Genomic DNA, 71,735 nt, shown 5'->3' on the forward strand with positions numbered 1-71,735 from the left:
CTTTTTCACAAATTGAGCATTTCTCCTCTCTCATTATTTTCCTTCTAACCAGGGCTTGGTTCACAACAATACTACCATGACAATACCGCCATATAAAATGTTTTACTTTTAAAGGAACTTTAATGGCCCAAGTTTTTTTCTACAACAAACTTGACACTGGAGAAGAGGAAATTTCTTCATGAATATTGGAATTCTTACTTACAGTTAGGTGAAAAGCATACTTAACAAAAAAAATTCCTTTTGGGTCAGGGGTCCAGATGAGTTTATCACCACCACCAACTCTTGGCAGCTGATGTAGTTAGTTGTGGCTTGGTCAAAAAGGCTTTCTAGTTTGGTAATATTGTAGCAATTTAGTAGAGGGTCAATCAAGTCACTGGTTCTTGGGCCCATTGGCTTAAAATAAGACAATCCTCGAACCCAGGGGTCTGTCTAAATTTTCTCCATTTTCCACACTCCAACAAGCCCATTCCTTTAGAATATCCCTACCTACTAGCAAACTTTTAAAACCCCATGAACTATTTGGGTTCCTTTTAAGCTCCTGAAGTTTCCCTTCCTCAAATACGTTCGTTGTAGGACTTAAGTCGACATGTAATCTTTATTTGTGCAGAACCATTTTTGTCAGTAAAGCTAGGTTAAAAGTTTGAGTATCTATAAAGCCCAACCTACCTTTGGATTTTATTTTGCATATACTGGACCACCTGATCTAGTTGACCTTCCTTCGTTTTTCTTTTTTTTCTATTCTTCCCACAAGAATTTTCTCTGCGAACCTGTTAGTTGCTTAAAGATACCTAATGCACAAGAGGAAAATGGGGTTATGGTTACGACACTTTTGCTATGGTCAGAAAAACCGTAGCTAAAACATGGGATATAGCCACGAATAATTCGATGTCCATGATAAAAAGTTGAGCTTTAGTTATGGACAATTTGTCCGTTGTTAGAAGTTATTCTGTCCATGGCTAAAAGATATTTATAGCCACGATTATAAGTTATTGATGATGTGCAATCCGACCACTCCTAGCTGGAAGTGACTGGGTTCCTATCTGGCGACGGGCGAGAGATACTTGCATGAAGCGAGATGAAGGAACCCGGGGTTGCTCACCCGACGGGAACACCCCGATGCTTAAGTTAGTACTCGGTAGCGATCTGGGAGAGAATGAGAATGAGTTTTCAAGAAGATGAAAGAGCTAGAGAGTGGTGAATATGTGATACCTTGGCCCCTGGGGGTTGAAGTCTTTATATACTGGCATCCTGACAGATTTGGTGGGATTGATCCCGAATCTCTGCCGCAACGATCTGTTGTCTGGTAAAGTTTTGGAGTGACTCGTTGTTATTGTCAGGACTGGGGAGCAGGTGGGCTAATGCGACCGTTGTAGGGTACGGTCCCGCCAAGCAGGAGACAACCTCTGGGGTTGGCAGGCACGATGCCGCCAGGGGAGAGACAATGAGTGCAGTCCTCAGATTTGGTAGATGCTACGCCGCCAGGCAAGGGACGTGGGTGCAGCTTTCAGGGTTGATAGGTATGGTTGTCAGATAGGAAGCTTCTTGCAGGACTCAGGGCTACTTGATAACGAACCTTGTAGCGAGCTACTTGTGTCGAGCTGCTAGTGGCATGCGGAGGTGATTCTGCCCGAGGTGAGTCGTCTTCGAGGTGACTCAATTGCTTGGGTCTAGACTGTCATGAACTTGGTTGTTTTAGTCTGCGAACTGGGATGGACTCAACTCGAAGTACCTTCAGATCGGGACATTATTGTACCCAAGCTCATTCTGAGGCGAGCTGATACTTGTTGCGTCGTCATCTACGTCGAGTCATGTCCACGTATCGATCTGCTCTTGTCGAGTTGTTATTGATGTCGAGTCACATACACGTGTCACCTGTTTATGAGGTCGGGCCAAATCACCCTTCATCACTTGCCCCCCACTCCCCGAGCTAGGGATCTGGACCTGGTGCGGGGAGTTCATGATATGACAAGTGAATTTGGCTCGGAGTTCAGGCCGCCCATCAGATCGCGTGTGGCTTACGTTCAGACGTCACACGAACTATAAGTCTCGTGGACGCCAAAAGATGCGCTAAACTGTCTTCGGTCTCGAGGGTCGTGCAACCGATTTTTTTGTGAGCCGTCGGATTGCTTTGATCTGGACTGTTGCTTCTTTAGTACAGTGGCTATAAATAGGGGGTCCTGAGACTCATTTTTCACATAAAAAAGCTCTTGCCTTTGACTTGAGGTCGCACTATAGCTTCGTTTGCTCGGGTGTTCCAATTCGCGTCTCTTCTCTAGTCCGGTCGTCTTTCTTTGGTGAGTTTCTTTGCTTTCCTTCAATTCAGTTTGGTTATGTCTTCTAGTTTTGATAGCCTTTTAGATGAGGCCGGGGTGGGTACCTCGGCCCAGGTCAGTAGCCGAGACGAGGCTACTTCGGGCTCAGGGGTAGCCCATGGTCTTCCCGAGGGGCATCCTCCCCCGGAGGCTCGAGAGGCCTTTGGCAACTTGGCATCCGCTTCTCCTCGAGGTCGGGAGCCAGACAATTTTGGTCCTTCTTCAATGACCCCAGTCTGGCTTCGAGCTTTGGTACTTCGGTACAACCTCCCGAGGGAGCTTTTCTATAGTCTCCCCAGGGGCAATTTTCCTTGGGAGCACGATCACAACGAGATCGTGATTTTTTAGGAGCAGCTCATGGCTGGCCTTCGTCTTCCCTTGCACCCGATGATCGTAGAGGTCCTGAAACACTTTGGCGTTACCTTAGATCAATTACACCCGAACTCTGTCCGCAACGTAGTAGGAACTATTTCACTTTTCCATGAGTATTGCCTCCCTCTCACCCTTGAAATCTTCTTTTTGATTTTGTCTATAAAAAATGCTTCCCGCGGTGCCCTCGCGCACAGGCGGTCATACTATCTGTCCCCCCGCCCGGGCTACAAGCTTCTTCACAAGCTGCCCAATAAGATCCCGGCCTGGAAACGGGACTACCCCGTGGTCCGTAACCCTGGGGGTGGCCTTTTCCAACTCACTAGAGGGCTGCCATTCGGGATTTTGGTGTTATGCTAGACCTGAAGACGAGGGAGGTGCTTCAGTCCTGCGCAGAGCTCAGCCTTATCTGCGCGGACTACCTCGCCGAAGATAAGCTCGTGCAGGTCGGTTTGATTCCTGGTAAGTTACTTTGGGTTTTTTCTTACTTTTTTTTGAGGTTTTGATAGCTCGTGCTAACTTTTCTTTTGCCCGCTTGCAACTACGATGCCAGAGGTTGATGCGCGAAGCCTCTTAATGAGTTCCCGGAAGGGGAAGAAGAGAGCGGCGAAGAGGCCGCATTTGGACGAAGCTTCGACGTCCGGGGCGTCTGAAGCCTAGGTCGTGGAGCCAGTCCCTACCAAACTCCCCTCGGAGGAGGCCCAACCTACGGAGCCCGAGGTGGAGATGATAGAGGATGGTGATGAGGAGGCTCGTCATGAATCTGAGGATGCCCCCACTCCAGAGCTTGCTCCTACTGCGGGAGAGGAGAGTATCACGAACCATGTGCTCGCAGTGTGAAAGAGCCGGGACGCGATCTTTCCGAATGAGGTCGTGCGGTGGTCAGAGATACTTCCGAGGCGGCTTTTTGGGCTAGCCGCTACTCACTGCAAGGTGGTAAGCATTATGCCTTTGGTCTCATTTTTTTTTACCTCAATTCTCTTTTGACAGGTGAACTCCGCCCTTCATGCATTGGCGTGTCAGTCTGGACTCACTCGAAGTAGGCTCAGGATGTTCGTGTAGAGACGCGGAAGCTCCATCACGAGCTGAACTTGGGCCGAGGTGAAGTGCATCGGGCGAAAAAGGGGAGTGAGAGCCAGAGGTTTGCTGATCCAGGACCAAGAGGGGCGAATCTCTTTGCTAACCGAAGAGAACGCCAGGCTTAGAGAGTAGATTTCTGCCATGACCGCAAGAGGAGGAGCTGTTCGCGAAGATGGCCGAGGAGAGGGCACAACTCCAACAGAAGATTCAGAGCCTCAAAGCCATGATCCAGGAGCGAGCTCGGGACTTTGACATCGCTGTTGAGGAGGCTCGTTCAGAGGATAGGGCCAAGGCTGAAGATTGCTTCAAGGAGTCTTCGGAGTTCCGCGATCTCCGGGTTGAGTATGACACAAGTTTTTACCGCTCCGGGTTCAAGCTCTGCAGACACCTGGTTCAGCAGAAGTTTCCTGACCTCGATCTCGAAGCTATCACGATGAAGGGTCTGGCTCCAGAGGCAGCGGATGCGGCGGACGAGGAGCTCGACTCATTGGAAGAGGAGAGTGACGATGAGGTGTAAGTGGTGGACCCCTTCGTGTGATGGCTTCCTGTTCTTTTCTTTTTTAGATTGTGAATGTACTTTCCTGGGCTGTTGAGCCCGATTTTCTTGTAAAAAGATCTTGGAAACTTAATGAAATGTTGTTTTTGCCTAGAGTGCTTCTTTTTTTATGTAAGTGACACAAATATAAGTTACCCAAGCTGTCGAGCTACCGAGCCGGCAACAAGTGAGGGTACCCGAAGTAGGGATCGTTGTTCCGGATTGCCCGAGTTACCCTGAATTATCAAGTTACTGAGCTTGGTAATGAGTAAGGGTAACCTTAGCGAAAATTTTCTAAGTTATTTACCTCGAGCTGTTGGCATACGAGCCAGTTCGAGTGTTCGACCCTTGATGGACCTGGACGACGATCATTGCCGAGGTGGTGTAGACATCGTAGGGTTCGTGCCCGAGCTGTCTACACCGATTCGAGGCAATGAGGTCTTATGTGTTGTCGGAGTTTCCGTTAGTTTGGTGTTGTAGCCCATAGGCTCGGGGAGCGACTTGGAGTCCACTCCTAAGCTTTGCCCGTGTCGTAGAGGCGACTGGGGTTTGTACGGTGCTAAGGTCTTTATCAGTTCGTCGCCTTGGCCGTTGGGTTCTGTGAGCGACTCGGAGTCCACTCCTAAGCTTTGCCCATGCCGTAGAGGCAACTGGGACTAAGGTGCCCATGCCGAGGAGGCGACTATGACTTATATCGTGACGAGTTCGTCAATCCTTAGACTCTAGGAGTGAATCGTCAACTCCTAGGCTTTCTAGGAGCAACTCTCAGTCCGCCCCCTTGGTTCAATGGTCACAGGTAGTACTACCTTAGATTGCTGATGTTCCAAGCCCGAGGTACTTGCTTTCCTTTCGACGTTTCGAGCTTGTACATACCTTCCTCGAGCACTCGTTTCACTCGGTAGGGACCTTCCCAGTTTGATCTGAGCTTATCCACGCCGGCTCAAGCACCATTACTTTCCGAAGGACCAGGTTGCCGACATGGAAGTACCACTTTCTGACCCGGTTGTTATAGTACCGAGCTACTTTTTGCTGGTAGGCTGTGGTCTGGATATACACGAGGTCCCATACCTCTTCTATCAGGTCGGGTTGGTGCGGAGCTCGTCATCGTTCGCTTCTCTGTCGTATACTTTCTAGGCGTAATGTAGGTACCTCGATTTCGGTCGGGATTACTGCTTCCGTACCGTAGGTGAGGTTGAAGGGGGTTTCACCTGTGGCGGTCTTGACGGTGGTTCGATAGGCCCATAGTACGCTGGGCAGCTCGTCTACCCATAGTCCTTCGGCTCGGGCTAAGCGGGCTTTCAGTCCGCGGAGTATGACTCTGTTTGTGACTTCCGCTTGCCCGTTTGCTTGAGGGTGTGCTACTGAAGTAAAGTTCTGTTGTATCCCCATCTCGGCGCACCAGTCTTGAAACTTGATATCTTTGAACTTTTGCATTGTTAGAGATAAGTACTTGGGGTAGTCCAAAGCGGCATACTACGTTCTTCGAGAAAAAGTTTTGTACAGTTCGAGTTTTGATTATTGCTTGGGGTTCCGCCCCCACCCATTTTATAAAGTAATCATTGCTACCACTAGGAATTTCCATTGTCCTATCACTGGTGGGAATGGTCCAAGAATGTCAATTCCCCACTCTGCGAAGGGCCATGGGCTGGTGATGTACTTCAGGTCAGTAGTGGGTTGATGATGGATGTTGGCGTTCCTTTGGCATTTATCGCATTTCTTGACGAGCTCGAATGCATCTGCTTTCATTGTAGGCCAGTAGTATCCTTGTCGTAACGCTTTCTTGGCGAGGGCTCTGCCCCCAAGTGTCCGCCGCACAGCCCTTCATGAGTGTCGCAGAGAACGAGCTCGGCCTCTGAGGGACGTAAGTAGCGCAAGTAGGGGAGCGTGTAGGATCTTCGATATTGCCGTCCATCTATCATGACGTACTTGGCTGCCTGCCGCTCCACCCTTCTAGCGGCGTTACGATCTGTAGGGAGGGTCTTTGCCCCCCCCGAGAATGCTAGGCCGAGGAAGGTTCTCTATAAACACGGTCCTCATGGAGTTGCTGCTTGTGCTGGCTACCAGGATAATGCATCGGCCTCAGCGTTCTCAGATCTTGGAATTTGTTTGATGAAATACGATTGGAAGCCACATAGAACTTCCCTGGCCTTGGCTAGATAGGCAGTCATGGTGGGGTTGCGAGCTTCGTAATCGCCAGTTACCTGGTTGACTACAAGCTGTGATTTACTGTAGATGATGAGGTGCTTCGCTTGTACTTCGCTTGCTAGCATGAGCCCAGCCATCAATTCTTTGTATTCCGCCTCGTTGTTGGATGTTGTGAACTCAAACCGGAGTGCGCATTCCAGTTTTGCTCCGCCCGGTCCGTACAGGGTGACTCCGGTCGCGCTTCCTTGTTGGTTCGACGAACAGTCTACGTGAGGGATCCAGGGCTCTTCGTCCCAGGTCGACTTCATTCTGACCGGGACCTGTTCCACTCTGGTTGAGGCTTCCTTCACGTGCTCGATCTCCATCGATTCAGAGGCTATAGTGCTGAAAGTGCATTCCGCTACGAAGTCGGCCAAGGATTGGGCCTTAATTGCTGTTCGGGGCTCGTACCTGACGTCGTACTTGCTGAGTTCTATAGCCCACTTCATCAATCTTCTGGATACCTTAGTCTTGAGCAAGACCTGCCTCAAGGTTTGGTTGGTAAGAACAATGACTTTGTGGGCTTGAAAGTATGGCCAAAGCTTTCGAGTTGTTGTGATTAGCACATACGCCAGCTTCTCGATCTCTGGGTGCCTTGTTTCGGCTCCCTGCAAAACTTTGCTCACGTAGTAGATAGGTATCGAGCTGACCACCTTGTCGCTCGCAGAGAGGTACAGCTTTAAAACATCACTCTCCTCGGGTCTGGTCAAAACCGGGTTGCTGGTCAGGTACTTCTTCAGTTCGTCGAAGGCGAACTGGCATTCTTTGGTCCATTCAAAGTCTTTGCTTTTCTTAATTGCCTTGAAAAACGGTAGGCAACGGTTTGCTGACTTGGACATGAAGCGGTTCACGGTGGCCATTCAACCTCTGGACCTCTTTCAACTTGCGAGGGGGCTTCATGTCCAAGATAGCCTTTATCTTTTCAGGGTTAGCTTCGATGCCATGTCAGCTAACTATGTACCCCAGGAATTTTTCTGAGGTGACTCCTAAGACACATTTGTTCGGATTTAGTTTCATATTATACTTGCGTAGGATTTCGAAAACACACTGCAAGTCACTTATTAAACATTCTGAAAATTGGGTTTTGACGACCATGTCGTCTACATAACATTCAACTTTGTCGCCGATCAACGGCTCAAAAATTCGATTCACAAGTTTTTGGTAGGTTGCCCCAGCTTTTTTCAGCCCAAAGGGCATGACCTTTTAGCAATACTGACCAAGTTCGGTAATGAAAGCCATTTTTTCTTCATCGGCAAGGTCCATCTTGATTTGGTTGTAGCCCGAGTATGCATCCAGGTAACTCAGCAACTCATGCCCTGAGGTCGCGTCCACTAAACGGTCAATCTTGGGGAGCAAAAAATAGTCCTTTGGGCATGCCCGATTCAGGTCGGTATAGTCGACACACAATCGCCATTACCGTTGGCCTTCTTTACTAGAACGGGGTTAGCCACCCAGCTTGGGTAATGGACCACCCTGATGAAGTCGGCTGCAAGAAGTTTCCCGACCTCCTCGTCAACTATCCTCCAGCGTTCTGGGGCAAGGTTGCGTTTCTTTTGTCTAATGGGCCTGACTAGGGGATCGGTGTTTAACTTGTGAGTTATTACTCTTAAGTCTATGTTGGGCATTTCTGTCGTGGACCATGCAAATACGTCTAAATTTTTTAGTAGGACACTTACCAGTTGAGTTCGAAGAGGTTCTCTGACCGCTCCCCCGATCTGGAGTGTCCTGGTCGGATCATCTTCTAAAGTCGGGACGAGAGTCGTTCCCTCGGTCAGTGTAGCTCGCTCTTTAGGATTCTCTACCAGTCGTTCGAGCTCAACGCTTTCCGCTAGCTTGGCCTTCCCTTTGAGGGCCGCGACGTAACACTTCTGGGACTCAAGTTGGTCGCCCCGGGCTACCCCTATCCCGAAGTCCGTGGGGAACTTCATTGTCAGGTAATAGGTTGATACCATTGCATGAAGTGCCTGGGTTATGGGCCATCCTATGATGGCATTGTATGGGTAAGGCATCGCAACTACTAGGAAGGCGTGCTCAAACCTCGCAATGCTGGGCCACGTTCCGATCTCCATAGGCAACAAGATCAGACCGAGGGGCCTTACCTCTTCTTTGCTCTCCCTGAGCTGCAGGATGTCGGCCGAGCTTCCTGAATCCACCAAGACGCACCTGACTTCAAAGTCGTTGATATTCATCCTTATGAGCAGCGCGTCATCGTGGGGATACTGGACCCCTCGCGCATCATCCTCGGTAAATGATATGGGGTCCACGGGCCGTGGATGCTTTGGCAGATTCTGCCCTTAACGCTCTAGTTCGCAGACCAAGGTCTTCTCAACTGCTGAGGTGCAATCCGCAACGATGGATCCTCCAATTATCGTGTTGATCACTCCACGGACTGGCCTTCCTTCGGGCGGTGGTCCCTGCTCATTCTGTCTGTTATTGGAGTTGGGAGTGTCTCTCCTCTGCTCCCCTTGTCGATCTGTCTGACTTTTATTACTCTTTTATACAAAGTTTTTTAAGTATCCGCGATGGATAAGTTCCTCAACCTCGTCGTGGAGGCTTTTTCAATTTTCAGTGCTATAACTGTGATCCTTTTGGAAATGATAATATACATTCTTAGTCTTGGTAGCGGGGTCCCCCTTCATCTGGGGTGGCCACCTTACAAACGGAGCGTCTTTAATCGTCATTAGAATTTCCCTTTGCTTCGCGTTGAGAGGGGTGTAACTTGTCCTTTCAGTTGGAGGAGTTCGGGGGTGCCAACCTGACTTGCCATCTCCCTTGGTTGGGGACTTGCTCTTCTTCCTCTTGCCGCTTCCATGGTGCACCCTGTCATCGTCTCTCCTCCTTTTCTCCGCTAGTGCTCCGGCCTTTTGGTTCATTTCCTCTTCAGTCTCGATGAAGTGGTCGGCGAGCTTGAGGAAAGTAGTGATGTCCTTGGGCTTGTTCACCACTACGTGCCACTTGAACTTTCGATGAGTGACTCCTCTCTTTGTTGCGACAAGTCTCACCGCGGGGTCCAGGTTCGGGATTAAGAGGCAGGTGCCGTTGAAGCGCTTGTTGTAGCTTCGGATGGATTCTCCCTCTTTCTGGACTGTACTAAGAAGGCTTTCTTGCGACCTCAGACACTTCTTGCTAGTAACGAAGTGCGAGGTGAATGCTTGTACGAACTGAACCCAGCTCTGGATTGCTCCGGATGGGAGGTTTTGATTCCACATGCGCACTACTCCTCTGAAGGTTGTAGAGAAGGTGACACACATGCAGGATTCACTGGCTCCAGTGAGGTGCATCTAGGACTGGAAGGATTCCACATGATCGTTTGGGTCAAACGACCCATCGTACTTGTCTAGAGGAGGTACCTTAAAGTCTTTTGGCATGGGAGCTGTCAGGAGATCAGGAGAGAGGGGAGATGACATCGAGAGAAGAGGGGTGGTCTACGCGACTCCCGGGCTTGCTCCCGTCTTACCTTTGGGTTGCTCGGGTTGGCTAGGCTCTGCTAGCTATTCAGGAATTGTCGTGCGGCGTGCCTTGGGACGCTGGCTTCGTTGCCTCTTGGCTAAATCCGTGTTGGTGTTGCTTGCTTCCGTGCTATCAGGCGAGGTCTTGGCCTGGTGAGAATCAGGCTGGTACTGACTTCCGCGAACCAAAAGGTCTCGTTTAGAGCTCGCGACCAAAAGTTCTCGTTTAGAGCTCATGACCAGGACTTCGAATTGGTTGCCCGTTAGTGAGGTTTCTGGTTGCGTGCGCTGGGGTGGACCGGCCTTGGCGGGGCGAGTGTCTTTTGATCCGCCTTGTCGCTGCGAGGCGGTGGGAGCTACTGGCTCTCTCTTGCTACGGGATGAGGCTTAGGTGGTTTCTCCTCTGCGAGGAAGGCGGCTATTTCGGCAGCGGTTGAGCGGCTGCTGGTTCTATGGCGTTATTGGGCACCGCGGCTGGGCTGGCTGTCGGCTTTGCTGCAGCGTTGGGAACTGCTGCTGATAGAAATGACATTGGACTTAATGTTGGTAGTGTTGAAGCTGCTGGACTTGCTGCATCTGGGCCTGAATGGCCCCACACACTGTGCTAGGTCACCCAAGTGGTTTTGCCCCACGGCGGGAGGAACCATGGAGGGTTCAGTAAAGGTGTTGTTGGTGTTCACTGTAGAAGGGAATGGGACGTTCGCCGCTTCGGTGACCTGGGGTAGGTTCAGCGTGGGGACCCCGAAGGTGCTGAGAGGCACAGTAAACTGACCGATACGCACGGTGGGAGCCTGAAGGTGCCCCCGAAAGTGTTCATTTTGTTGTTCTGCCCGACGTTGCTAGAAGACGACATTGATGCTGGTGAAAGTTTGGTAGAGAAGGCTTTTTGAAGCGGTTCCCACAGATGGCGCCAATTGATGATGCACAATCCGACCACTCCTAGCTAGAAGTGACTGGGCTCCTAGCTGGCGACAGGCGAGAGATACCTGCGTGAAGAGAGATGAAGGAACCCGGGTTGCTCACCCGACAGGAACACTTCGATGCTTAAGTTAGTACTCAGTAGTGAGCTGGGAGAGAATGAGAATGAGTTTTCAAGAAGATGAGAAAGCTAGAGAGTGGTGAATATGCGATACCTTGGCCCCTGGGGGGTTGAAGTCTTTATATACTGGCATCCTGACAGATTTGGTGGGATTGATCCCGAATCTCTGCCGCAGCGATCTGTTGTCAAGTAACGTTTCGGAGTGATTGGCTGTTATTGTCAGGACTGGGGAGCAGGTGGGCTAATGCGACCGTTGTTGGGTACGGTCCCGCCAGGCAGGAGACAACCTCCAAGGTTGGCAGGCACGCCACCGCCAGGTGAGAGACAATGAGTGCAGTCCGCAGAGTTGGCAGATGTTGCGCCGCCAGGCAAGGGACGTGGGAGCAATTTTCAGGGTTGACAGGTACGATTGTCAGGTAGGTGTCTACTTGTGTCAAGCTGCTGGTGGCATGCCGAGGTGATTCTACCCGAGGTGAGTCGTCTCTGAGGTGTCTCATTTGCTTGGGTCTAGACTGTCGTGAACTTGGTTGTTTTAGTCCGCGAATTGGGATGGACTCAACCCGAAGTACCTTCAGTTCGGGACATTATTGTACTCAAGCTCATTCTGAGGTGAGCTGATACTTGCTGAGTCATCATCTATGTTGAGTCATGTCCACGTGCCGATCTGCTCATGTCGAGTTGTTATTCATGTCGAGTCATGTACACGTGTTAGCCATTTATGAGGTCGGGCCAAATCACCCTTCATCAGTTATAAAAGCAAAAGTTGAGCTTTAGCTACGGACACTTTGTCTGTGGTTAAAACTTATTATTTTCGTGGCTAAAAAATATTTATAGCCATGGTTATAATGTATCCGTGGTTATAAGTTACAAAAGCAGATGTTGAGCTTTAGCTACGGACATTTTTTCCATGGTTAAAAGTTATTCTGTCCGTGGCTAAAGAGCTATTTAGCACTATAGGCATGGATAATTAAAATTCTGTGGCTATAATTAAGAAGTTAATCATATTTAGCTACAAACATTTTATTCCTAGCTCATAAATAATAATCATATATTTTGTTTGTGGCTAAAAGATATTTATAGCCACGGTTATAATGTATCCGTGGCTATAAGTTACAAAAACAGAAGTTGAACTTTAGCTACGGACAATTTGTCCATGGTTAAAAGTTATTCTGTCCGTGGCTAAAGAGCTATTTATCACTATAGCCACGGATAATTAAAATTCCGTGGCTATAATTTAGAAGTTAATCATATTTAGCTACAAACATTTTATTCCTAGCTCATAAATAATAATCATATAATATTCATTTAAAGTATTTATTATACATTAATTACTTTTTTAAGTAAATTAATAATTAATAATTTATTAGAGTAAATGAATATATTTAATATTTAATAATTAATAATTAAAAATTATTAGCTCATTACTATTGCATAACAATAATAATTAATGATTTCTATTTAATAATAATTAAACAATAAAATAAATTATTAATAATTTCATAAGTACATTAATAAAAAGAAAATAATTTTTAAAATAGAAATACATAAGTATTAGTTATTATTTGATTAATTAAAATTAATCATCAAAAAATAATTTAATTATTTAAGTAAACTATTATTTAATAGAAAATAATAAACTAAATATGAAACCACTAATAGTAAATTAATTAATTACCTAAGAATGAAAATACTATTGACAATTAAACTAAATTATTTAAATTCATAAATAAATTATTAATAAATTAAGTTATACAATATAGATAAATAATTATTAATTATTATTTTATTAATTAATTAATAACTAATAATTTATTAAATAAATTATTTCAACCACTTTACCATTTTTTCCTCAAAGTGTAATTTTTAACTTTTTTTTTTATTTGTGAAGATGAAAAACTAAAATAATATATATGTATGTATATATATACTTCGTATTTCAAAACAACATTATTTATTCTATATATAGTAGAACATATAACACTAACCAATTTTTAGAAAGTTGGACGAGACCCGCTAGTGAGATTATTGTTAAACCATGACCCAACCCTTAATCAATTCAATCATACACCTAACCCTATTTACTCCAAATAAGAAAAAAACCAAAACCATCAACAAACTAGTCTAACCCAAGAACTAATGAATTGGTCTTGGGTAGCTTTTTTGCTACCTATGTGTTTTAAAGTATTGAAGGCACCTTACCCTGCTATTTTTGCTATAAAACAAGGGTAATCATTTTAGCGAGTTGGAAAATTTCGCTCTTGGACCTAGATTTTGTGTTTAAGCCCTGGCTGAGGATCAGGCCCTCATTAGAGCCCCAAAGTGGTCAAGAAATTTTCTCCTTTGTTGAATTTTTTATTTTTTATTCCATGTCATTTTTTTAAAGAACCAATGAGATGCTCTCATTCCTCATAAAAAATTATCTAAAATCTCTCTCGGACCCACTTGTTCCCAACAATCTCATCTCCTAAAATTTATCCTAAACTACCTCGCCCACTTTCTCCTAAATCATCTCCAATTCCTATTTATCTCCTAACTTATCTCTAATTTACCATAGCATTTCTCTCCGAAGTATCTCTAATTCCTATTTATCCTTTTTGCCACTTTTTATCTATATCTATCTAAAGAAAGTCTAAATTATCAAATTTCTCTCTAAATTATCTCTAATGAACTTTAAAATATTTATTAGAAATGCAAAAAATAATATAATAGATTTAATAATATTCATATTATTAATAGTTTTATATTTATACAAAATTCATCACGAAATTATGTACTAACAATATAAATTGTGATTTTCTAGATTATTCAAATTAAATGTTTTTCAAATAATAGAAATTTAACATTAAAAATAAAATATTATTTCAATATTTCAATAACTAAATATCTTAAACAATAAAATACTAAAAATAGCTAAATAATTATATAGAAAAATATTTAATTATTTAAATATTTCAATAAATAAATATCTTAAATTCAAATAATGAGAAATTTTAAATGTTTTATATATTATTTAAATAACAAAATATTTAACATAACTATATTTTAAATAGTTAAAATAATGAAATTATCACTAAAATAAAAAATATTAATATAAAAAATCATAACATAATCTTCAAATTAATAATAATTAATATGTTTATAAAATTAATAATGAAGTTATGTAATAATAGTATAAACTTTAAAATATTTATTAAAAACACAAAAAAAAATTATAATAGATTTAATAATATTCATATTATTAATAGTTTTAAATTTTTACCAAATTCATCACGAAATTATGTATTAACAATATAAATTATGATTTTCTAGACCATTAGATGGCCAGAACCTTCTACCATTCGATGAAGATCCCTAGCCTCTTGAAACAAATTTAGTACATTGTCTTGACCCTCCCTCTTATTATTCCAAGTGTATTTTATGTCATGACTAGTCAATAGCTTGTAACCAATTTTTCTCAATAGGTCTTTGTTCCTTGCTAGCACTGAATTACTAATTTGTTTTCCGCCAATCTTGTCTTCCTTAATAAAATCTTAATTCATATCTTCTATATACACCCAAGGTCTTGAAATTTGATTAGCCAAAGGAGGAGGGATATGTTCCACTGATTCATATCTATTTTCCACCATTCTTTTCTTTTTATTGTCTAACTCACCATAAATGGGAGATATGTTCCATTGAGGCTTTCCCTCTTCTACTTCTACTAAGATGAATCTTGGATTTGCAAATTTGATTTTTAAATTGACCTCCCCATTCCATAACACTATGAGCCCCCCAGCTAATCCTTCTACATCTGTACCCCAACAATCATAGTCTTTGAGCCAATAAAGTTTCCTTTTACAAAAAAGAACTAAATTTTTTGTTCCAAAAGAAATATAATACCTGGCTTTGTTTCAAAACAGACTCTTTTCAAGGCTTGAATTTTTAAGGGAGAGCCTAACCCTTAACAATTCCAACTTAACACTATCATTTCCACTTGGGGAGCTGAGAAAAGGAAGCCACCCACACCATTTCTAGAGAAGACAGATCCACACAACATAACATATTGAGAAGCTTTAAAAACTTCAAGAGCCCTAGGTCCACTCCCCTTTTCCTAAATATAAGAACATCTAATTCTCCCTTCACAGATTTTTCCAACATATTAAATGTTTTGTTTCTCCTTTTATTCCATTTTCTTTTAGTTTTTTTTCCTTTTTAACTCTATCTTTTTTTTTTTTGCAATTTTTGAACTTATTTTTTTTTTGTTCCTCCTTTTTCTTTTTCTTTGTTTCTACCATTTAAATAATTTTGAACACTTTTTTATCTCTCCACATCCTTGTATTTAGACAATTGAAAAAATTACATCTCTTATGCTTAAATAAAAAAGATTCAACAAAAATAAACTTCAAAATATTTTTATATACCTCCATTTGTGCAATTGAACCATTGCCTCTCTTCATGAAGATTCTAATTGTTTGCATATCATTTTTTGCTACACCTCTAGGACTCTCTACGGTCTCTTCCAATATTTGTAGTGAGGTCTCCATGTCATCTTCAGAATAAACTGTATCTTTATCCATTTGCCTCAGATGTCTCCTTGGTGATCTGTTTTCAGCCATCGATTGTGTATCAGGTACAAACTCCTCTTCATTCTCCTATAAAATCCAACTTTCCTTCCATCTCTTTTCCTTCTCCACACTCTCCTCATTTCTTGAGTCCGATTGATACACCTACTTCCTTTCTGTATTTACCCAGATCCGATTCCAAACTGTAATGTTTTTCTCGTATTCCTTTTCACTTGATCACTAGTACATAGATTTTCTTTTCTTTTTTTCTTTTTTTTGTCGGCCTAGTACCTCGATTTTTTGAACTAAGAAGATTTACAAATTCTAAGGGCACTACATGCCCAGTCTCGTCAACAGCTCTACTGATAGCCAACTCACTTCTCTCTACTGGATCCACGATTTTGCCTTGATTCTCACACAATATGATGTTTAAAGTTTGAGTTTGATCCACCTCAACTCCTTAAAACTTCCTTAACCTTCCCTCTTGTCACTAGGTCTAAGATTTTTGCTGATCGACTTTATAGGTGAAAAGACCACCTCGAAGTTCATTTCGAAAGGGAAAACTAGTTGAACCAAACTAGTTAGAGGGTTTGCTTCCTCGGTGAATAGCCTTCGGCGAGCTTGTAGAACCTCATCTCCGATGGGGATCATCTCACTGCTTTTTAACAACCAAGCATCCTGAATGCCTTGTCTGGATGACGATGATGCTTGGTACACTTGGAGAATTGGATTGTTCATCTAATCATTGTCTACCTCTTGAACCCAAGCATCTCTGAAGGTCATCACCATCTCCTCCACATTTAGAAACTTTTGGCTCCCCGAATATGGTCCAACTTGTAGCCATGGACCATAACCTTTTGTATTAGCTCCTATGGCAAATTTTTTATTTTCTAGCATATTAATGACTTGCCCTAGCAGATCTTCACCCCAAAACTGTTCACAATTTTGATGTCGATGGCCAATCCTTCCACATTTCACACAGAAAAGTGGGAAGTCTTTTGTACTGTATTGCATACCTTTTGTCCTGACCATTTGCTGATTTCTGGTGAACAACACATACCAAAGGTTTAAAAATATTAATGAAGACTCTTACCTAAAGAAACAAACCTGCTAGTAGCACATTTCCTGCATCTCCTGGTCGGTACTCCTTAATAGCAATGACCTTTCCAATTTGCTTCCCCAACGGCTTTTATCATGCATTCCATCAGCAGGTCCAAGATTCTAACCTACAACTTCATCTTATTTGTAAACATCTTCTGGAGGTTTAATTCTGGTTCCCACTCTTTTAGCAACATTGGATATTCCCTAATAGGCCAAGGCTCTCTATTGAGAAACATCATCTTACCCTCTAACGACTTAAACCTGAAACAAAGAATACCCCTCTCAGCATTTTCACCTTGTATCCCCTTTCGATCTGCATTAGATTTTTGGCTCTTTCTAAAACCCCTTTTGTATTCATTTTTTTTATCTGGTAGGATTCTTCCAAAGACACTTTCCTTGCATTTTGTTTTTTCCACATCCTCTTCTCTAATCCTTCCTTGTCCCACCCTTCTCCTTCTTTTGGTAAATTGGCATTCTCTTACTCAGAACTTGCTGACGATATGGCTTAAGAGTATGAACGATTTAGGCTAATATCTTCCACTAGAAACTTGATTTTTCTTCTCCGTATAATGCTGCTCCTCATTGAGCACCTCTCGCTCCTTATTGAGAGTTTGTGCGTCAAGCCACCTTATACTTTGGGGTAGTGACAGTTAGCTCACTGAACTTTCATTGGTAACAAAGAGAAGAAAATATCAAAATAAGGAAAATAGACTTGCTAAAGCATGACATTTATTGTTGTATTTTTAGTTTTATTTGCAATTTTTTGTTGTTTTGTATTTTGTTTTTCTTTTTGGCCTTTTCTCGTCTTTTGTTGTATTTCCCGATTTATCTTCAATTTTTATTTTTCATCGTATTATATCAATTTTCTCTCAAATAATATCATAAAATGATATAAGGGTAATTTGGAGTTTTAGAAATGTTAAAACTCACACGTCACTAGGGGTGTTCAGATTCAGATGATAAACCAAAAACTGATCCAAACCAAACCGAATAAGTTACTTCCATTTGGTGAATTCGGACGTCAGTTTGGTTCGATTCTTTTTTTGTTTGTTTTAAAAACTCACTTTTCGGTTTTGGTTCGGTTTGGTTGAGATTTTCAACTAAATCGAACCGAAAACTGAACTAGTGGTTGAATCTAATTAAGTCTATTAAATATATAATATTTTATTTAAAACTTTATACTTATTAATTAATAATTATTATCTTTTCCAATGGCCATTTCACGATTCCCCATTGTGCTTTACAGTTTTGGCCTATTCTAGCTTTTAATTAATAATAGTTAATTAATTGTCTAAATACTCTAATCAACTAACGTATTAAAACTTAGACTAATTATTAATTATTCATTAATTGTTTGTAAAGAATGGGCTTAGACTAATTATTCTCTTAAAAGGGAAAATTCCTAATTAGTACCCTGTACTTTGGGCCTAGTGCCACTTTGGTCCTCGAACTATAAATTGTGACAATTTAGTACTTGAAATTTCAAATTGTGTTAATTCAATACCTACTGTCTGTTAACCAACTGTTAAATGCCTTTGAAAAAGACACAAATGCCCTTTGAGTGTCATCTAATTTTCGTTATCAACCATTCAAACATTGACAAAAAATTAACAGTCCTAAATCCTTGTCTCTTTTATTCAAGAAAGTTGGGGTCCAAAATGCCCACTAAGAAACTAAGACGTGCCCCAAAGGGCATTTGTGTCTTTTCAAATGCCATTTAATGGCTGGTTAACAACTAATTAACGATAGTTACTAAATTGACACATTTTGAAAGTTCAGGTATTGAATTGTTGCATTTTAAAGTTCGGGGATCAAAGTGGCACTAGGTCCAATAAGGAATTTTCCCTTATTAAAACATATACTAAAGTCTAATAATTAATTATTCATTAATTATTAAAACCGAATGAACTGAATTCGGTTTGGATCAGTTCGGATCTAAACTATAATTCGGTTCGATTCAGTTGGAAGAAATGGTCAAAGCAAATAGTCGATTAGGTCATCGATTCTAACCAATTTGGGGTACTTATGTACTGCGGTTCACGTTTGCAAGCATTTATTTAACATATAAAAAAGTAATGATTATCAAATAAAAATATATTTTATGACATTTTTGTACTCTGAAAAAATAGCATTACTTACTTATTTTACTTATTTTTTGAATACAGTTTTGTATTTTTTTAATAATCAATTTTTTAACCAAAATTAAGGCATTACATTTAATAACGGACACTTAGAAACGATTTCAAATAAAAAAGATGAATGCAAAAACGATTTAAAATATAAATCTTGTTTGTATTCATGAACCGAAAAGAGGATAGATATGTATTGTACATATTTGCGTTTGCATTGCAAGCAAACGCAGCCTAACGAAATGCTAAGTGTGGGAGCAAAGTGCTCGAATATAATAGTGAAGGGTGGGTATATGTCAATTTATTAGCTTTGCCTTTTCGTTTAGGGTTTGAATCGTTCGATAAACACAAAGAAGAAAAGGACTGAAATCACACATTTCGCAGGTATTTATTCTGTTGCTGTTGTTATTTTTCTGTTCTTTGGCACAGAAAGGGCACTGTTTTTCTTGAAAACAAGTCTCTCTCTCTCTAAGGTGCTCGTCTAATACTCTCTCTAGCTGCCAATGGCGAAGGCTCTGCCTTAACTTTCTCCCTCCCAGGTGGCCGAGCACAGGGTCTCTGCATAGAGCCACGGCCTTCCTGTTCGCAGTGGTTTTAGGTGTTGCCTATATTGCTGCTGATGGCGAAGACGGCAATAGGGTGCGAGCCGACAGTTGGTTCACTGGCACCGTCGAAGAAAAGAGAGTACAAGGTGACCAATAGAATCCAGGAGGGAAAGCGCCCTCTTTATGCTGTTGCCTTCAATTTCATTGACGCCCGTTACTACAACGTCTTCGCAACTGTCGGCGGTAATCGGGTAAACGTCCTCTCTTTTCTCCATTTCAGCTTTTGAATAAATATTTCATGAAATTTTTAGAGAACGTTTTTCTTTGTGGTTGATAATATTGTTGTGGAAATCTTAAATTATTCTTTGCATTGTGGCTTAGCTGCAGTAATTTTCTGAAATCAAGATTTGAAACTAAAATAGAAGCAAAACTTTGGCGCCAATTTTTGACATTAGATCGATGGAGGGTATCTAAAAGAATATACCTTGGTGTTTCGACAAAATGGAAGGATTCCGGCATGGTTGTTTTTAAAATTTTATTTTGTATTTTAATTTACATTTATAACATTTTCTGCCTAAATGAAATAATGTTCTACTTAATTTACATATATTCTAGTATATTTTTCAATATGAACTAATATATAAATTTTTTCAAATAAATATTTTTCATCATGTAGATTATTTTTTGGAACTAAATGGCTTGTAAGTGAGAGTGGATAAAAAATTGATTGATCTATTTTTTATTGTATTGGTAATTTTTGCTTTATTTATTTTTATTTAAAGAAAATCATAACTATTATTTTTAGTTTCTAACATGGGGGGTTCCACTGCCACATGTCATGCGTTACGTTAAGACACAGAGTAGCATATTGGGATTATAGTATTTTTAATAAGAGAGAATGAAAAACATATTTTTGGGTTAAGGGAGATTTTTGAATTAAGTTGCTTTCTTTTATTCATAACCACCTAAATAATCAAGCTTTCTTGAATTTATGAGAATATTTTTAGCACATTATAATTAATACCTTTTGCAGTTTTTATTTGTTTTCAATTTTGATGGTGTCTAGATGAGGTGTGAGCCTTACCAATTTGAGGCAGTGAGGTGTATGCCTCATCAAACTTAAGGCAGTAGCCTCTTGTCATAGCCACAAGGCGGTTGAGGCAAGGTGGTTTGGCTTTGCCTTGCTTCGCCACCCTTTAAAACAATGCTTCTACCTATGTAAGAAAACTAAAAAGGTGGCACTCTCCAAATCAGCAAAAAGCTGCCTTGATCATTGACCATGTCAAGGTTTCTAAATACTAAAGACATAGTTGAGGTGGTTGGGCATCAATAGCATCATCTGATCCTCAAAGTTTTAATAATTAATTAGTAGAGTTTGTAAGAAAAATAGATAAAGGAATCTAGTAATGTGTACTATTTTTTTTCCTTAATAGAACATGATAATAATTAAAGGCAGTAAAAATTTAGTCACTTAGTTCAGTTAGTGGAACAGTGGTTTTGGTGAGAATTCGGAGAAACTCTATGTGATTGTGCTACAAACTTAGAATTTTAGAATATATATCACAACATATGTCGCTTCAGGAAAAGAAAAAAAAACTCACATGATTTAATCTCAATTTACATTATTAAGTGAAGAAAATAGCAATTATGTATAATCTTTTAGAAAGCATGAACAGTAGCTCCTACAATGTTCACTTGTTTGCTCATTTTCTTAATTTGATATCTAAAAGATTTTAGTTTTCCAGGTGACAGTTTACCAATGTCTTGAAGGAGGTGTCATTGCTGCATTGCAGTCTTATGTTGATGAAGATGTAAGAATTATGGATTTTGTCAAGTCTACAACTATTCTTGTCATCGATTCCAAGACTGGCACTTTTTTGTCATTATTGTATTTTTTTTAAAGAATATTTGGAATTGTAATGTGCTTTATAGTTCAGAAGGATGAGTCATTCTACACCTTGAGTTGGGCATGTAATATTGATGGAACCCCATTCTTAGTTGCTGGTGGAATCAATGGTATAATCCGTGTTATTGATGCTGGCAGTGAAAAGATCTATAAGGTATTCTATATTATATTCTACCTCAGAGGCAATTTTATGGGGCAGACCTACATATTTTTCATTTTCTTTTGATAATCCCAAAAGTTTTCATATAATTACTTTCTTCAAGAAAAATATTTTGTGTTTCATTTGACCTCCACCCTAAAATGTTAGTGTATGTATTTTGCAAAATAATATATGAGACTCTCTCTCTCTCTCTCTCTCCCTCCCTCCCTCCCTCCCTAATGTTGGAATTTTATTTTTTTTCCACTTCTTAGAACATACCCCGACAACATAATAGATCTATTAGCAACTTTATAGGAAATAGAGTTGAAACAGAAATTCTGAAGAGACACTTGTAAACATGCAGAGTTTTGTTGGCCATGGGGACTCTATAAATGAAATCAGGACACAGGCATTAAAGCCCTCACTTGTGGTTTCTGCAAGCAAGGTAAGCAAATACATCCATCTTAACTGTAAGGTTTATGCTTTGTTTACTTATATCTGAATATTTAGTTTGGTATTGATACAGGATGAGTCTGTGAGACTATGGAATGTACATACAGGAATATGCATCTTGATTTTTGCTGGAGCTGGAGGTCATCGCAATGAAGTCTTGAGTGTGGTAAGTGAATAGAATGCACTCATTTTGTTCCTCATTTCCTTTTAGTTTCTTTCATCTACCATGTTCAGATATTTTGCCTATGCTTAGTTGCCAACTATCTGAGGATAAAATTTGGTGTTTTAGGACTTTCATCCTTCAGACATATACCGCATTGCAAGTTGTGGCATGGATAATACTGTTAAGATTTGGTCCATGAAAGGTATGCCAACTTGCTTGTTCTTGTTGCATTTTGGAGGTGATGTTTTTGTGTCAGTGATGGAAAGCTAAGTTTTTCTATGTGGGCCACACAACTTCTCAATCAATAGGCTGCATTATTGAGACCAGTTGTGTCATCATTTTTGTCTAGTGCTTTGGCTTTTTACTTGCATGGTATTTTTTAAGCCATTCAAGTGTGTCTGATGAATGTAGGACTGAGATTATTTATCACATGGTTTTTGGGTTCTCTCATCTGAGAGATGGTCTTCCTGTTTAGTGGTGAAGTAACTATTCCATGTACATGTAATATTATCAAGTAGAAAATCCTTTCTCTTATGTCCATATTCTTACGTCGTGCAGCTTGTTGCAGAGTTTTGGACGTATGTAGAGAAATCTTTTACATGGACTGACCTTCCTTCAAAATTCCCCACAAAATATGTGCAATTCCCTGTGAGTAGTAATGAATTATTGTGTTACATATGAGTTGTGTTGTTCTCACCATAATGGAGGTGTCTCCTATTGTTTCAGGTGTTCATAGCTTCAGTTCATTCCAACTATGTTGACTGTAATAGGTGGCTTGGTGACTTTATCTTATCAAAGGTGATTTCTTGCTTAGTCCATCATCAGCTGTAAACCGGCTTGAAAATTCTGATAATACCAAATCATATTACCTCATCAATTCAGAGCAAGATGTTTCATCTAATTTATTTTGTTTGAAGATACACATACAATGCCCATTATGCAAAATTATTCCTCACATTCTATTGTGGTTAAGCTAACTAGAGCATGTCTTGATCCACAACACACCCAGCTTGTGAATTGGGATTTTGTAACAGTTCCGTCAGCTAAGGCCATGATTTTAAATCTTGCTTGTCATCTTGGAGAAGTTATGTATATTTTGTTTAGCCTCAGTGGATTTTGCCGTACACTGCAGAGTGTTGATAATGAAATTGTGTTGTGGGAGCCAAAAACCAAGGAACAGACACCTGGGGAGGTAAGGATGTCTTAGCTTTCTCTGTTTGCTTTGGAAAGAAAGACTTTTGTAGGTCTGTGATGTACCTCAGTTTACATCAGACATCTATATTGCGACTTGCTTCATATGCTTGTTATGGCTACATAATTGAATGTTAAATGGAGGATCAGACTCATTTGTACTTTTTGTTTGTCTTTTCATAAATTTGGTTATGTTTTCTGTTTATAGGGTGCAATTGACATCCTTCAAAAGTACCCTGTCCCGGAGTGTGATATTTGGTTCATTAAATTCTCCTGTGACTTTCATTATAATGCAGCAGCAATAGGTAAGGCTTAACTGAATGTACAATACCATTTATATTAAACTTAAAATATTGTTTTTATTATTGCTTGGATAAAGCTTTCTTGAGTGAAGGTGAATGCTTATTTTTTAATGAGGTGTGGTTCACAATTCAAAATGTATGTTTGAATCAAAACATCTCTAATAATTCTGATCTTTTCCCTGAATTCCACTTTGGCTAGAATCATGATTGAATCCCTTGGGATCCTACTTATCAATGAACCATATGATGAATCCTACAACTCACGGGATTTTTGGAACTAGAAAATACAGGATGCTGCTTTGTACTCAATTTTCATCATTTGTGTGTATACATATATATTTGCTTCTTTTTTGTTTTTATATTTTAAATAAATATGCCCTTTTGGCATCTAATCACTTCTAATTAGACTCAACTGAAAACCAATTAAGAACTTGATATTTTGGGTGCTTTCATTTCTAAATCCTACTACCAAAAAAAATCTTCATATCTTATTCATTACTTTATGAATTTCAATTCTATTTGTTGTTACTGTTTTGTTCTTCAAAGGAGGACTATATGCATGTAAAGAACAAAGGTTGAAGATTTTGTATGGTTCAATTTTTTTTTTTTGTGAGTTTTAGGTCAGAAAATCACTTCTCTATCCCCTTTTTGCATATCGCTCTCTTGTATCTTCTATATCTAGGTGGAAAAATTATTAGGGGGCCATGATTTTTTTTTAACTCATTACTAGTATATTTTTTGTCATATTTTAAAGCTTAGTTTGGTTTTGGGCATTATATTTTTTGTCATGTGTATGTGAGCTGCTGTGGATAATGAGAGACCACGGAATGTCTTTGTAATGGTATTGCTCAAATGTGGAGAGGCCGGTATTAATGGTGTTTTGATAAGTGGTTGGTGCATGGGTTTGTAGGATACATGGCTTTAGGGTTGCTTTTGTTATGGTCAAGTCAAGGGTTGGTTTATAGTTTGTTGTGTAGTACGGGGTTGGCTACATGAATCCTTTTCTGTCATTCTACTCTATTTAGTGTCATGTCCATTGTTAAATTGTGAACCCTTAAATCATTTCTCACTTATTTTTTTATCAATAACACACTTCACTAATTTCATTAAAACTTTTAAATGATAATTACAAAGAGGAAAACAAACTTTCTTATCTTCCAGTTATACCATGAGCCTCGAAAGAAGGAAAAAGAAAGAGAGAAAGATAAGGAGAAATAGAAAAATAATTACAACTGTGCCTAGAACATTGACTTCCTCTCCACCCCTTGTTTAGCTAACCCATCAGCAAAAGAATTAGCTGATCTTTTAACCCAACTAATCTTAACCTCTATTTCCCGAGCCAACCATCTAAATTTCCTCATATTACTGTAATTCCATAAGCTACTGTAGTCTTTATTTAGCCATCCAACCACCACCTCCGAGTCCCCTTCAATTACAAGTTTTTTGATATTCATCTCCTTGGCTTTTTGAATTCCTTCTATAACCGCATCGATCTTGGCTTGGAGAGAGTCACCCACTCCAATTGGGCCTGAGAACATGGTAGAAACGACCCCATTCTCATCCCTGAAGACACCTCCAACCCTTGATTGTCTAGGATTCCCTCTACAACTCCCATCAAAGTTTAGTTTTATGAAACCCACAAGGGGGGACTCCAAGACACATTCATCACTGTTTTGGTCTGGGTGCTGCTAGCAATCTCACCCCAATTCCTCAACATGTTATCCATTGTATAATTTGTGAATAGCTCTAATGATTTCATCTATTGTACCACCCTTATAAGGATCAAAGCCCTCAACTCCTTAGTGCTTTTCTCTACTTCCGAGAAAATCCTAGCATTTCTTTCTTCCCATAAGGACCAACAAACCACAACCCTTAGTCCTCTCCACATAATCCTGCCCCTTTTCATGTGCCATCGGAAAAAAGGAGAAAATAGATTTTGCATGTTTGATGGAGGGTTGCAGCTACTCCCAAATAGGGAAAGAGCCCACTCCCAAATAGACATTGCATATTGGCAAGACACCAGTAGGTGAAAACCGGTCTCCCCTTCAGCTTTGCAAAGAACACACCAGTGAGGGGATAGGCAAGTATTGGGTTTCTACTTTTGGAGCATATCACCAGTGTTGAATCTTTCCAGAAAGGCTTCCCAGCAAAAACTACTAACCCTAGGAGGGATTGGTCTGCACCAAACCTCATGAGCAGGAAAAGGGAGGGTTACAGGACTAGTGGACTGGCTTAAGATTTTGAAAAAAGAGGCACAGGAGAAAGAACCAGTGGGGGTAGGAGTCCAAATTCTAGAGTCCACCTTAGCAGGGTCTAAGAAAACATTATCAAGAAGTTGAAGAAGACTCGAAACACTATCAAGGCCTGAGTCTCTCACAGCTTTTCTCAAGCCCAATTTCCACCCAAACCCAGAAGTGGAAGAGGGGGATATGAAGTATGAAACTGGCTCTTTTTTAAGGTTAGAGAGTGCATACAAAGAAGGAAACTGGTCTTTTAAAGGAGCATCCCCCACCCATGTTTTTCCCAGAATTTTATAGCATTACCTGAGTTCAAGTCATACCTGATAAAAGGGGAGAAAACTGGTAACAATTCATGAATGGCTTTCCAAGGTGAAACACATGTAGTCCTAGCTCGGATTCCAGCATCCCATCCATTTAGCTCCAGCCCGTGTATGCTGACCACTATCTTGGCCCATAACTTCTCCTTCTCTTGTGGGAATCTCCACAACCATTTCCCTAGAAGAGCCAAATTCCTGTCTCTAATGTTCCCGAGCCCCAAACCACCACTATTTTTGCTCCTAGTCACCACTTCCCAGGCTACTCTATGATCCCTTTTCTCCCCAAAGGAAGTCTTTCATCATCTTTTCCAATCTATTGGCAACCTTTACCGGGATCTTGAACACTGAAAGGAAATAAATAGGTAAATTTGCTAGAGTAGCCTATTAGTGTTATCCTCCCACCCATAGAAGGTTAATTCCTTTTCCAAGAGACAAGTTTCTTTTCAAAGCTTTCCACCACCGGATTCCAGAAGCTCTCTCTCTTTGGGCTATCGCCCAACGATGACCCCAAATAATTCAAAGGCCACTCTGAGACTTCACACCCAAGCACTTCTACAATCTCCCTGGCCTCACCTTCCTCCATATTCACACCAACTACACAACTTTTCTCAAAGTTCACCTTCATATTTGACATTTGTTCAAAGAGTTGTATCACCAATTTCAAATTCCTTATATACCTCATATTTCCCCCTTCACAGAACATAATCGTGTCATCTGCAAACTGTAGATGGGTGAGGGGGGTATCCTCCCTTCCAACTCTCCAACCTTTAATAAGGCCCCTAGAATCTGCTATGTAAATCAGTTTCCCAGAACATCAACAATCAGTGTGTACAGGAAGGGAGACAAGGGGTCTCCTTGTCTTACACCCCTAATGGTCGGGAAGAAGTCAACCACTGTCCCATTCACTAGTACCGAGTAATGGCCATTACGAACACACCCCATAATCCATTTTCACCATCTAGCCCTAAATCCAAATTTGGTCATAACTTTCCTCAAAAATTCCCATTCCACCAAACCATAGGTTTTTTCTAGATCCAATTTATAGACCAATCCTTTCTTCCCCCCTTTTCTGAAATGCTCCACACTCATTAGCAATCAGAATTTGATCTTTTATTTGTCTTCCACTCACAAAAGCTCCTTGATTTGGTGAGATGATAGTTGGTAATACTTCCTTCAACCTTAGAGACAAAACCTCTGCAAGGATCTTATACAAGCTATTCACCAAGCTAATTGGCTTGAAATCCTACGGATGCAATGCATCTTTCTTTTTTGGGATCAAGGCTAGAAAGGTGGAATTCACACTTGGGTTAACCACTCCTCTCCTATGAAATTCCTCAAAAACCAATAAATGGTCATCTTTCACCGTATCCCAATAGTCTTGGTAGAAAGCCATTGTGAAACCATCCGGTCCTGGAGCTTTTGTTCTATCCATAGAGAAAACAACCACCTTAATCTCTTCTAAATCAAACCTTCTCTCCAGCATTCTCTTGCTATCATCTCCTATATCTGGCCATTCAAATCCTTCTAACCATACCTCCCTACTTACAGGCCTTCTTAGAATTGATTTGAAATGTCCCACAAAGGCTCCTACAATTTCATCTTGTCGTGTTAACTCAACTCCATCTACCTCCAATTTGGAGACAGAGTTTCTCCTTCTCCTCCCATTTGCTAGAGAATGAAAGAATCTGGTATTTCTATCTCCCTCTTGTAGCCATTTACATCTTGATTTTTGCCTCTAGCTAATTTCCTCATTATGTAGGCAGTCCTCAAGTTGGCTTCTCAACCCTCTTCTTTGTTCCTTGTCTGCCTCTCTAAAGTCTCCCGTTTCTTCTTTCAAGTCAAGGCTCTCAATCTTGTCCATCAAGGTTCTCTTCCTTTCTTCAAGCCTTCCAAACTCCAATTGGCTCCACTCCTTGATCTTTACTTTCAAGAATTGTAACTTCCTATGGAACCTCATTCCTTCCCACTCCACCAATGGGTTGCACTCGTGCCACCACTCCCTTACTCTTTTAGTGACCTAGGGTGGAGCAACCACATATTCTCAAACCTAAAGGGGGCAGGTCCACCATTCCTCCTTTCCTCCTTGCATATCACTATAGGCCAATGGTTGGAGGTCAATCTTGGAAGATCCCTAGAGTCCAGGTTTCCCCAATGTTCTTCCCAATTCAAAGTGAACAGAAGCCCATCCAACTTGGAGCAGGTGGGCCTCGATCGGAGATTTGACCAAGTGAATGTCTTATGGGCTAATGGTATCTCTTTGAGTGCAAAAGCATCCACAAACCTGTTGAAGTTCCTCATACTAGTTGTCACCCTCTGATTAGTATTGTTAATTTCTTCCGTGAATCTCACCACATTGAAATCCCCACCCATGCACCACGGCCTATCCCAAAGGCCCCTAATATTAGCCAGTTCCTCCCATAACTCATTTTGTTCTCTGTAATCATTTGGCCCATAAACATTTGTGAGCACCCACACAAAATCATCCTCTTGTTGCTTGAACTTCACTGAGATTGAGTATTTTCCAATCAGTTCCCCTTGGCCATCCACCACATCCTTCTTCCACATTGTCACAATCCCCCCTGAAGCACCCCAAGAGGGAGCAGCCACCCAACTAATCCTCCTGGCTTTCCAAATGCTTCTTGCCCATCTATTATTAAACTCCATTCTATTGGATTCCTGCAGTAATACAATGTCTAGGTCATACTTCTTTATTACCTCTTTGATCGTTGCTCTTTTCCTCGCACTTCCAATACCCCTCACATTCCAACTAAGAATATTCATAAACACTTCTTTAGATCCCTTCTTCAAAAACCACTACTTCCCCCCTTTCCTTCCATCTCCTTTTACCCCAAACTTTTTATCACCTTCAACATCTCTTTTCAGCCTTTCAACTTCACCCAGTTTTATTTTCTTTATTTTAATTTCCTTCTTCTCCTTCTGCAGGCCACCTTTCAAAACATTCAAATCTTCCATTATGCATCCCAACTTCCCCACGAATTCTGCTATTAGGTCCTCCCTATTGGATTCCTCCATGCTTGTCGTCTCTAGATTTTCGCCTCCATTTCTCCCCTCCTCTCCCTCTTCCCTTCCATCTGATCCCTCCCCTCTTCTCTCCTCTATATTCTTCATCCATCTCAAATCTTGTTCAACTTCCTTAAAGATTTTTTCAATAATTTCCCAGACTTTCTCATTCCTATACCATCCTTCCAGCATCTCCCCATAGTCCTCCCCTCTCCTTTCCATACTTGTTAAATCCCCACCACCTTGGTTGTGGAAGCACATGCAAGGGCTGTTGAGCTTGGGACAGGAATGGAATCTGGAACATAGGACACAGAGAACACATTAGTAGCACAAACTGAATTCAACCTGGGTTTGACTGGAAGGATGAATAGGGATGCGAAATGTTGTTACCGTCCTCCCATTCTTGTTCAGAGGGTTGGTCAATGACTGTCTTCCTGAGTTGGTTGCTAAACCTTTCTGTCCTTTGGGCAATTTGGCAATCTGTCCTCTCTACCCATTGTTTATCCCTTATTGTTGTATTCCTGCTTTGCCTCAGGTTCTCCAAGTTTACCCCTTTTTTTGCATCTTGCACAATCAGAAGCCTTGGGAGCGCAACAATCTGACTAATGTCTTCAGTCCCATTTACATCACAAGACTTGACTCTTCCTCCATCAACTATCAGATTCCTTTGGCCGTCTGGGTTCAATCTCCGTTCCTCCTCTATGTCCTGGAATCAAGTCACCTATATCGCACTCACCATCATCATTCATGCTTCCAATGCTGTTATCCTCATCCACAGTCTTTTAGCTCTTCGGTGTTTACTCCACAGTGCACCCAGCCTTCGTCCAATTCCTCCCTTTGTTCAGTTCTCTCCCTTGCATACTTGGGATTCGGTTTCTCTGAGGAACGATGCAAAGAACACGAGTCTTCATAGTTCCGCCTCTGCGTTTTTTCTCCTTTCTGAAGTCGCCGTCTTGGTAGAAAATAGACCATGAGTTTTGTCTACAATCGGCCCAGTGACCATCTGTTATGGATGCCTTCCTCGGGAAGACGTACCATCGCCGCCGGCAGCAACAGGCACCTGACCCACCGCAAGCAGCAGCAATGATTCAGTGATGCTCATCCTACCCAGTTCGGCAACAGCAGCCTTATCTAGATTAGATTAGCTCATTTTGCTTGTTCTTATCTTATTGTTCTTATCTCTTATCTTATCTTGTTAGTAGCTTATCAGATTGGGATTAGCTTATCTTATCCTTAGCAAGATAGAACTGGAAGTCTCCCTATTCAGCAAGGAGACTCCCTTTGATTAGGACTCTTGTAATCTCCTATTTAAGGAGACCCCATTATTGAATGAGATGTCGAATATTCAGTTGAAGAAGTGAGTTAGGAGAATTGGTGATCTCTTGAACAAATCACCAGAGGCGCCAAGATAGGTTCATCAAGAACAGGAAGGAACAAGGGAAAACAGGAGGTTTTCCCTGTGGACCGACCCGTGACGAGATCCTATTCCCGGGCCCTCAACACTATTCCCTTAGCTCGACCCACGTGAGACTTTAAGTTATCACGTGGGTCACAAACACGTTCCCCCGGTTCGATATTCGACCCGCTCGTCTTCTTTTCCAAACCTCTGTCCCGACCCACGCGATATTTTAAGTTATCACGTGGGTCATTGCTGATACCCCCCGGTTTGACAGTTAGACCACCCAGAAATTTAACCGGCTCGGATTGAGCCATTCGATAGCTTGGGTCACTTAAGCTCTTCGCAACATCAGCATATGATGGGCCAGCCACCTGACGTTTCATCTTAAATGTTTTTGAATTATTTCCTCTTTTAATGTGGCTGCCCAATACCCCCTTGGAACCCGACTCTTCCTCTTCCCCAAAAAATTCCCCCTGTTCTTTCCCATCCCCTCCCAGTGAAGCTCTGCCACGTAAGCATCCTTCCTCCATGTCACCTTCTTTCTCCTTCGAGCAGCTTCTCCACAGATACGCTTCCACTTCTGTCAGGACCCAAATCCTCCTCCAAAGTCCCTCCGAGAAGAAAGTGACCAGATGGGGCACCTCCTCCGACTTGATCTCTCGGATTCATGCCTTGATCGCCGTCAAATCCCTGAAGTCCATTAATCCACCCATTGTGTGGACTATTTTTTCAACTATTGAGCTGCCAGTCCTTAATTTTCCTTCCATCTGTCAACACAAATTTATTGTTCCATTTCTGCTTGTCCACTTCCAACTCCAATTTACTCGATTTAACAGAATAAGCAATGTATTCCTCCACTGCCTTCTGAGTTATCTGCTCTCCCTTTCCTACCAGAACACTCTCTCTCTCCCCCACCTCTGTTTTTCTGTTGAAATCTTTTGCTGAACCTTTTCATTCCTCTCCGTCACTACCAGGTACTGCTGTATCTTATCTGCAAAACACTTCCACCCTGTCTTCCTATTTCCTTCCGAAATACACACGAACTTCCTGTTGCTTTCCCCAAAACTTTCGGTAACGGCTGTGAACCACCTCTTTCTATTGTTTCTCATCTTAGCTATAAAATTTTTCCTTCCCATATTCAGCTGACCTTTCCATCCAACTTGTTTCTTGCTGTAAGTAACTGCATCCACGAAACCCTTTAACCAAATCACTGCATCCCTGCAAAGAAAAATAGTTGTTTTTTTCTCTTCTCTGATCTTCAGACATGCCTGTCCCTTGTTTCTGCAAGCTTCAAATACATACTTTTTGGCTTCAAACTCCAGCCTTCTTCTCCATGTGTATGCATATGCATTCACACACATAATGCTTTGTTGGTGATCACAAATTGGTCACTCTCAAAATGGTGCAAAAGTATCATTTCTCACTTTTTCAACCCATGTCCTTTTAATTCTTTCCATAGTTCTTCTAGTCCCTTAAACTTGTTACAGATTACTTCTTCTACTAGTGCTGTAGATGGTTTTCTCTGCACATGACCAGACCCTCTTTGTCTACTTTCCCACAATTTATCACCTACTGGAGCTACTAATCCCAGGTTCCTCTGAAAGTGTTCGTTTCTGATCCTACCTTTTATAATTTTCTCACTCATCCATCTCAAAATTTGCATTTCTGCTACTCATTTTTGGACATGTTGTTTCTTGGCTGCCCAACACTTAGCAGTCTGCTCCATGCAACATTGCTGGCCATTTAACCTTTTATAAAATTTTCCTTTTGGACTTGGTGGTACTTTTTCCTATGACATAGGACTCTTTCTGAGCTTATAACTCAATTTGTTGTAAATTAAATTTTGCAAATAATCTTAGGATGTCTGGTAGACCATGACAATCTTCTACTATTTCAGTACTAGTACACATATCTTGTAGGGAACTGGACCTGTCTACCTATGGTTCCAATTTTGATAGTTACCAATTGGTATTGCAACCGTCTGTTCTGTTGCAAATTTGTAGCAGAGAAAAGAGTTCTGAGATGCCCAATCCCACCTCAGAAAATTCTTATGTCAAAGCAGATAAATTGTACTCTTAAGAATGCAACCTAAAACCATTTCCTTTGTTTCTCCTTTTTTCTTTTCTTTTTTTTTCGGGTGGGGTGGTGGACCTGATTGTTGGTTCTAAAGGAACAACACATTGCACGGATAGACAAACTTGTCTCACAGAATCAGATTTTTTCATTAGAAATTTCCCCTGGTATTCATTGGATTTATAGGTCTATGCTTCTATTCAATGGGTGAAATAAAACGGCAGTTGCCATCTTTATGTTTAACTGTTCAAAAACTTATATAGTGCCCATTTTGAGTTATTTTACTAGGCTTAGTATTCACCAAATATTTGGATATTCTCCTATCAATGTCTCTTCAACACATCATACCATGACGTGCTTATGTATATAAGCTCTATGAACATTTCACTTCTTACATGCTCACCAGGAAATAGGGAAGGCAAGATTTTTGTTTGGGAACTGCAATCCAGCCCACCAGTTCTTATAGCAAGGTCTATCCAATATCTTCTCTCATGTTCAATACTGCTTTGGTCTTGAATTGGCTATTCATGTTTTCCCCTTTTGCGTAAATCATTTCTGCTTCAGGCTGTCACATGTGCAGTGTAAATCTCCAATTAGACAGACTGCCATGTCATTTGATGGAAGGTACTAAAATGATCACTCATCAGTGACCTGCACGTTTACATACATTATCTCTTCATTTCTCTAATATCAAACCAATGTGTACACCATTAAAAGGAATCGATCTCTCTTTCCTTGTTGCAGCACTATCCTTTGCTGCTGTGAAGATGGGACAATCTGGCGCTGGGATGCAGTAGGAGCTTCCTAAGCTTGCAGTGTGTTGAATCAGGATTGCCATGTTCTTACATGATAAATAATGAAATATATACTGGTTCAATTATTCCTTTTATATTTATAAAAGCTTGAAGTTTCTTAAGATGGTCTTGTAACTGTAACGTAAATTTTGCCGGAGGGCAAATCCTGATTTTCTGCATCCTCCTTTATTCTCTCATTTAGAGTAATGTTTTCAGTATACAATTTTCATGGGTCATTTGCTCCTTTTTGTTGTCTTATTTTGTTGCCTTGTTTTTTAGGACTTTGCATACTGTTGATGAACATGATCTTATTGGTTCCTCTGATGGAACATATTATTTGGTTAACCATGGACCATAAGGGGCTTTAGGGCTGCAAGTCGGGCCGGGTTAGGTTGGGTTGAGGTCAACCTTAGCCCAACCCTAAGTTCTAAACCCCCAAAACCCCCAACCCTAACTAAATTCCTTCAATCCTGATCCAGCCCAACCTTCTTCCCATCCCTTAAAATCTTGTAGAACTTCTTATTCTTACATATTAATTCAACTTTCATTACATATATTAATTCTATGTTTTGTTAGTATTTGTTGTTTTTATTGGTTCTTTTTAAGTACAAAGTTCAGGAAAAAAGTGTTTGAAATGACTATAGCAAGGTTTTTAAAAATGAACCAGAAACAGAACCGGTCAGGGGATCGGTTTCCGGTTAAGCAGTTCAATCCTCTGGGTCGAACAGTTTGAATTCGACCATTGACATCGTAAATAAATTAAAAATAAAAATATATTTATAAATAATAAAAAATAGTATAAAATTAACTAAAATAAGAAAAAAGAATACAAAAAATAAAATTATCTAAATGCAAAAATCTGTTTTGTATTTTTGAATGAACCGGGGAGTTAATGAAGTTATTTTCAAAGGCCTACCCATGGATCTCCGCAGAGACGTCAAACGCCACCTCTGCTTGGACCTTGTTCGACGAGTCAGTATCAATTGTATGTCTTATAGGTTTTATCTTTTATGTTATTGAATCTGTCTTACTTGAAAAAAAAAAATAAAATAACAGGTGCCACTGTTTGACCAGATGGACGAGCGGATGCTAGATGCATGTGAGAGGCTTGCCCTGTGCACCGAAGGGACGTGCCTAACGCGGGAGGGTGACCCAGTGAATGAGATGCTCTTCATCATCTGAGGCTCCCCGAAGTCTAATACTACCAATGGTGGTCGTACGGGGTTCTCCAATTCATGTCGCATTGGCCCCGACGACTTCTGTGGCGAGGAACTGCTGACATAGGCGCTTGATCCATGTCCAAGTGTCATATTTCCGTCGTCCACATGCACCGGCAAGGCCATTTCTGAAGTTGAGGTGTTCACACTCATTGCCGATGACTTGAAGTTTGTGGCGTTGCAATTCCGTAGGCTTCATAGCAAGCAACTTAGACACAAGTTTCGGTTCTACTCGCATCAATGGTGTACATGGGCTGCATGCTTTATTCAAGTAGCATGGCATCGGTTCAAAAGAAGGAGGTGATTGAGCTCAAGTATCGGGAGAGCCCTGAGACCGCCTCTTCTGCCCTAGCTTTTGAATGAATCGTTCGGGTCGAACGACTGCTGGTGGACTGGACCGGCGATGGTGTGACGGTGGGCTCGGGCTTGGTCGCAGATGATTGCCGCTGCAAGTGCTGCTGCAAGCCTACAATTGTTATTGCCGCTAGAAACCCCTGCCTGCTGCTGCAAAATCACCTGCCGTTGCAAAATCGCCAGTCGCCGCTACAAGTCGATCATCGGACCTATTACTGCTGCAATTATTACTATTGGACAATTGGACCTGTTGCAAAATCAACGTTGGCCGTCGTAGATGAAGCTCACCACCGTTGTCAGTCGCCTTAGATCGTGGCCGTTGCAGGTGGTCAGTTGGTTGTGAAGGTTGAGAGGAGGGAAGGGTTAGAACGAAAATGGGGTCGTTTTAATCCTAACCATTAGTAAGATTTGGGGTGGGGATATGAAAATCATTTTATTTTTTGTTTTTTCTATTTTATTTATATCTACAAAAATAAAAAATATAACCCGTGAACCATTACCCGGGTCAAACGGTTTAGCGGTTCGACCGCCTAGGTTGGTGGTTTTTTGACTTTTTCAACGTTATAAGGAATTTCTGATTTATAATATAATTGGACCTGGGGGGCTGATTGGTTACCGATTTTTTTGCTCTAACCGTCTGGTCCGGTCTAGTTTTAAAAACCATGGACTATAGTTTATTATGATGACTTATAATAGATCTTTTATGGGCAACAAGCTATGGGTGGCAAACATAGAGGAGATAAAGAATAAAATATTTAGAAAACATAAAATATGTTATCAAGGTTTTAGTATTTCCAATTAGGATTAAGCAAGGTTCTAAATATCAATATGCTGGCGTATTGGGCGATATCGATAGTGTTTTTTTTTTTTTTACTTTTTTTTTATTTTTTTTCAAAACCGGTTGAAGGGGGCGGTTTAAGGCTCCACCCCCTGAACTTGTTAGAACCTTGATACGCCCTCTATAGGGGCGTATCGGGGAGCTCCCAAAATGATACGTATTGGCCGATATGGGTTGATATGTATCAATACTTTGTACCTTGGGATTAAGTGAAGTGATTATCTTAAATGAAATAAATGATAGTATGTGGTAGTGGTTATACAACTATCATGCATCTAAACAAATCAATGTATGATCATATATATAACATATATTTATATATGATATGTACTATAGAGTTGGGTTTGGGTTGCATTGAATCCATTGGTATGACCTAATTTTGGTGCTCAGCAAAGCTGTCTTGTCATGGCCTTGGCATCAAGTTTTGTATCAAATATGAACATAGCATTTTTTACAGACTTGAGATACCTAGTTAGAAAAATTTGAAGGATACATAATTAAACTATTGATGTAAATGGAGATTAACCGTGATGGTAAAAATGAGACATTTATTACATGCACACACATACATAGATATAAATATATACATATATATATATATTTATATGTATGTATATATAATAAATAATTTTATCATATATAATAATATTTTTATTTTTCATGTATAATAGTAAATAATTTTTATAATTCTTAATTTTTTGTCTAAAAATAAAAATAATTTTATACATATAATCTTTACTTTTCAAAAAAACACTTATAGTCAAGCTGGAGCCAAGCCGAGCTTGAACTTGTGAGCTATGAACCAAGTTGAGCTTGACCTCGAGCTCTAGCCTGATATTATTCCTACAAATCGAGTTCAAATAGCCAAGTATTCGGCTCGAACCCACCCCTACGGACTACTAATGGCGGGTATTAAGTTGACAACTTTTGAAAGTTCAAGTACCAGTAACATGTTTTAAAGTTCAAGACAACCCCTAAAGTATAGGGTACTAGGTACTAATCTAGAATTTACCCCAAAATAAGGGGGAAAATTTTACTTTACTACCCTAAACTTTGGGGGTAGTGTCAAGTTAGTACCCGAACTTTCAAATGTGTCATTGCAGTACCTAAACTTTCAAAAAAGTGTCAAGTTGGTCCCTGTTGTTAATTGACTGTCAGTTATCCGTTGAAAATATTAGAACTACCCTTTAAAAGAAGAAACTATTCATTGTCTTCTACCTTGAGACTGAACCAATTCAAGTGTTTGAGATTCTAGACTAATGAAGTCATTATTTTCTACCTTTAGATCTGAAACACATTATTGTCTAGTTATTTCTTTGCTATTAGTTATTGTTTCCCTCTATCATATTTCATGTTTTTTTTTCTCTCTTTTTCTTTGAAGATAACTGGTTCAGTCTCAAGGTAGAAGACAATGAATAGTGTCTTCTTTTGAAGGGTAGTTTTGACATTTTCAACAAATAACTGACGATCAAATAACGACAAGGACCAACTTGACACTTTTTGAAAGTTTAGGTACTGCAGTGACACATTTGGAAGATCGTGTACTAAATTGACACTACCCCCAAAGTTCAAGGTACTAAAGTGGAATTTTCCCAAAAAATAATGCTCATATTTTTAACTTGAACAGGGTAGACGTTTGCATCAACAAACATATACGGATGTACCTTTCCCTGCGATCATTAGTGATTGGTCCAAGGAAGAAAAAAATTTTAAAAAGCATATTAAAGATGGTAATTATTTGATTAGATTTCAAAAACAAAACAAGGGCAGTTCTTCATGAAGTTAAATTGAATGTGAATGGAATGCAATACATGCAATTGTTTAGTTAAAGGGAATTAAATAGTGCATGGCAAAACATGATTCATGCACCCCATCCCATATAGTTGCTATTAGACCTGTTCATTGGTCTGGCCAGGCCGGGCTCAGGCCATGCTTTCACTTTTCATTAATGAAATCTCCTTAGGCCAGAGAGAGAGAGAGAGAGAGAGAGAGAGAGAACCTGGTCGGGCAAAGAGAAGGCATACGTTGAGGTGCTAGTCTGAGTTCACAGGAGAAGATAATGAGAAAAGGAAAGGCTATAGCTGCTAGCCTACATTCGGTGGAGATTGTCGAAAAAGAAAATGACTGAGAAGGAACAAGGAACTGAGAATGAAAAGTGAAAACTGCTGGTCCGTTCGCCAGAGATCACCGGAGAAGAAAACACTTGAGAAGACATGCTAGATTACTGATCCGTTGCTAGGGTTTTGGGAGTTTAAAAATTAGAAAGATTTAGGAAAAAAAGTAAAAACATGTATATATTAATATATATACATATATATTATAATAAATATTATATATTTATAATTATATAAAATAACTAGGTCAGGCCAAGCTTTTTTGAGAAATCCTGAGCCCAGCCCGAAAAACAATCGGACTTGGTGTTTTGGGCCCGAGGTCAAGCCTGCAGGCTTAACAATACGTCCAAGCCCGACTGTGGAGCGGGCTGGGCCCCGGGCTACCCGGCCCATGAGCAGGTCTAGTTGGGATAAGGTATGGATGATGATAATTAAGCCATCCCCAAGTTTTGATGATTAAGCAAAATGAAACACTTGTACGAACATGTGAGAAAATTAGTCAGATAAAATGATATGATAGCTGCAAAGCTGCTAAACATCCTTGAGACGAACAAATATGATGAAGCCCAGAATATATTTTCCCTCTACTCGGTTCAAATGATACATAACATGTTCCCAAGTTTTGGGTACAAAGCTTTCCGATGGGCTGTATGAATCTCTCTTATTTATGCCTATTCTTACACATTCTCAAACTTAAATAAATTTTCTCTGTACGCTTATTTACCTACAAAAGAATGGCCAATATACGTTTTGGAAAACTTTACTCCCAGCCATAAGAAACTGATTATAGTTGAGTCCGCAATTGTGTCAACAGAGTCCGCATACTTTCAAGTTTCTGACTAAGTTGTTCAATATCCACAATATGTTGTTTTAAAGAAGATTCTTGACTTTGAGATTCGGCAACGAGCACTGAGCACTTGGTTTGCGAATCCTGAATTGCTGCCTCAAGGGAAGCCACAGTCGATTCCAAGCTCTGATGCGAGCTCTCACTAATCATTTTTGGAGTTGGTTCGAACTCGATGCTGTTGGCACTGTTCCGCTGGTTGAACTTCTCTGGAGTGAAAATCTTGTCCAAACTCTCTCTTCCTACAAGTTGCTACATTATTATGAATTCTGAAACAATCAAGGCAAGGAAACTGAACAAATTTCAAAAAGAAAAGCATCCTACGATGGAGTAAGTCCATGATCCATCCTCAAGAAACTGATCAACAGACATGTTGCCAACAAACTAATTAGTCTGAAGCCCAGAGGGCTCCATTAGTTGGCCATATCTTCAGGCCAAACATAGGACAAATATATGGATGGCTAATATAGGCCAAACATGTGTTTGGGTATGAAGGTCATCTACTGCTTATTCTTGATTTTTTGGGGTTATGCTCGAACTGTCCCAAAAATATTGTCTAAATATTAGCAGGATTTTTTATTGATGGGATTCATGGGAATATAGAAGTTATGTCAAAGACTATGAAATACCAAGATTTCTAAGTTGATCTATAGCCGCCTGGCCAACAGACGATTCGAGCTTAAGTAAGTGCAGAACTCCAGCAGCTATTCGACCCATAGAGTCAAGTTCTGACTTGCATAGAAGAGCAAGATGTTGCAGTTCCCTTTTGGTTGCAACAGCTTCAATCTGCAAATTATCAATCCCAGAATTGATAGCAGGCATCAGTGCAATGCATTGTAAGAAATAAAATGAGAAGAACACACATTTGAAAAGCTGGGTTAAATTACCGGTTGCTTAACAGAGAATTTCATGTTTTCCACTGCCCACTTGGCCATTTCATTTTCCTCATTATCCTCAGAAATCACCATTTGAACTTCAAGATTAACCCCTCCTGAGTATCCATCTGCTCCTTTGATCCCTCTTGATGAGGCACCATCTTGGGGTTTCAAGGCTTGCAAACCCTCCACACCAACCTGCAGGTATTCTCACAAGAAATTAAGATAATAAATAAAAGATGAAGCATGTTAAAGAGCAGCTACTCAAGAGAAAGTGCAAGGATTTACTGAAAATGTACAACAGAAAATTGATAGAATGAATCAGGGACCAAATATAAGGAATATGATCATGCCATAACAGTGCAACCAAATATAACAAAAGGGATCCAATGGAGAGGGAGGCACTGAAAAACATAGGATTTAGTAGGAAATATGGCTATATATATGCTTGAATGCCAGACTAGGCATTCCTAGAAACTGAATGATGATGATGAAAAGGTGCATAAATCTGTACAAAAATTTTTAAATAGCTAAATAAATGAAACAGGCATGCTATAAAGCATGTCAGTGTCAATCAAAACTCTATTGGCTGAAAGTTAAAGGTAATATCTGATCCACAAATAATGAAGCCTGAAAGTGAAACTAAACAAATGCTTACTTTGACCAATTCCACAGGGCATTTCTGTCTTCCATTTGATTCACTTAAGCCATTACCAACATGCTTTGGATTACTTTTTGCTTTCACATACAAACTCTGGAAAGTGGTATGCCAACACCTCTCTTCTCTTCCAACATCCTCACTGTAAAACCACAACCTTTCTGCCATTTCCTGGGCTCCTTCAAGAATAAACAACCAGTCTTTGAATTCTATGGTTACCTCCACATTATCTGGTATTCCCAGGTCTAGGAAACCATCATTTCCCCCATCTTCAGAGCTTCCATCTGCAAACAGAAAAGAATATTGAACAATTTGGGACACAAGAAATGTGTGTGAAATCAAAATACATTCCAATAACAAAACACAAATGAAAAGCTAATAAAAACTGAAATCAAATCATGGGAAAGGTAATATAAATGATGGAGAAATGCATAAATTTGTTTCTAGTAGAATACAATGAAACAGGCTTATAATTTATAAATGGAGATTCCTTTAACAAAAAAAATAATATCAACAGTACATTGTTCCACTTGATCATCCTCAACAAAAGATGATGTCCTAAAAAGCTTTGACAAAGGTCCAGAAGATAAATTCTTCAACCCTTTCAAAAGCCCCTCTCCAGGACCACCATCAGGCCCAAGTATACCAAAGCGGTGCAGCAGAGCTTCAGCATAAGTCATTCCACCTCCAAGGCATACACCAGAAACATTTGCCGACACAGTTAAACAATGACACTCTGAGTCTTCTGCATTTAATGGGATCACATGCACCATGCTTATCTCCAAAAATGGTAGTGCCGGGCATATGTCATGTGGCTGATGCTTCCTTCTGTTCTCAATCCAAAAGATAGCAATCATATTTGGGTACCCATTTCCATTCACCAGAATCCCATGTTCAATGGATGCACCATTTTCATTTGGTAGGTTTCTCTCTGCATTTACACAATTCACCTGGACACTCTCCCAACGAACAGTGGACGATACTGCAATTGCACCACCTAGGGTTCTATGTGTAACTTTAATAAACAGATCTTCTCCAATGAACTGGACTAAAGGAATTCCTTGAATATCCAAGGAGGATTCTAGAAACCTAAGCTGGAGTCCATTCATTTCTAAACTCACAGCTGTATCACCAGGAGCTTTTTCCATCAGTTCTCCTCCAATGTATTTCCTTCTATTTCTCTTCTGTCTGTTATTTTTTCCTGCTTTTGCAATTTTTTCACCGACTCTACCAAAATAGGAATAAAGATCCAAAACAAAGAATAGATGCTCAACTGAAGTATTGGATATGATTTGTTTGCAAGCAACACCAATTCTGACAATGCCTCCAGGAGGAGGAACAGTCACCAGTGGGCTTCCATCAGCTGTAACCATAGCTGCCTCAATACAGGCATCATGCAATTCAACACATCTCCACAACCCCTCAGACCAGCCAACAGAACTTTGATTTTTAATTAAACCATTACAAGTTTCAAGAGACACATTAAGGTGTGAAGCTTGAATTGTCCACTTATTCTGACTAGCATCAATTGGTTGACCTTCCCAGAGACAGAAGCAAGCAGGATCCTTGTCCAAGTTCAGTAGCCTGAGTTTTAATGCTGGTGATTCTGAGAAGAACATGTCCTCAATATGAAGCCTTGCTCCAGAAAATGCACTTTGAAAAATATTGCTACTCTTGAATGCATGATTATCTGACTTCCCAAAATCCAAAGGTACAGTAAGATCTAATTCTTCAAGAGTGAATACAAAGGACATAACAGAGGAATCAATTAAAACAGCACCAGGATTGACCACAATGCCATCAGATAAAAAGGAGGAGATCTTCAAACAAGATTCCTCCTGAAGATTAATCTGAACAAGAAAAAAATAAAGAGAAAAATGAGAAAACGAAAAAGTTGGTGTAAGACGATGGTAAAGAAACTTCAGATTGAAATTGTACTTCTATATACCATAAGAGGCTGGCAATTGATTACTGTTTGTGAAGCAGAAGATGGAGGGGCTGGTGAGGGTTTAATTTGAAGAGAATAGAGACAAATCAGGGGAGTTCCTTTATTTAACTTCCACCTTCGGTCTCCAAGAGGATAGATTGAGGGGCAAAAATTCATTGCTGCTCCAATAAAACAATGATATACATCAACTCCAAATTTATATGCAAACAAAATCTAGTATTAGCCTTGAAAGCTCACAGATTATGAATCATAGGCAGAATACAGAAGTAAATGACCCATTCAAGAGATACCAAATTCAGGAATAAGCACATCTTTTATAACAGCTTGCACAGATGGCTGCACCAAGGTACATGGAGGATGCGATAAGGTGTCCCTGCATTCCAAGCACGAGTTCCTAAGTTAAATTCTTAATGATACCATAAATTGTCAATTAATTTTGCTTTAAACTTCCAGATATTGTTTATACCATATAGTAAATTTAGAATTCAGGTATTGAGAATAAGGTTAACATGTGTACCTATAAGCTACACACAGCATCAACTTTTATGCTATACATATCTCTGGCCACTTTAGGGTCAGTGAAAAATGCAAAGGTAAATTGTTTCAAGCAACACAGGATTTATAGCTAGGAATTGCATTCATTCTAACATCACTCATAGTCAAAATTCAAACCAAAATGGAAGTAGATATATTCAGACTAAAGCCATGGATATACAAAAGATACATAAATACCTCAGAAATAGGCCACCAACCATTATTTGAGACAAGGTTTTTGTATTTTCTCCATGTGATACACTTGCCTGCCATCAAATAAAGCCAAGTATTAGATGTCAAGGTACACTATAAAATAATACAATGCATAGGATAAACAAGAGAAAAGCATTGAGAAAGAAAAAGTAAAGGAAGTTAGAAAAGATAACCCTGTGAAGGCCATGAGAACTGTGTATATTAATTCAGTGTCCTAAATACCCATTTCTTTGCGAAATAAGACAACCAAGATACTGGAAGTTTACTAAAATGAGCTGTTAGTAGATTTACCCAGTCCATGTCACAACTCTTTCTATGTTTGCTCAACAGAAATATGTATAGTAAATATATTCAAGATCGAAATAAAATGTGTGTGATTATCTCTATTCTACGTCTTGATAAAAGATATATAAACAATTAAGAAAAAAATAAGCGGACCATGGATCCTACCCGGGAAAAAAAAAGTGACTGCGTCAAAAGCTCAAGTTGAAACTCTGCAAAATAAATTAATTTCATTGGATAAATTTCTTTTGGAATACAATTCACATAAGGATTGGAAGAATTAGAAAATTAAACTTAGCTTCTGGTTGTGATGCAAATCAGAAAAAAAAATAGTTTACAAGTTTACTGACCACTACAGAATATGTGAGAAGCTGGAGCTGGAATGCAAATATCATATAATATAATTACTTTTTTTTTCTGATTCTAACAAATATTTGTAAATATCCTTCCAAAGTCCAGCTTACTACCAAGAGTAATAGAAAAAAATCAACATAAAAGCGATTCAGTCAATAAGATAAACAACCAAAAAGAAGAAATCCTTAATATATCATTCTATAGGAATTCATACAAGCAAGTTAATTTGGTGATTTTGGTATAAAAGTAAACAAAGAAAGTTCAGAAAAAATATAATATTGAAAAAAAAACAATTTCAAGCAATTGTCACCAACCAGCATCTTTAATGCAGAGGAATATGTGATCAACAACAATAGAAACAAGAGATCTTCCGGCTGCCTCTGTACATTGCTGCAAATCAAGAATAAGCACCACAAGAAAGTAACTTAATTGATTATGCTTAATAAGACAGCAGAATGAAATATTTCTAACAATATCCTAAACAGAAACGAGAACACAGAACACCTGTTGAGCTTTTGGGCCCACATCTTCTCTATTGAGACATACATATAATCCCGTCAAAAAACGCAATAAAGCACGTAAACCTGATCACACCATGGCATGCTTAATCCATTATCTAGTGATATACTTAAAACTGCACAACATTGACAAAGAGGGGAAAAAATATCACTTTTTCTTACCTGGTTCACTTAAGGCAGGACAAACAGCTTCTGTGATATGCAATTGAACCTCAAGCCCTAATGGACTGTTTAACTCTGTCCTTTGAATTGTTATCTAATCATAATAAAACAAATTAAGAAAAAATAAGAATGGTATATCCATAAAATTCTAGGCAAGGTTATTTAGTCCCACAAAACATAGGTCAACCAAAAAAACAGTTGAAACATCAAATTTGCGTTACATAAGCCTGTCCAGAAATCCCTTCAAGGAACCGTTCTCCACCAAAAAACACCCGCTTTGAATCATCATCATACTTATTTGAATGAGCATCAGTAAACATATCGGGATGAGGTAAGAGGTCAACAGATAATGATCTCCATTCGAGTTTCTGGCAGCACAGAAAAGCATATAGCATCAATAGGTAGTACCATACAGAAGAACAAGATAACTTTTCACTAGTGCACAACTGCATATACAGCACCAATATGGATAGAAAAGTTACCATATTTGTGGTAGATTAAACCATTAACAATGCAAAGCAGAACACCACAGAGAAGACCAAGAACTTACTTTGAAGACATAAATGCATTTCTTATTATTCGAGAAGTCCCTTGCTTCTTTAAGATTCACAACCTGTTACTAGAGGAAATTAGGAGCAATTCTTACAAATACAACAAAAAACTATCCAAGTAATCAGTACGAAAGTAATCCAAGAAAATACCTTCCAATTTTCATTTGTTGTGTACAGCAAAAGGTTCCGTATTGTGATAGATGCCATAGGTGATGCACTGGTCATAAAGGAAAGAATGAGAAACGACTGCCCATAATTATAAGCAAGATGCTATTACCCAATATTGGTCCTGGCTTTCCGGGGCCTTGGGAGGGGTGGATACAGACCTTAGAATATCAACTCATACTTAAAGTACACTTCAACCAATTCTTTGACAAACGAAAACTTCATGGGTAAAAAGAGATTTTGCTTTTGGCTGTTTCATCCATGTTGCAACTTGCAAGATATTAAGAAATAACAAAATTGTTACTATGGAAACTTTGTTACACAAACTACTGATGGTAAAACACTCTACAATCAAGGGATTACAAATATACCATATATAATAAATATGGTTAAAAAACCAAATGCATTAGAGCAAGAAATAACAAAACAAATTTAAAATGGGAACGTGTTGCTTTAATTCAGATCTTTTGCCACAAGGACTAAAGAGAATATATCTTTAACAAAAACTGCAATCTGTTCCTAGTTATGAGAAGTTTCTATATTTACCCCATCAAGAAAAGTTAAAGCCCATAAGTAAAACCTTAATGACTATAGTAGCTACAGAAGAATAGCTTGGCCCTGATGAGAGTTTTCTAATAGAGAGGCTACTCTCCTACCAGAAAATAAAATAATAATAATAATAATAACAATAGAGAAACTACTCTAGCTGCAATATGGTTAGGGAAAACACTTTCATGGGAATGTCAGATGACTGTAATTACAGACCAGAGTGTAAGGTATGAATATTTACAAAAAAATAAGAACAAAAAATTATTATATGCCCAACAAAATATGCAATAACAATATGTAACCATCCAATGGGTTAAATGTGTGATCATTTGATGAAAACTAAATACAGTTAGTGTTCATTAACCAAACAATTCAAAACATTGGTACAATTCATGCAGCTGCAACCCTCAGCCTACACGAGAGAGAAGGAACAATAGTCAATAGATAACAGCATAGATTGATAACCAATTTTGTGGTAAGAGGTAATAAGGTATTACCATGTTGCACTTCCTTGGCTATGAGCACCAGCATGAGTTTCAACCAAAAGATTGACAGTACCCACTTCTAAAGTCATTCCATCTGCAATCTAAGTACAAATAGAAAGCCAATGGTTGTCATTCAAAGATAAAATAAAAGTACAGAAGAATAACAGATTAAACTTCTAGAGCAACAAAGTTAGACCACAAATGAAGCTTCATGTTAAGAGTAAGGAGTAACATGGTGCAACTTGAAGGTCCTTAAAGGACAAAAAGGCAAAAACACATTGCTTGGGAAGTGAAAAGAAGTTCGAATGTCATTCTTTAATGGAAGATATGGCCTTAGACAAAAACGGAGGAATAAAATCCAGATCACCCTTAGTTATGATATTGCACCTGGTGATCATTGTCTCTTGGTAATACTTGTAAAACAAAATAAATATGAGAAATAACCATTAGTGTTGGAAAAGAAATTATTTCTTAGAAGAGAAAATAAAAATCAGCAACCATGTCATGTAAAAATCAACCTCTTTTGTAAATCTCAACATTCCTACTGCACATCTCACCATTACATAAAGTGATAAAACCAAGGGTATCAATTATTTCTTAGAAGAGAAAATAAAAATCAGCAACCATGTCATGTAAAAATCAACCTCTTTTGTAAATCTCAACATTCCTACTGCACATCTCACCATTACATAAAGTGATAAAACCAAGGGTATCAATTCCCCCAGTAAACGTGGACTCACCTAAACCCAATACAAGATAAATCTTCTAATAAGTCCTGGACAATAGTAATAACTTCTAAAGGGAAACTTCCAGTAGTTGTCTGTGCCACCCACTATTTCTTGTTTTGTTAGTGCTTCTCATGAAAGTAACTTAGTATGATATTGAAGTAAATTTAAAGATCATGAATGGAAAATCTTGTACCTGTGATGAAAATAATCTTACATATAATTCTTAGTAACTAGTCAACCAAGGCCATATTACCACATGGGACCAATTACCATTGGATAAGCTCTCACTGTCCCTATGACATGGGATACGATTAAAGTAACATGCAGACACATTATTTACTTAATTAATCATTACATTGGTTTATCCATATGTTGCCCTACATATAGCTAAGTCTGTCTATGTCAAAATAGGTAACTAAAAACCACTTGTTAAAGAAAGGCAGTTTATCCACTCAAAATGTTAAAACGACAACCTATAGAATTGTTAAGTTCTCGATTCAATTATTTCACAAGAGAAACTGGAGGTAATGAGCATTTTAACTCATTTCCAATTGCCATGGAGAAAAGTCCTACCTTGTCTGCAAATCCATAACCGCTACCTTTCCCAGAGCCACTAGACGCCTGGGTGCTGCAGGAGGTATAAGGAGAAGTTAGAGAATTGGAAAGTAGTCGTATTAGTCTAAATGCTAGTCCAATCACTAGTGAAACCCCAAGTAAAAACGTAATGGCATTGCCTGTTTGAGCTCTTCGCATTATTGGAATCCGACTTCTCCTCCAGAACTACATCGAGTCTATCAATTTGAACAGCAATCGGTTCCGTTTGCACATTACTAACCGACGGAAGCTGAATAACACATCGACTGAACACAATTAGAAACAAGAGAAACATCACAAACATATCAAATAACCCAAATTTAATCCAATTTAACCAATCGATATCAAACGAACTGCAGTTCTCAACCAACCTTTATCTCTAGTTTTCCGACTTTTGCAGTCATAACATTTAATGCTGGGGGTAATCCAAGACTAGCATGTAAAGCATCACCATTTATATCTAAAAATTACAAAAAAAAATCACTAATTAATCCTTTTCTTATATAAATTGTTTTCAAATATAAAGTACAGAATTAAGCAAAGAAAAATGATTGGTTTCATGCCTAAATTGGATAGCTGAACGGTTCGACCCTGCAACTTGAACTGATCTCTGGAGAAGGATTTCAACCAGTACTTGAGCGTATACTCCAAAGCACGAGCCAGTATCGATTCCATCTCCAGCGAATGAAAAAAGTGCAGTAACAGTCAGCGGATTCTACGGCTCTAATGTAAATCCAGGAACTTTTCCTGTAGATCTGCCAAGAAGAAATAATTCCTCCGTTGCAAAACACGAAGCCCTACTCAAGAACAGCAGAGGATACGGAGAGGGATGATGCCACCGGAAAACCAGAAACCAAGGCAGAAGAGATGGTTTCGGGATCCCGGTTTGGAAGACGGAGAAGAAGCGATCGTCTGTCTGCATGGGTACTGGCACTTTTCAGGAGGAAAGGAATCCGAGAACTGGGACGGGGAAGCGTGTACGTGTCAGATCGCACCAGCCTTGGCCGCGCGTGTGTAGGAAGGAATTAGAATTGCATCGTGTGGTACGTGCGAGGTAAGCGTGCATTGGATCTCTCTTTATGTCAGAAATTGCCGATACGAACATACGAACGAGGAACTAATGTGGATTTGTCAGTTTGTTCCTTTCCAAAATGGCCGGTTATTTTTCCGTCATTTACTAAAACACTCTCATACTTTCACGAAATTTTTAAAAGCTACCATGTAATTTAGGTTTTACAAAATGTTCCCCTTAGTTTGCAATTGATTTGCTTAATCGACCTTGATATAGACTGTTTAAGGGAATGGGCCTATGGTATTTTATTTTGAAATTACCTCTAACACTTTATATTGGGCTTTTAAAATAAACTATTGTTTCATTTTCAGATCTACCACACAATATTTGGTTTTAATAGAATGAAAAAAAAGAAAAAACAGTACATCCCAATTCCCAGTTATTAATTTACAACATTATGTCTTCTTTCTTCAAATAAATAAAATTGATTGAAAAATGCTCACGTTTTATTAAGGGGCAAGAGTCACATTTCCGTTTATACTTTTATAGATTAAATTGGTGTCAACAGATACTAAAGTCAAAATTGTCATTTTCCACTTAAAAAGGTCAATTAAATAAATCAGTTACGAGGTGTTTTAGTAAAACATAAACCACAAACCATATGCTAGGTTACTATAAAGGATGTTTTAATAAATGACCTTTTTTACTCAGGCTAACTGTGCGTAGCTACATGGGCTGTATGTCTGTATGGGTGGCGATGGGCACCCGATACCCGCTATAACTGACAGGCCCACAATCGATCCACAAAGCCACGGTCAAAAAAGGAAAAAAAAACGTTAGCACATTGTTAAAAAAAGAAAAGTGGAGATTAATGCATCAATCATTCATTAATTTATTTAAGGGTAAATTTTTTAAACTATCCTTATGGCGAAAAAGACTATTTTACCCTTCTTTAAAATTTCAAATAAAATAGAGAACGGGGAGAGAAACACTTACTCTCTGAAATTGATAGTTTGATTCCGATCCATACAGAGTGAAAAAAAGAACAAATAAAAAGAGAGAATGGCAATTTCTCAACTCGTACCTTCCCCATCTTCAACTATCACTTACAAATGGAGAGAGATTCTCTAGTTCGGTCCTCTTTCTTACGAAAAAATCGATCATTATGGTTTTCTTAGAGCTGATCTTTTGGAAGGTTAGGGGGTGTGGTGTTTCGTTAGATTAACCGAAGGTCGCCGCTGCGCTTGCGGTTGGACAGAGAGGATCCGCCCCAACTCTACGCCTGTGCTCAGATTAAACTGGAATTTCTTGTCACTACTTAGGCATGAGCAACCTGATTTGTCCTTCTCCATTTATCCCTTCTCTTCTCTTCCTTATTTTCCTCCTCTCCACTTTTGCAATCTCTCTCTGCTCATCTTCACTTCTGCTACCATTTCTACTATGGGTTTGAGATTAGAAAGTTGTTTTTTCAAGTTCTACTACCGCTTCTAAGATCTCTACTACTGTTAACATCTACAGTGACTCTCATCGGGGTTATCTCAGATCTGGGTTCAAATACATGACAATCATTTTTTTTCTCTCGGATCTCCACTGTCGTCAATCTCTCTAGTGGCTCTCATAGGGGTTATCTCAGATTTGGGTTTCTCCAGAAAACATTACCCCGACTCACCCAAATCCAACTAAGGAGAGAGAGAGAGAGATTAAAAATCAATATGATTTGATGATTTCAATTGTCCGATTAAGTTTGACGATATATTAAATCAGTGTCTAATCTTTTCTACTCTTTGAAAAATAACCAATAATTTAATAAATAGGTGGTTGTGCACAAGCTCTCGACGGTGAAGAACGCAAACCAAATCATAGTAATCAATGGAGGTTCCATTATTGAAATTGGATCTCACAACGATCTCATTAACAAAAAAAATGGTCATTACGCAAGGCTAGCAAAATTACAGAGGCAGTTTAGCTGTGACGATTTTGAACAAACATCTGAATTATTTCGTATGTCTTCATCGATTGCAAGAAGCAGTGCTAGCCAGTTAAGTATAAACAAGAGCCCCGCTTCATTCATGTCACCGTTTCCTATCGAGAATCGGTTACCTGTGTCTTATTCCCCTCCATCTTTCACTCAGCTTCTACTGTTGAATTCTCCTGAATGGAAGAACGAGGGTCATGGGAAGCCTCTCTGCGATTATCCTTGGCATAATCCAATATGTTTACGCCATAACCATCGGTGGCATGATCTTTGCCTTTTTGTCCAAAGCCACGAAGAGATGCGCACACGGATCCGAACATACTCCTTAGTCTTCTCCTCCCTTTCCCTCATCTCCATACTCCTTAGCAGTCGAGGTTTTTGAGGTAAGAAATTAGAAAAGAGTAGATCTTTGGTTACTCTGTTTCGTTGCTTTCTTTTGAATTTTCTTCTATTTTTTTTTGTCTATTTGTCATACTAGAAGCTTTTTTAAAATGTTGAGTTTGTCAACAAAGAAACAAGTAGAGAAAATTTGCTCTGTCATATGATTTATGGCAGAACTACTATGACGAGAACGGGAAAACTCGTTGTGAAGCAACGGTCAATGTGCGGGCAAGAGAGAGAGAGAGAAAGTGGGGGAGGTTTGAGAATGGAGAGAGAGACAGAGGCAGAGGGAGAGGTCTTAAAAGAGAGAGAATAGGGGGGTGTTTAGGGTACCAGGGTAATATGGAGTATTAACGAACATTAACGATAAAGGTGTTAGTCAATTGTTCAAAACAGTAAGGGTAGTGTTAGTCAATTTTCAAACAGTAAGGATACACTTAGTCAATTAGTTAAACCATAAGGGTAATTTAAGAAAATTTCCCTTTATTTAATTCTACAATCAACAAAAATTCAAAAAAATTGGTGAGCATTCTTTTCTTATTTTCGATGGTACATGAATTGAATTGAAGTAAGAAATTGTTATTGTTGTTGTCATTGGTGGTATTATTGAATTAACCATTTGCAAATGGGTACTCTCTTTTGAGAATCAGAACAAACGAGCTCACATGTGAGGCACGTGTGATGTTGGGAAGAATGATTCATTCCCATAGTCTGTTTGATTTAGATAAGAATGGGAATGAAAATTAAAATCAGCAAGAATGAGATTTCATTCCCAAGGGAAGGGTAAGGAATGGTCATTCCCTTAAATGGGGGAATGCCATTCCAGCAGAATTGAGAATGGGATTCCAACCTAACCAAAGAGTTGAAATTGGAATAACCCATTCCGATTCTGATTCCAGACCCCTATTCCCGCAAACCAAACGGTGCCTTAGTAAATGGTCATCTAATACTTATGGACCGATTATTGCCTTTCAATTAGTCTCTATGGGCTTTTTTGTGCGGAAAAGGCTTTGGGCCTCCAGCAATGTTCACTGATTTACTATGGCGAAAGTATATCACTCTTTACAGTTTATTCTTTCGTTTTTTCAATTGAACTGATTGTAGTATCTCCATTGTCTATTCCCCCTTGTCTTTCAGTCAATAATTAAATAAAAATAAATAAAAAACCCTTAATAATAGTTTATTTATTTCTTTTAAATTTCTAAATTAGCAATAGAAGCAAAATTATAAAATAAAAACATAATCAAATGCAATAAATGGTTTCTTAGAGATTCGTCATTCAGAACACCATTAGTCTCAAAGTTCATTACTTTTGGACAGAAAGCAATGAGAGAGGCATACTCCACTTTCGCATTTATGACATTGTGAGATTTTAATTAAATTGAAGTTAATAATAAATTTAAGAAATGAAAAATATTAACAACATTTACCAATGCGACATTTTCCGATGCACAGTACTATATGCAACCTGATCCCATCCAGTGTGATGTAAGAGCCCATACCCAAACCTTTTAATACAACAACTGGCACCACAAACCCTCACCGTCATGACTCAGATTAAGGCCAAACCTTAAATACATTGCGAAAACCATCAATGGAAACCATCCCACGGCTAATAATATCAAACACCGATTGAAATGCATCTCTCTGGCATCTTATTTGGCAACCAAGTAAAAGTAGATTCTAAGACCAGAGAACATAATGAGAAAAACCAAAAAACAAAGTTGAAAGAGAGAGAGGCCAAAAATATAAGTAAAAAGAAATAAAGCCAACAAAAATAAACTATCAAATGCCAATAAAAATAGAAAACTGTATTTATTTCTTTTAAACTTGTAAATTACCAATAAAAGCAAAATTATAAAACAAAAATATAGTCAAATGCAATAAATAGAGTAACTAGAGGTTTCTTAGTGGTTGGCATGACCACCAACACATTCCGTTGGACTGCAATTGAACACAAAAAACACCTTCGTCCGTGGCCACCGCATCTGAACCCAACTTCCAAAAAAGGGCAGAGATCTGCCATCACCGGTGCCAGAAACCATCCCACGTCTAATAATATCCCTCGGACTACAACTAATCGAGCACAGAAAATAGTGAAGGAGAAACATCTTGTCACACTTGTGCAACCGAAACCATCACTTGCGCCATTATTCACCATTATCAATAAGCAAACTCTCCAACACAAACGGAACTAAAGAAAAAATTCAACAAAATATTGCAAGCAAAGCAAGAGAAAAAAGGCATAGGTGTCAAATAAAAAACTGAAAGATAACAGTAGCCAAGCTTAGTTGAATAACGAGGGAAGGGAGCTCAGACAAAACCAAATCTTAACAAGGTTTCATAAAACAACTAAATCAAATTAACATCCAAATTCAAACAAAACATTCAAATAGTCAAATAATTTAATAAGAATATAAAGAAATAGATGAAAGAAAGATATGAGAGGCAAATGAGCGAATAGGAAAATGGCATTAAGGAGCCAAGAGTCGGCAAAAAAACTTCCAAGGAAACTGATTACCGGCAAAGATTAACTACCAAATACGACAGACTAATAAACTAAGCTTAAATAGCATAGAAATGAGTAAAAATTTTAAGATAGCAGTAAATAAAATTAGTTTAAGAAACATCAAATGAAGTTAAAGCTGCAAGAAAAATATGAAAGGAAATGGCATACATAATTGCTCCCAGAAAGATAAAGCAAAGCAAGCGTATCAGGTTAGCAAAGCCAACCAAAAAGTATAAGCATTAATCAAAAACTGAACAGGCCAACTGGTACGGAGAATAAGAGATTAGAAAATTTAATACCCCTTCCGTTAGAACAAAAAATAGCCGATAGAGGTATAAAGGCCAATAGAAAATAATAGAAGACTGGAAAATAATAGAACACTGTCCACCATCACAACCAAACACTCAAACACAAACGGAACTAAACAAAAAATTGCAACAAAAGCAATAGAAAATAGCATAGGTGCCAAATAAAAAACCAAAGATAACAGTAACCAACCTTCGTCGAATAACTAGGGAAGGGAGTTCAGACAAAACCAAATTAATAGAACACTGGAAAAGAAACCCCTTTATGAAGTTATTTGGATAGTTGCACGAAGCGTGTCCAACTATGCAAGTATGTCCATGAGGTTTCCACAACAACATCCACCACACACTTGATCATGAAGCCAATATCTATGTCAACACTCATCTCTCATCGATGCACAGATGCCTCACATCATGGCTTTTCCCCTTTAGCATGTAAGAGATGCCTCCCATGGACCGGTCAGAGCCAGCCGAGTGCTCCGGTCATACGACTTGGGGGCATTGATCCAGTGCTACTGACCTTGGTGGAGCCATCTCATCGGGCAACTCCTAGCCCCCAAACATACAAAAGCTTGTCCTGGCCTACCTTGGCCTGGACGTCGTACGGGTTTCTTCCGCTGCAGAACTACCCCCTTAACAGTTGGTATCAAAGAGAACTAGTCAATTGTTGCCGCAGTTGTCAAAGTAGATTAGCCCAGAACCAGTTGAAGCGGTCGTCACGACAAGCAACACATCGTGGGGTGCGGTCCCTAGGCACTTTCACTTGGGTTCAAGCAAGAGTTCATATCAGGCCTGGTAAGAGGCCATTCATTCGTGTCCCCATTCCAATGACCCCAAAATAGTGCCCTTGTGGGGGTAGACACATTGGTTGCTGTACTCATGCGGGGGCAGACGCGTGAACCTTTTCGTGGAAGGCATATTGTGGTGGTCTGAGTGGGGGAATGCCATGCTTCCTCACAGACATCAGTGGATGTTTATTTTAGTAATATATATTAAATATATTATAAGTTCTTGTACTATTTATATTTCAATTGGAGATTGTATTTGAACAATGTCTTTGGGATACTTTAATATATAATCTTTGAATTAATAGCTTTCATTTTAAATTGATTTTTATAAAATGGTTTTTCTGTATTAAATGGGTATGAAAATGATAAATCAATAAACAATTCAGATATCACAAAATGTCAAAATTAACATGGTATAATTGTATATATAAAAATGAAAAAAAATCTAACCCGGCGGTCATGGAACCACCGGTTTAGCCACAAACAACACATGGTCATTTAACACCTAACCGGCGGTTCGGACCGCCACCTAAGAGTATAAGGGAATTAGGCAGAAGGACACTTGACCGCCGCTTTAGGTCTAAGCCGGCTTTGACCGTTTTTAGTGTAGTGGGTATAACATAATTTGGGTTTAATTAATTAATACATATGACAGCCGACTTTGACCGTTTTTCCTGTAGTGGGTATAACATAATTTGGGTCTTCGTATGGCAATTTTAATTAATTAATACATATGACCGCCGACTTTGACCGTTTTTCCTGTAGTGGGTATAACATAATTTGGGTCTTCGTATGGCAATTTTAATTAATTAATTTATGTAATTTACTTAATAATGCAATTTTATTAAGTATAAATTAATATAATATCGATATTAACTTAACTAAATTACATTAGCTTTAATAGTTTAATTAAATTAAATATACTTTCCAAGTTAATTTATATTAATATGTATGAATATCCTACACCTTCCAAACTATTGTATGTTGCATAAAATATATCACTCTTGGTCTTGGATGTGAGGCAAAAACCTAGATCAATAGTGATCGTTTTCATTCTCTAGGTGCAACATAAACATATTTCATAACTTTCATATTAGTAGATAGAACCTTCACCTATTTATTTTCTCTTTTCTTTTTAGAACCAAAATAAAACATAACCAATGATAAAACATTCAGATTCTTGACCGACTTATTCTCTCACCTAATGTGACTGGTGTAATTTAGAAAATTGAGATCCTTTGACAATAAGTAAAATATGTAAAGAAGATCTACAAAACCCAGATCAGATAAATGATTTTAAACTTAATAAAATAAATAAACAATCTTTCCATATATCAAAATCAATTAGTAATTAGAAATTCCTTCAAAAGCACACACCATCTTGCGTGACAAGGGAATTATCAGCAGTAGAGAGGTTAATGAACCGATCCCAATTAGAAAGGAAGCGGAGAAGAATAGAAGCACCGTGAAGAGTAGAGGTGACAGTGGAGGAGCTACAGGAGAAAGCAAAGTCTTCTTTGCTCTATTCTGCATAATGGCCACTTCTAAATATTTTTTTTAGATAAGTTTCTAAAAGTAAGTTTTTATTTTTTATTTTTTTATTAATGGGAAAGTGAAGGAAAGGAAAATAGGGGAGTTGGAGATAATTTAAAAATCCCTATGAATATGGAATGTGAACGGGTAGGATTCTAATAAATAAAAGAAGAGATTGCCATGTTAAGGTGGCAATTCTAAAAGCTTTTAAAGGGAATAATGCACCCCCTTTAGAATTATAGGGTTAGGGTAATGGAACAAGGAGAGTCAATTTAATGTGGCCATCCTTATTTTAATATATAGTAATATATGCCACCTGATTGGTTGCCAAACATCTATGGTACCGATCAATTGGTATTAATTTCTTTGATCTAGAGACTTAAAGACAAGGTTTGGGGGTTTAACCTACTCGAGAACTTACTGAAATCACCCTTTTCAATTCCAAATTCGTGGAACCGACTCCACCAATTCTGGGGGTTGGGGGGTTAGCCTACCCGAACTGGCCTAGAGAGCCGGCCTGGCTGGAAGTAGCCTAAGTGTAATTTGAAGTTAATGTATGGGTTTAAATGATAGATTATATATATATATATATTATGTTTTATTGTTTGGGTTGACTTGGATTGTTTACTTTGCATTAAGATTGTGTTTAATTAGATTATGAAATCTATTGGAAGTTGGATTATGAAATCCAAGGCCAAAGTTTGAAAGAGAAAAGAAAAACAATATACTATTTTTTCTAAAGAATATGTTACATGGATAGGCCTTGAAATTGACTTTAAAACCACTAACAAAACCAAACCTTAAAACTGATCCGAGCATTATAGGTTTTGGTTCTAAACATCTAGAACTATAGGTTCTAGTTAGGTTCTACACACTGGAACCCGACCAAATCAATTTATGCTCAACCCTAATGGCATTTATAATAAATGGAAGTTATAGGTTTGGAACCTAACTTACCTTAGGATCCAATTATATTCACTATTAGAGGTGCTAAGCCCAACCCGACGATCACCACCCCTTAGAGATGGTACTTTAATAAAGAGATCAAATTAGTTGAACTAGGTAAGTGTTTTAGAGCTGTGTGGCCAATCATTTTACTCTGCAGCAGCCATAAATGCAGGAGCACAAGATCAGGGGTACAGTGTGTTCAAGTGATGTTCTTGTTATGCAAATCTCATGAACCCTATGCGTGATGTGTGCGCAAATCTCTCCACATGATGCATCTTCTTTTCCTATAACCTTTTACTCCTACCTCACCCAACTATCGGGTTGTCAGTCTCGTGTTTCTTTCCAGCTCTTTTTATCTCCGTCAGAGCTTTTCTCACGGCTACTGTGAAACACGCGAATGGAGTCCTCTTCCAGAGCTCGAATACAAAAGGGCAAAGCGGTTATTTCCAATCCAGATACCTCTCATGTACAACCAAATCTGGAAATATTCTTCTCCGAAACAATTAAACTGGCCTCAGATCAACAAACACCCATCTTTGAGCCAGTAGCAGAAGCTGTGCATGTTACGGAACTTGTACTTAATGATCGTATTTTTCCTAGGCAAGCAAGTCACAGAAGTACTAGAGGAAGATGCCAAGAACAAACACCCATCTTTGAGCCAGTAGCAGAAGCTGTGCATGTTACGGAACTTGTACTTAATGATCGTATTTTTCCTAGGCAAGCAAATCACAGAAGTACTAGAGGAAGATGCCAAGAATTTATGGCACGACATTAACTCAGTTACTACCAAAATCATTGATGGCGGCAATATCGAGTTCCTTTTTGATGAAAGGCAGATAAGAGTGCAGTCTTGGAAGGTGGTCCAGGGTTTTATCACTCCAGCTAGCTGGTTGTTACTTGAAGAATTGAAAGACTCCCTAACAGTTAGGTGCCATTGAAAAGGTATGGACTCAACAAATTTGGCTGCAAATACATATGATTTTACTTGACAAACTTTGTTGGTGATAGAGGGTGATTTGGCCCGACCTTATAGCACGGGTAAACGTGGGTATGACCTTGCTTAAATGATGACTCAGTGTGACAGTACAGCAAGCGCAATCGCAACTCGGTGGGAAGGGCTCACCGAGTTTAGTCTGGTAACTCGGCGGGTTAGGCTACTCACCGAGAGCCGCCTGGCTTGCACCTCCTTCCCAGGCTGAGGCGCTCCGAGCTACTTACGAGCTCGGGGCCCCCTGACCTTTCCTAATGCCCGAGCTCCTCCTAGTGGATTTTAGGCCACTCCCAAACTGGAACACCCCGATCCGCCTCTAGATACCTCGAGGTAGAGACACCTTGGGCCAGACAGCTCGGTGTAGCTTGCCACATGCAGCTCGCCACTTGCAGGGTAACTCGGTATAGGGTAGCTCGGAGAAGAGCAGTTCGGCACATCACAAGAAGGCCTCCTGCCCGACCACCGTACCTGACAAACCTGGAGATTGCAACCACGTCTCTCGTCAGATAGTGTTGTGCTCGCCACCTTTAGAAGGTGTCTTACAAGTGATAGGTACGTACCCTACAATGACGGCCCCGTGCATGCCACCTCAGCCCTGGATGTAACGGCTGCGGCAGGACGACAGTGGCGGTTATACCTGCCCTGTCAGAGGCAGGTGGGCCTGATTCGACAGAGTTCTGTTATAAGTAGCCCAATCCCAAAGGGCAGAGGTACCTTTCTGATACTCGCGCTATCTGCACTCTTAACTTTCTTCCTCTCTTTGCATCTTTCACAGAACTCTAACTTAAGCGTCGAAGTGTTCCCGTCGGGCAAGCCCCCGGGGATCCCTTATCTTCTCCATCTCAGGTACCTTTTAGGAGCCACGCAAGTGCCAGCTAGGAGTGACCGGATTGCGCACCATCATTTGGCACCGTATGTGGGAAACGCTTCTAAAAGCCTTCTTCTAAACTTTCACAATTCCTTCTTTTCTTAAAACTTAACACCCATGGCTTCTTCAAGCAATGTCGGGCATAGCATGGAGATGGACATTGCCAGGGAACAACTGTAGGCCCCCGTGGTCTGCATTGGGTTGTTCACCATTCCCCTTTCGGTGGACGGAGTCCCTAGCCTGAACGTGCCACGAGTAGTGGCGCCTGTGAGTGTTCCCCTTTCCCCCTCTATTGAGACAACCTTCACTGAACAAATTGTTGTTCCTCTGGCGACCAGCCAGAACCAACTCGATGATTTGATGCAGTGCATGTGGGCCATGCAAGCCCAAGTGCAGCAGCTTCAGCAACACCAACTCTACCAACAGCAGGTGTTGCATCGCGTCTCTTAGTATCACTATCAGCAGTAGTTCCCTCAGCTGCCTCAGCCTCAGCCCCAGCTCCCTCCTCAGCACCTAGCCTCACAGCAAGCCAGGTCTCACCGCCAGGATGAACACCCTTCTCGCCAAGAGGAGGCTTCCCAGAACCCCCCATAAGAGCCAAGCCTCCTCTCGTGGTAGAAAGGAAAGACTAGCCACTCTGGTCTCACCGCGGGCAGTCAAGTTGGGAGGACCCCAGCTCGCCAGGTCTACATCACCTCAACAATCGAAGTTCAAAGCCCCACTTCTGGAGAACCAGTTTGAGATCCTAGCTGTAGACTCTAAGCAAAACCCCTCTGTCTGCAGCCATCACCAGCAGCCCGAGCTGCTTCCTGCGCAAACTATTCCTGACAGTACGGAGGTGAGCCGCACTAATGCAGAGCCCGCCAAGAAGCAAAGACGCCGCCGCCGAGCTCAGAGGTTGGGAAGAGGTAAGCTCGGGTGAAGTTAAAGCTCCCCTCCTTTCTGTTCCATCCCCCCTGTCTCCCGAGCTCCTGGTTGTTCCAATGCCCAAGGACTTCAAGCTCCCCCCTCTCGATAAGTATGACGGGTCGTTCGACCCGAATGATCATGTAGACGCTTTCCAGTCATAGATGCACCTATCAAAGCCTTGCACCTGGATCGATAAGAAGTTGGGCGCAGTTTGCGCAAGCCTTCACGTCCCACTTCGTCACCAGCAAGCGGTGCCCGCAAACTGTGGAAAGTCTTCTCAACATAGTCCAGAGAGAGGGAGAGTCCATCTGGGGCTATATCAAGCGGTTCAACGATGCATGCATGCAAATACCGTGCCTGAACCCCGCAGTGTGCCTTGCAGCAGCCAAGAAGGGCGTGACGCACAAAAAATTCAAGTGGCACATGGTTCATAGCCATGGAAGAAGAGATCAACCAGAAGGGCGAGAGCGCGCCTGAGAAGAGAAACAGAGAAGGAGAACCTTCCAACCAAGGAGACAACCGAAAGAAGAAGGATGTAGCTCGGGGGGCAAAGCCGGGTCAGTTGTTTCAAGCCCTTGTAGCGGACCGAACCGACTACACCCCACTGAACGCTAAACAGGCTGAAATCCTGATGGCAATCAAGGATGCCCCGTACGTGAAGTGGCCACCCCGCTTGAGGGGGAATCCTAATGAAAGGAATAAAAATTTGTATTGTAGTTTTCACAGAGACCATAGTCATAGTACCGAGAATTGTAAGAATCTCCACGACGAGATAGAAGAACTCATTCGTCGCGGATATCTAAGGAATTTTGTACAGAATAACAACAATAATAATAATAAAGCAGGTCGGCAAGGGGAGCACGGTAAGGATGCTCTTGAGTCCAGCGGCAGGCCGGCAGAGCAGTCACAGAGGCAGCCTCCGGAAGAGAGGCCAGTTCGGGGTAACATCCACATGATAGTTGGAGGCTCGATCGTTGCAGGTTGTACCTCGGCGGCAGCTCGGATGTCAGTTCGCAAAGCTGCCAGGGAAGAACAAAATCCTCCGAAATGGCCGAAGACAGAGGAACCGATCTTCTTCATGGAGGACGATGCGCGCGGGGTCCACTACCCCCACGTTGTCGCGCTTGTCATAAAAGTAAGGATCAATGATTTTGAGGTCAAGCGCGTCCTCATTGACTCAGGTAGCTCGACAGATATCCTCTTCAAAGATTCGTTCGACCAGCTTCAGTTGCAGGGAAGTGACTTGAGGCCCGCTAATACTCCCTTGGTGGGCTTCAGTGGAGAAGAAGTAAGGCCCCTCGAGAAAATAACAGTACCTGTGGAAGTCGACACATGGCCCAGCGTAGTCAGACTCAACCGTGACTTCTTGGTGGTCGTGACCCCTTCCCCGTACAACGCCATAACAGGCCGACCGATCACCCATGTCCTACGGGTGGTGGTCTCCACTTATCATTTGGCAATGAAGTTCTCTACAAACTTCGGAGTAGGGGTAGCGTGGGGCAACCGACTTGAGTCTCGCAAGTGCTATGTTGTCGCCCTCAAGGGAAAGACCAAGGTGGCTGACAACCTCAAACTGGAGCGACCTACGGAGCAAGGCGAAGAACGAGCTGCACCCACGGAAGAAACAGTTGCCATTCCGACTTCAATAGAAGACCCAGCTCGGACACTTCAGATCGGTGCTTCAGTCCAGGAACCCCTGCCATCCGAACAAGTAAGTTTCCTACTTCAAAACTTAGATGTTTTTGCATGGTCCGCGGCAGAGATGCCCGGTATAGACTCTAGTCTTATAACTCACAAGCTCAATACTGATCCTGTAGTTAGACCCGTTAGACAGAAGAAATGCAACCTAGCCCCGAAGCGATGGAAAGCAGTCGACGAGGAGGTCGCGAAGCTCCTCGCAGCCGACTTCATAAGAGAAGTTCATTACCCGAGCTGGGTAGCCAACCCCGTTCTGGTAAAGAAGGCTAACGGCAAGTGGCGCATGTGCGTCGACTACACCGACCTAAACCGAGCCTGCCCAAAAGACTGCTTCCCACTCCCCAGAATTGACCGCCTGGTGGACGCGACCTCAGCGCACGAGTTGCTGAGTTTCTTAGACGCCTATTCGGGCTATAACCAAATTAGGATGGACCCAGCGGACGAAGAAAAAATTGCCTTCATCACAAAGTTCGGTCTATATTGTTACAAGGTTATGCCCTTTGGGTTGAAAAATGCTGGGGCAACCTTTTAAAGGCTTGTAAAATAAATTATTTGAGCCATTAATTGGCAGAAAAATAGAGTGTTATGTAGACGACATGGTCGTCAAAACTCAATTCTCACACGAATTAATACAAGACTTGCATTCAGTCTTTCAAATTCTGCGACAATTTAACATGAAGTCGAGTCCAAACAAGTGTGTCTTCGGTGTCACCTTGGGAAAATTCGTAGGATACATCGTTAACCGGTGCTGCATTGTGGCCAACCCGGATAAGATTAAGGCCATCTTAGATATGAAATCACCCTAGAAGTTGAAGAAGGTTCAGAGGTTGAATGGCCGCGTAGCCGCCCTGAGCCGCTTTATGTCCAAGTCAGCAGACCGCTGTCTGCCTTTCTTTAAGGCAATTAAAAGCAAAGGGTTTGAATGGACCCAAGACTGCCAGCTCGCATTTGATGAGCTCAAGAAATACCTCGCTAGTGTGCCAATCTTAACCCGGCCCGAAGAGGGCGATGTTTTAGAGCTGTACCTCTCGGCAAGTGACGAAGTGGTCAGCTCGGTACTGATAAAGGAAGTAGATCGAGTCCATCGACCCATCTATTATGTTAGTAAAGTATTGCAGGGAGTAGAGACGAGATATCCAAAGATAGAGAAGCTAGCCTACGCACTTGTCATCGCAGCTCGGAAGCTCCGTCCGTACTTCCAGGCTCATGCTGTTATCATCCTCACCAACAAACCTCTGAGGCAAGTCTTACTTAAGCCCGAGGTTTCTTGTTGATTGACTAAGTGGGCCGTTGAGCTCAGCGAGTACGACCTCCGATACAAGCCACAAACTGCTATCAAGGCCCAAGCCTTTGAAGATTTCATTATCGAGTGCACTTTCAGCTCCGAAGTCCCCAGGCCGGTTGAGCACGAGGCCCCCAGTCCGGGTGAGCCCGGAGCTCCTAGGCCAGTTGAGTCCGGGCCCCGTAAAGTAGTAGCCAGTGTGGCATCTCTCTTAGTTACTCCAAGCGCGAACTGGGATGAGGAGCCCTCACGTAGATGGCTCCTCAAACCAGCAGGGCAGCGGAGCCAGAATAGTTCTACACGGCCCAAGTGGCACGAAATTGGAGTACGTACTACGCTTCGAGTTTGTGGCATCCAACAATGAAGTGGAATACGAAGCGTTGATAGTTGGACTAGCTTTAGCTAGAGAAGTAAAAGCCAAGCACATCGTCATCTGCAGCGATTCCCAGCTCGTAGTCAACCAAGTCACAGGAGATTACAAAGCTCGCGAACCAACCATGGTTGCTTACTTAGCCATAGTAAGAGAGGCTCTGCTCAACTTCCAGTCACACTTTATCAGGAAAATCCCAAGGTTGGAGAACGCTGAGGTCGGTGCCCTGTCTCGGCTAGCCAAGACCAGCGATACCACCATGAGAACCGTGTACATAGAGGACCTGCCTCGGCCTAGCATTCTCGGGGGGGGCAGAGGAGGTCGCTCCCGTCGTTCAAACAGAGCCGAGCTGGATTAACCCGCTCGCGAGCTTCTTGCTATACGGGACCCTCCCTGCAAATCGCAATGCGGCCAGAAGGGTAAAGTGCTAGGCAGCCAAATACATCATAATAGACAAACAGTTGTACCGGAGATCCTACACGCTCCCCTACCTACATTGCTTACGACCTACCGAAACCGAGCTCGTACTCCGCGACACTCATGGGGGTCTGTGTGGCGGACACTTGGGGGGCAGGGCCCTCGCCCAAAAAACACTACGACAGGGGTATTATTGGCTAACAATGAAGGAAAATGCCATTGAACTCGTCAGAAAATGTGACAAATGCCAGAAGCATGCCAATATTCACCATTAGCCTGCTATCAACCTCAAGTATCTCACCAGCCCGTGGCCTTTCGCATAATGGGGCATCGACATACTTGGATTTTTCCCACCAGCGGCAGGCCAGAGGAAGTTCTTAGTAGTAGCAGTGGATTACTTCACCAAGTGGGTAGAAGCTGAACCTCTTGTAACGATCACAGCCCGGAACGTCCAAAACTTCTTTTGGAAGAACATTATGTGCCGCTTCGGACTACCCTGGGTACTAATTTCTGACAGCGACACGCAGTTTGATGACATCAAATTCCAGAACTGGTGCCAAGACATGGGGATCCAACAGAATTTCACTTCAGTTGCACACCCTCAAGCAAATGGTCAAGCAGAAGTCACAAACAGAGCCATCCTCCGCGGACTGAAGGCATGTTTGGACCGAGCTAAAGGATCGTGGGTAGATGAGCTACCTAGTGTTCTATAGGCTTACCGAACCATGGAGAAAACCGCTACAGGAGAGACTCCCTTCAACCTCACCTACGGCACCGAAGCAGTTATCCCGGCAGAAATCAAAGTGCCTACGCTGCGACTGGAAGCATACAATGATAAGATGAATGAGGATGAGCTGCATACCAACCTCGATCTAATCGACGAAGTAGGGGACCTCGCGTACATTAGGATTGCAGCTTACCAGCAAAGAGTAGCTCGGTACTATAACGCCAAGGTCAAGAAGTGGAACCTCCGCGTCGGTGACCTGGTCCTTCGTAAAGTTATGGTACCTGGGCCTGGCGCTGGCAAGCTCGGGTCCAACTAGGAAGGACTTTACCGAGTGAAACGAGTGCTCGGGGAAGGAACATACGAGCTCGAAACCCTCGAAGGGAGACAAGTACCTCGGGCATGGAATATTTTCAACTTAAGACAGTATTACCTGTAACAACTGAGTAGACTACGAGTCACTCCCAAAGCCTAAGGGCCAAAAATGCCGAGCTAACATGACCTCGGCGCTATGACCCTGTCGCCTCTTCGGCATGGGTGAACTCTAGGAGAGTGGACTATAAGTCGCTCCCCTAGCCTAAGGGCTAAAATGCCGAGCTAATGAAAGACCTCAACACCATAGAAGACCTAGCCGCCTCATCGGCATAGGCTAAGTACTTGTAATGCCTAAGGTGCAGGCAGCTCGGGTATGAACCTTGTGATGCATAGTCCGCTCCGGCATACAACAGGTTGAACCCGTTAGGGACAACCAATGTCAACTTAACCCAGGTGCAGACAGGTCGGGCATATACCCTACTATGTTGCTCACCTCGGTGTACATAAGTTTACCCCTGCTAAGTACTGGGAGACAGTTCGGGGTGACGACAATCGAGAAATCCCCGCTTCGAGTACTTAGCTCGATAGCTTAACAGTTCGGGGTAAAATAATCACTTTAGCAAATAAAGTAATTGCACAACTTTTAGCAAAGTGTATTTTCATTACGAATATTTCATCACAAAGAGTTTATTACAAGAGGGGAAAAAAGATCAAGCTCGTAGGTATAGGGACTAAACTACTTCGGAGGCTCATCGCCTTTGCTAGGGACCTCCTCAGGGGCATTAGCCGGACCGGTGGCCTCTGCATCCTCATCGGCGCCTTCGTCCTTAGAGTCCGGATCATCCGCTGACTGGCGCACTATGTCATCAGTGATCCGCGAAGTGGTGATGGCGCTCGTATCATGACCGGGGTAGACGTGCCTAATTAACCACTGGCTGAGCTTGAAACCCTTGCGGTAGGCCTCGGTCATCACGTTGTCAAACCTCGAAGACTTGACATAGTCAATGACAGCCTGGACCTTGGTCTCCTTGAGGGCATCTTCAAAGATCTCGGTCTTCTCTTTGAGGTCACCTCTGAGGTACTCCACCTCGTGCTCCAGCTTTCCTCTCGCTTCCTTGACGCCCTGCACCTCAAGCTTTAGAGCGTCCCGGTCTGCCTTGAGGCTGTCCATCTCAAGCCTCAAGGCCTCTTGGCCGACCTTGAACCCGTTCACCTCGGCCCTCAATCTATCATTGTCTCGGCCCAGCTCACTCTTCTCTGCCAACAGTACCTCGATGAAGCTCTTCTGAGCTGAGGCATCACTCTGCAAATGGTGGATCTGACAGCGAGCCACCCTCAATTCGGTGTGGGCTATGCGGGATGACTCCTTAGCTGCCAAAGCCCATCTCAGGTGCCAATCAGATTGGAGGGTCAAGGCGCGCATGGCTGAGTTCACCTACAAAAAGGAGACCAGTCAAAAAAAAAAGGAGAAGAGGGTCCTTCGCTAGGAACTCACCACCATGGTATGAGAATCAGCTCAGGCACCGAGTTGACCAGGAGTGAGATTACCACATTCTGAGACCTCCTCTGGGTACATAGCCTCCTTACTCTTCTGAAGGCTGCACTGGGGGTTCAGAATGCTTTGACCGTCCTGACTCCACAAGCTGGATACTGATATCTCTGCCGCATGGGTGGACTCCTTGGAAGCTTCAGCGGCGACACCAATAGGACAAGCCCCGGTTGTAGCCTCTACAGGGCGAGCCTCAGCGGTAGCTTCAGTGGCATCCCCGACAACAGTCTCGGCAAGCTCGGTGGTGGGCTCTGCCGCCACCTCAGGCCCCTGAGGCACCATGTCTCCCTCCAAGTCGATGACAGGTTGAGCGCCGGGGAGCTCGGGCTCCGGAGCCGGGACCTGTGGAGGCTGAGCCTTGGTGGAGGTCTGCGAAGACTCGACGCACACCTTCTTGGCTATGCGTTTCTTCCTCTTCATCTGGCGGAAGAGCCTCCGACCCTCTATCTTTTCTGCCTCCATGGGACCTGTAGTGAAGCTCGGCGTTAGTAACCCCGAAGTAAGTATGCGAACAAAAAAACCGAAGTAAAGACAAACCTACCCGGGCTCAAGCCGGCCTGGATGAGCTTCTCCTCGGCTATGAAGTCCTTGTAATTCAACCCGAGTTGAGCCCACGACTGAAGTGACTTCTTAGTCTTCCCATCGAGGATAACACCGGGGTATTGAACAGCCACCCTCCAGTCAGTGGGGAAAGGCCACCTCGTGCTGCTCCGAACTACGAAGTAGTCCCGCTTCCAGGCTGGGACTTTACTCGGGAGCTTGTGCATTAATTTAAAACCCGGGCAGGGAGACGGATAATAAGCCCGTCTCTGCCCGGGGAGAGCGCCCGAAGCGCTCTTCTTTATTTCCAAGATGGAACAGTGGATATCTAGGTCAATGGAGAAGGCGCGGTCGAAGCAAAGGGGAATGGTCCCAACCACATTCGGTATGGAATTCAGGTGAAGCTGGTCCAAGGTAATGTTAAAGTGCACCAACACCTCAACAATCAGGGGGTGAAGAGGGAGACGGAGTCCGGCAACCAGTTGCTCCCTTAAGACCACGATCTCATCGGGACCGTGCTCCCATTGAAAACTGCCGGTAGGAAGGCTGTAAGAGTACTCCCTAGGAAGGTGGAACCTCTGTATGAGGTCCTAAAGTCTCTCCAGAGTCATGGTGGAAGGGCCGAACTGATCTGGCACCCGACCTCGGTGGGAGGTGGATGCCAGATGACCCGAAGCCACCCGTACATTGGACGGATAGGCGGCAGGAGAGCCACCCTGAGCCGAGGTACCCAGCTCGGGCTCGTCGATAAGGCTATCTACACTAGACGACATGAAAACACGAAAGGAAAGAAAGTTTAGAAAAGAAAAGGAAGCTCGGGGACTCACCGTAGAAAACGCAAACCGAACTAGGGAAATAACTGAGCTAGAAGACCCGAGCTGGGAACCTCAGACGCGAGCTCAATACTGACGCTGAAGACTTTGTGGCGAAGAAATGACCAAGGGTCCCTCACTATTTATAGCCACTGCATCTGGGCGTTAACAGTCGAGATTGAAACGATCCAACGGCTCTCAAAGAAACCGGCTACGGGTTCCTCGAGGTGAAATTAGTTTAGTGCGTTTTTTGGCGTCCGCGAAGTCCGAATCGCGTGACGTCCGCGCGTAAACCGAATGTGACCCAGGTTTCTTTTGTTTGAGTTGGGAACTGGATCGGTCCAGCTAGGTGAATCACTCGACGGAGTGGCATGAGTACCGAAGCCAAAACCACCTGGCACGTCATGAACTCCCCGCACTGGGTCAACACCGCCAGCACAGGGAGTGGGGGCAATTGATGGAGGGTGATTTAGCCCGACCTCATAGCACGGGTACACGTGGGTATGACCTTGCTCAAGCGACGACTTAGCATGACAGCACAACAAGCGCAACCACAACTCGGTGGGAAGGGCTCACCGAGTTTAGTCTGGCAACTCGACGGGTTAGGCTACTCGCCGAGAGCCGCCTGGCTTGCACGTCCTTCCCAAGGCTGAGGCTCTTTGAGCTACCTCCGAGCTTGGGGCCCCCTGACCTTTCCTAATGCCCGAACTCCTCCCAGTGGATTTTAGGCCACTCCCAAACAGGAACACCCTGATCCGCCTTTAGATACCCCGAGGTAGAGACACCTTGGGCCAGACAGCTCTGTGTAGCTTGCCACAGGCGGCTCGCCACTTGCAGGGTAACTCGGTATAGGGTAGCTCGGAGAAGAGCAGTTCGGCACATCACAGGAAGGCCTCCTGCCCAACCACCGTACCTGACAAACCTGGAGACTGCAACCACGTCTCTCATGAGACAGTGTTGTGCCCGCCACCTTTAGAAGGTGTCTTACACCTGACGGGTACGTACCCTGCAACGACGGCCCCGCACATGCCACCTCAGCCCTGGCTGTAACGGCTGCGGCAAGACGACAGTGGCGGTTATACCTGTCCTGTCAGAGGCAGGTGGGCCTGATTCGACAGAGTTCTGTTATAAGTAGCCCAATCCCAAAGGACAGAGGTAACTTTCTGATACTCGCGCTATCTGCACTCTTAACTTTCTTCCTCTCTTTGCATCTTTCACAGAACTCTAACTTAAGCGTTGGAGTGTTCCCGCCGAGCAAGCCTCCGGGGATTCCTTATCTTCTCCATCTCAAGTACCTTTCAGGAGTCACGCAAGTACCAAGTAGGAGTGACCGGATTGCGCACCATCAGTTGGTAAAGTTGTGCCGAATCAGGAACAAATCATGACAAGGGCTTATTTGTGTGCAAGAAAATTACAGTAGATTTGAAGAAGGAGCAACCTTATAAACAATTACCCAGGGTTTGTGCTAATTGCGGATTAGTTGGCCATGTATGGACGACATGCAAACGGAAAGATCCCTCCATCAACAATTACAAGACCTATTTGGGTTGTAATTGTTAGGAGCAACCTTATAATATTCCAGTCTATACTCCATCTCTCTTAGCTCAACAGCCATGTCACATTAGGCATAGTGAATATGGATCTAACGAAGACTCAGAGGATAACGACCCCGGCATGCATAAACATCGATATGTTGATAACTCCGGCAACATGGTAGCGGTGGTGGTTAGGAATACCGCCGAGTCTACTCAAGTTCAACTCGGTGAATCAACTCAGAATCAGGCTCGACGAGAGACAACCATTGCATACAGAGACACACGTGACGCGGGCAGCCACTCACGTAGCATGTATGCACCTTCTCTTCAAAGCTTATTTCATGCCAAGGCACAAATGATTAGCTACCTTGCGACCATGCACAACAACACTGGAACACATGGTTAGCACCAACAAATCCGGGATTAAGTCACAAAACGCATTACTTAACCAAAATCGGAAGGCTTGGAGTGTTAGTAAAACGAAAGTGGGCCCACCGTACAAGTACTTTCTGGAAGTAGGAACTAACAACCTCATGTCCGTCCATCCAGAATGGTCAAGTTACTAAGGTTTTCCCGGGTCAGAATAGAGGAGCTTAATACAAATTCACATCTAGAAATGGCCTCTAATCAAAACAACGATCTAGAGACTTTTATTAGAGATCAGTTGATGGGTATGGACCTCAAATCAACGGGTCAAGACATACTCATCTCCAACTTGAACCCACATGCAATAGGGAATGAGCTGGTAGAACCGAGACTACACAACTCGATAGTCGGACTCTCTGATGTAAACCTCACTCTTGCTATTACCTAGCTTCATCATACTACTCGCCCACATGTACAAGCTATTACTATTTCATTTATATTAAATTATCTTATTAGTTTGCATATTTTTTTTCTGTTGACTGTTACAATGATCTTCCTATCGTGGAATGTCCGTGAAGCAAATAATCCTAAAACTCTCAGAGAACTCCAACATATCTGTAGAAAAGAGAGGCCTGATCTTCTCTTCCTTAGACAAAACTAGATCCCCCCAGAAGCAAGGATTTAGTCTCCAAGCTCTACTTTCAAAATTCAATATACAAGGAAGCAAATGGCTTCTCAGGAGGTCTCATCTGTTGCTGGAAGAATAGTATCCAAATTCAAGTACTCTCGTTATTTGATCATCTAATTCACCTCGTCACCATAAATTCTCCCCCATGTCCTTGGCATTTGCTGCTATTTTATGGACACCCACAAAGAAGTCAACGGAAAGCTACATGGTCATCAATTTCGTCATTCCTAAGTCAAGTCTCCTCTCCATGACTATTAATGGGTGATCTCAATGACATCTACCTTACGAACGATCAGAAAAACTATAGACATGCTACACCCAAGTTATCCAAATATTTGAGAGATTTCATCACACATTTCCAGCTAATTGACATCAGCTACATAGGTCCTCCGTTTACCTGGACAAATGGACAGAGCGGAACCTCAAAAGTACTGGAGCGCCTAGATAGTGTCTTAGCTACTCCAAAATGGATGTATCTATTTCCACAAGTAATGCTCTATCATCTGCCGATCACAAACCTCATATCATAGCCCCATTAAACTCCATACTCATCCGCCTGGTACCAAACACAGATCACAAATCCACTTCTTACCTTTTTGGACAGACCACCCCGACTGTAAAAAGCATGTGCAGGAAACTTGGTCTGCTCAAATAAGAGGTCGGCCATGGTACAAAGTAACTTCCAAGCTAAAAGAATGCAAGCTAAACCTGAAAAGGTGGAACATGGAATGCTTTGGGCTCATTCGCATGATCATATATAGGCACTTGCAGACACAATATCGAGGTTACAAATGGCCCCAAGTTCAGAGTGCAGCTATGTAAAAACATAAAAAACAATATCACTATTGGCTACTAGGAGCTGGAGGCTCAACTCCCGAGAACTATGGCTAAAAGAGGGTGGCCGGAATACCAAATTTTTTCATCAAGTAGCTAGACAAAAGAATATAAAAAATAATATTATTTGGGTTAAAGACAGTAATGGTGTTTGGACTTTCGACAAGATTGAAGTATCAAAATCTTTTCTCAACATGATTTGTCAAATAGGAGGGGAAGCTCCAATATTTGACCCCACCTCTTTACAAAATTTATCTCTCCCCCAAATCCAACAACAACACATTGACTCCCTTCTAATACCACCAAGTGCAGAGGAAATTCACATAGCAGTGAAACAAATGAATCCGATCAAGGCACCAGGACTTGATGGCTTCACTGCTTATTTCTATAAGCACTTTTGGGACATTCTAAGTCAAGACATCCTTGACATGGTCAATGATTTCTTCTATTCAGAGCAGCTCCTTAAGGAGATCAATAACACAAATATTGTCTTCATTCCTAAATGCAGTTCTCCTATGGACACCTCTAATTACAGACCCTTAAGCCTCTGCAATGTACTGTGCAAAATCATTTCTAAATGGTTAGTACAAAGGTTGCAACCTATACTACAAGACATCATCTCCCCTTCTCAATCTGGGTTCCTGAAGAACAAACAGATCAGAGATAATATTCTCTAGGTGAAAAAAGCTATCCACCAAATGAAAACCCAAAAAAGGGGGAAAGGATGCATTGTAGTCAAGTTGGATATATCCAAAGCCTTTGATACGTCAATGTATATCCACACCCACTTTTTCTATCAAAATTGGAGGAGAGACATTCCACCACTTTTAGTTGCAGAGGAGATTAAGGCAAGGAGACCCCTTGTATCCCTATCTCTTTATTATAGGGATTGAAGTTCTAACCCAACTTCTAAATGAAGCAATCACTGATGGATCCTTATAAGGCATTAGAATAGGTCGTACAGAGGTCCAAATAAGTCACCTCCTCTTTGCGGATGATGTTATTCTCTTCTGCCAGGCTGATCTTTCTCAAGAACGTATTTTGAGACAAATAATCAAAAGGTTTGAAGACTTGCCCGGGCAACAAGTGAACTATAACAAGTCCTCCATTATGTTCAGTAG

At 41.3% G+C, this 71,735-nt stretch overlaps 3 protein-coding genes across 10 annotated transcripts; 1 reads left to right on the plus strand and 2 right to left on the minus strand.

Moving 5' to 3' along the window:
- Positions 1–6,353: 6,353 nt before the first annotated feature.
- Positions 6,354–7,340, minus strand: LOC148803439 (uncharacterized). Its single transcript, XM_088895796.1, has one exon. It carries the CDS (start codon positions 7,338–7,340, stop codon positions 6,354–6,356), a length of 987 nt encoding a protein of 328 aa, XP_088751922.1.
- Positions 7,341–18,982: 11,642 nt separating this feature from the next.
- FIE (Transducin/WD40 repeat-like superfamily protein) lies at positions 18,983–33,526 on the plus strand. Of its 5 annotated transcripts, none has more exons than XM_088903912.1 (14): positions 18,983–19,123; positions 19,237–19,535; positions 21,030–21,095; positions 21,222–21,344; positions 21,694–21,774; positions 21,856–21,948; positions 22,072–22,147; positions 22,514–22,593; positions 22,672–22,743; positions 22,955–23,137; positions 23,345–23,441; positions 32,895–32,958; positions 33,053–33,112; positions 33,233–33,526. In XM_088903912.1, the coding sequence occupies exons 2-14, from the start codon at positions 19,359–19,361 to the stop codon at positions 33,294–33,296; spliced, it is 1,236 nt and encodes a 411-aa protein (XP_088760038.1). In that variant the 5' UTR covers positions 18,983–19,123; positions 19,237–19,358; the 3' UTR covers positions 33,297–33,526. The 5 variants fall into 5 exon arrangements, with proteins under 5 accessions (XP_088760038.1, XP_088760032.1, XP_010267788.1 ...); XM_088903906.1 differs by having other exon boundaries at positions 18,985–19,123; positions 19,279–19,535; XM_010269486.3 differs by having other exon boundaries at positions 18,985–19,123; positions 19,279–19,535; positions 23,078–23,137.
- A 4,836-nt stretch (positions 33,527–38,362) lies between these two features.
- Positions 38,363–48,248, minus strand: LOC104604912 (uncharacterized). Of its 4 annotated transcripts, XM_010269487.3 has the most exons (20): positions 47,829–48,248; positions 47,637–47,725; positions 47,406–47,515; positions 47,245–47,299; positions 45,956–46,044; positions 44,895–44,961; positions 44,744–44,806; positions 44,415–44,561; positions 44,194–44,287; positions 44,018–44,097; positions 43,828–43,903; positions 43,328–43,371; positions 42,863–42,930; positions 42,421–42,503; positions 42,131–42,288; positions 40,703–42,032; positions 40,183–40,466; positions 39,537–39,722; positions 39,279–39,435; positions 38,364–38,891 (listed from the first exon to the last, which is right to left on the minus strand). In XM_010269487.3, the coding sequence occupies exons 1-20, from the start codon at positions 47,938–47,940 to the stop codon at positions 38,590–38,592; spliced, it is 3,594 nt and encodes a 1,197-aa protein (XP_010267789.1). In that variant the 5' UTR covers positions 47,941–48,248; the 3' UTR covers positions 38,364–38,589. The 4 variants fall into 4 exon arrangements, with proteins under 4 accessions (XP_088760052.1, XP_088760048.1, XP_088760054.1 ...); XM_088903926.1 differs by having other exon boundaries at positions 38,363–38,891; positions 44,039–44,097; positions 47,245–47,515; XM_088903922.1 differs by having other exon boundaries at positions 38,363–38,891; positions 47,245–47,531; positions 47,829–48,171.
- Positions 48,249–71,735: the final 23,487 nt, after the last annotated feature.

Source organism: Nelumbo nucifera, chromosome 1, assembly GCF_055504915.1.
Source record: "Nelumbo nucifera cultivar China Antique chromosome 1, China Antique-T2T, whole genome shotgun sequence".
In the NCBI taxonomy this organism is placed as follows: Eukaryota; Viridiplantae; Streptophyta; class Magnoliopsida; order Proteales; family Nelumbonaceae; genus Nelumbo; species Nelumbo nucifera.

Coding starts and splice junctions, on each gene's coding strand:
- LOC148803439 (XM_088895796.1), bottom strand. CDS start 7,340: ATGGCCACCGTGAACCGCTTCATGTCCAAGTCAGCAAACCGTTGCCTA.
- FIE (XM_088903912.1), top strand. CDS start 19,359: ATGGCGAAGACGGCAATAGGGTGCGAGCCGACAGTTGGTTCACTGGCA. Junction 21,096..21,221: donor AGTCTTATGTTGATGAAGAT/GTAAGAATTATG, acceptor TTTATAGTTCAG/AAGGATGAGTCATTCTACAC. Junction 23,442..32,894: donor TTATAATGCAGCAGCAATAG/GTAAGGCTTAAC, acceptor CATGCTCACCAG/GAAATAGGGAAGGCAAGATT.
- LOC104604912 (XM_010269487.3), bottom strand. CDS start 47,940: ATGGAATCGATACTGGCTCGTGCTTTGGAGTATACGCTCAAGTACTGG. Junction 44,562..44,743: donor AATGCATTTATGTCTTCAAA/GTAAGTTCTTGG, acceptor CTGTGCTGCCAG/AAACTCGAATGGAGATCATT. Junction 39,436..39,536: donor AATTCTCTGTTAAGCAACCG/GTAATTTAACCC, acceptor GATAATTTGCAG/ATTGAAGCTGTTGCAACCAA.